Source organism: Salmo salar, chromosome 17 (genome assembly GCF_965601325.2).
Source record: "Salmo salar chromosome 17, fSalSal1, whole genome shotgun sequence".
NCBI lineage: Eukaryota > Metazoa > Chordata > Actinopteri > Salmoniformes > Salmonidae > Salmo > Salmo salar.
Genome location: NC_138307.1, coordinates 83,666,991 through 83,739,079, shown reverse-complemented (window position 1 = coordinate 83,739,079; position 72,089 = coordinate 83,666,991). Strand labels below are relative to the sequence as shown.

At 41.2% G+C, this 72,089-nt stretch overlaps 1 protein-coding gene across 1 annotated transcript; it reads right to left on the bottom strand.

The window, feature by feature from the left end:
* Positions 1-28,584: 28,584 nt before the first annotated feature.
* On the bottom strand, positions 28,585-47,541 carry LOC145850472 (serine protease FAM111A). Its single transcript, XM_082964279.1, has 5 exons — positions 47,279-47,541; positions 36,450-36,478; positions 34,748-34,791; positions 32,459-32,521; positions 28,585-31,305 (listed from the first exon to the last, which is right to left on the bottom strand). Exons 3-5 carry the CDS (start codon positions 34,784-34,786, stop codon positions 29,326-29,328), a joined length of 2,082 nt encoding a protein of 693 aa, XP_082820405.1. The 5' UTR covers positions 34,787-34,791; positions 36,450-36,478; positions 47,279-47,541; the 3' UTR covers positions 28,585-29,325.
* Positions 47,542-72,089: the final 24,548 nt, after the last annotated feature.

The following is a 72,089-nucleotide window of genomic DNA, read 5'->3' as shown; positions in this document are numbered from 1 at the left end:
AATGAGATGTTCAACGAGCAGGTGTCCACATACTTTTGGTCATGTTTGGGGTGGCAGGTAGCCAAGTGCTCTAATAGTTGTCATTACTATCAGCCATCCTGAACAACAACTTTGATTTTATAAAAAAAAGTAAATATGAGGCTTTATTATGTGACCCATCAAAAGGCATGCATAGATTGCAACTAAAACAAAAATTACTTATTTTACACAAATACATGTATTAACTTACATTGCCATCAAGAGGCTCAGATTTCACCATGGCTGCCATTGGACCTGTGAAATCATTATTTAAAAAAATATTATTTGATATTTTATGGTTGACAATAACAGGTAGGTTGCAGGGTTTTTAATAAACAACAAAATACTACAAGATACACCAGCACCTTTCTTCTGTCTTCGGCTTGTAAAACAGACACAACACGCCTACTGTATTGTCAGTTCCAATGGCACTCAATGAGTTAAGTTGTTTCCAACTAGTTGCAAAGTAAGTTGTGATTGTATAGTAGCCTACAGCTTGTAGGTTTATTTATTCTCCAATTAGAAGTGACTGGCAGACACAAGTGAAAACAATTCATTCAAGAACTGATGGGCCTCCTGGGTGGCGCAGTGGTCTAAGGCACTGCATTGCAGTGCTAGCTGTGCCACCAGAGATTCTGGGTTTGAGCCCAGGCTCTGTTGCAGCCGGCCGTAACTGGGAGGCCGATGGGGCGGTGCACAATTGGCCCAGTGTCGTCTGGGTTAGGGGAGGGTTTGGCTGGCAGGGATGTCCTTGTCTCATTGCACACTAGTGACTCCTGTGGCGGGCTGGGTGCAGTGCATGCTGACACGGTCGCCAGGTGTATGGTGTCACATTGGTGTGGCTGGCTTCTGTGTTGTCTGTGTGTTGTGTCAAGAAGCAGTGCGGCTTGGTTGGGTTGTGTTTCGGAGGACGCATGGCTCTCCACTTTGCCTCTCCTGAGTCCGTACAGAAGTTATAGTGATGAGACAAGACTGTAACTACTATCAATAATTTTTTTTTTGAAATACAATTTCCTCCCTGTACATGCATCAACTCATTATAATTGTATTAATATAATGACCTGATATAAAGACATGAACACTAACAAGACTGACCTGTATCCTTCCCTTCTCATTGTAATATATATATATATAAAGATATAAACACTAACAAGACTGACCTGTACCCTTCCCTTCTCATTGTAATATATATATATATAAAGACATAAACACTAACAAGACTGACCTGTATCCTTCCCTTCTCATTGTAATATATATATATAAAGACATAAACACTAACAAGACTGACCTGTACCCTTCCCTTCTCATTGTAATATATATATATATATATATATATATATAGATATAAACACTAACAAGACCGACCTGTATCCTTCCCTTCTCATTGTAATATATATATATATATATAGATATAAACACTAACAAGACCGACCTGTATCCTTCCCTTCTCATTGTAATATATATATATATATATATATATATATATATATATATATATATATATATATATATATATATATATATATATATATATATATATATATATAGATATAAACACTAACAAGACCGACCTGTATCCTTCCCTTCTCATTGTAATATATATATATATATAAAGACATAAACACTAACAAGACCGACCTGTATTATATAAATGTTTAGTAACCTACCTGTGTTACTGCGTTGGTTGATCTGAGATCTGTGTTGAAAGAGGAAGTTGTGGCAGTGATCATCGCTTTTATACTTGCGTACGTATGTTTTTATACCTGTACAATGATGAATATTAATAAACACAACCTGCGGAATGGTACTGGTTAAACCAGGTGTTTACCCAATGGACGGGCTCAAAGGAAAACCATTCAACAGAATCGATTATGATGATGGTATTGTCTTGGTGTTTGAGGAAGAGAAATACCAGCAAAATATGGTTGAAAGATGTCTTGTTTTTCAATGTCTTTTTAAGTCTTTTCAACCCCAAAAATATATTTTCAACGTCTTGTGCTCATAGGGAGAACTCCTGTTGACCTTTAAATTTAAATAGCATTTCCTTAATTGATTAATTAATTGCTCTTGTCATCGTTCCTCGCCACCATCTGTTGGTGGCAAGTGACGCACCTTCTCGGGTTCCCGAGTGGCGCATCAATCTAAGGCACTGCATTTCAGTGCTAGAGGCTTCACTACAGTCCCTGGGTCGAATCCAGGCTGTATCACAACCGGCCGGGATTGGGAGTCCCATAGGGCGACGCACAATTGGCCCAGCGTCGTCTGGGTTAGGGGAGGGATTTGATGGTGTAGGCCGTCATTGTAAAATAATAATGTGTTCTTAACTGACTTGCCTAGTTAAATAAAGGTTAAATAAAAAATAAAATAAATTTAAACTAATCCAATGGGTTTTGAAAAAGAGGCGAGGAGAGAGGATGCAAGGAACCAAGGAAACGCAATTGAGATCCTTCATTATTTTATGCTGTGTACTCTTCACTGATGGTCTGTGTTCCGTTGAGGATGGTCTGTGTTCTGTTGGGGTTGGTCTGTGTTCTGTTGGGGTTGGTCTGTGTTCTGTTGGGGATGGTCTGTGTTCTGTTGGGGATGGTCTGTGTTCTGTTGGGGATGGTCTGTGTTCTGCTGGGGATGGTCTGTGTTCTGTTGGAGATGGTCTGTGTTCTGTTAGAGATGGTCGCTGTGTTCTGTTGGGGATGGTCGCTGTGTTCTGTTGGGGATGGTCTGTGTTCTGTTGGGGATGGTCTGTGTTCTGTTGGGGATGGTCTGTGTTCTGTTAGAGATGGTCGCTGTGTTCTGTTGGGGATGGTCTGTGTTCTGTTAGAGATGGTCGCTGTGTTCTGTTGGGGATGGTCTGTGTTCTGTTGGAGATGGTCGCTGTGTTCTGTTGGAGATGGTCTGTGTTCTGTTGGAGATGGTCTGTGTTCTGTTGGGGATGGTCTGTGTTCTGTTGGGGATGGTCTGTGTTCTGTTGGGGATGGTCTGTGTTCTGTTGGAGATGGTCTGTGTTCTGTTGGGGATGGTCTGTGTTCTGTTGGGGATGGTCTGTGTTCTGTTGGGGATGGTCTGTGTTCTGTTGGGGATGGTCTGTGTTCTGTTAGAGATGGTCGCTGTGTTCCGTTGGGGATGGTCTGTGTTCTGTTGGGGATGGTCTGTGTTCTGTTGGGGATGGTCTGTGTTCTGTTGGGGATGGTCTGTGTTCTGTTAGAGATGGTCGCTGTGTTCTGTTAGAGATGGTCGCTGTGTTCTGTTGGGGATGGTCTGTGTTCTGTTAGAGATGGTCGCTGTGTTCTGTTGGGGATGGTCTGTGTTCTGTTAGAGATGGTCGCTGTGTTCTGTTGGAGATGGTCTGTGTTCTGTTGGAGATGGTCTGTGTTCTGTTGGGGATGGTCTGTGTTCTGTTGGGGATGGTCTGTGTTCTGTTGGGGATGGTCTGTGTTCTGTTGGGGATGGTCTGTGTTCTGTTGGGGATGGTCTGTGTTCTGTTGGAGATGGTCTGTGTTCTGTTGGGGATGGTCTGTGTTCTGTTGGAGATGGTCTGTGTTCTGTTGGGGATGGTCTGTGTTCTGTTGGGGATGGTCTGTGTTCTGTTGGGGATGGTCTGTGTTCTGTTGGAGATGGTCTGTGTTCTGTTGTGGATGGTCTGTGTTCTGTTGGGAATGGTCTGTGTTCTGTTGGAGATGGTCTGTGTTCTGTTGGGGATGGTCTGTGTTCTGTTGGGGATGGTCTGTGTTCTGTTGAGGATGGTCTGTGTTCTGTTGGGGATGGTCTGTGTTCTGTTAGAGATGGTCGCTGTGTTCCGTTGGGGATGGTCTGTGTTCTGTTAGAGATGGTCGCTGTGTTCTGTTGGGGATGGTCTGTGTTCTGTTGGGGATGGTCTGTGTTCTGTTGGAGATGGTCTGTGTTCTGTTGTGGATGGTCTGTGTTCTGTTGGGAATGGTCTGTGTTCTGTTGGAGATGGTCTGTGTTCTGTTGGGGATGGTCTGTGTTCTGTTGGGGATGGTCTGTGTTCTGTTGAGGATGGTCTGTGTTCTGTTGGGGATGGTCTGTGTTCTGTTAGAGATGGTCGCTGTGTTCTGTTGGGGATGGTCTGTGTTCTGTTAGAGATGGTCGCTGTGTTCTGTTGGGGATGGTCTGTGTTCTGTTGGTCTGTGCTGTGATCAGTGAATCTGGAGACCAGGCTCCACAGAACACCAGGGGCTGTATGTATTAAACCTCTGAGAGTAGGGCTGATCTAGGATCAGTTTTATTGATTATATGGACAGATCCTAGATCAGCACTCCTACTCTGAGACTCTTTGTGGATAAGGGCCCAGGTCCCCCCCCCCGTTCTGTAATCTTATTCATTGTGATCTTAAATGCAAAACTGATCCTAAATCAGCACTCCTTCTCTGAGACGCTTTATGACATCTGTCACGGATCCCTCCGGAACGTTCATTATGCACACCTGTCCCCTATTCCCACTGAGTAGTACTTGTATAAGTGCACCCTTTGTTACAATGTCTGTTGGTGCTGTGAGTACCTGTGCTGTGTGTTTTGGGCTTTCGTGCCATTGTGGCGTGCTCAGATGATTGCGGGTCTCATCCCGTGTGTTTATCATCGTGTGCGTGTGTTATTTATTCGAGGTACTCCTCCCTCTTTTGTTTGGGTTTCTACCCTGGGTTTTTGTATAGTGTTTGTTTGGTCTTCGTCCCCGTGCCTTTACACGGCACGCCGTAATCTGGGTACAATAAAAAAAACTATTACGCATTCCTGTGCCTGTCTCCCGAATCATTCATACCAACGTGACAACATCTCTATCGGCTGGCCTAGCTACCCTTCCTCCTAGACTTTGATTGTTGCTTTCATGATATGGTTATTTCTATTGATTTATTTATTTTAAATTCTAGTTTATCTTTTATTTCATGTACTTTGAGATTTTTTTTGTGTAATGTAAAGCGCTTTTGCAAATGTAACATTTATTATTATTATTATTATTACGTAGCATATTTCTATCTGAACATTCCAAAATGTTGCTTTCCGCTGAACGCGCCCCAGAACAGCAGAGTGGAGGAGGAGAGTCAGGATGTGTTTAAGTAAAAACCATCTTCCCTCCTCTGATGGTTTCACCACCATTTTGGTGGTTGTGGACAGATTCTCTAAATCATGCCGTTTCATCCTTCTCTCTGGTCTCCCTACTGCTCTCCAGGTCTCTGAGGCACTGTTCCAGCAGGTCTTCCAGTACTATGGCCTTCTGGAGGATATACTCTCCGATCGTGGCCCCCAATTCACATCACGTGTATGGAAGGCTTTCATGGAGAAGCTGGGGGTCACGGTCAGCCTCACTTCTGGGTACCGGCTTCAATCTAACGGGCAGGTGGAGAGGATGAACCAGGAGCTGGGGAGGTTCCTGACGAGTCACTGCCAGGACCTGCAGGGGGAGTGGTCACGATTCCTTACTTGGACTGAATACGCCCAGAATTCATTGTGACACTCCTCCACTAGCCTAACTCCCTTGCAGTGTGTTATGGGTTATCAGATGGCTCCTGGCTCCGTGGACCCAGAGCCAGACCGAAGCTCCTAGGGTGGATGAGTGGTTCAGGCTCTCTGAAAGAGGTATGGAACGATGCCCACGTGAGACTCCAACGTGCCGTCCGCCATCAGAAAGAGCAGGCTCCCGTGTTCCATCCTGGTGATCACGTCTGGCTCTCACCAGGTACCTCCCACTCCACCTGCCCTGTAAAGAAGCTGAGTCCCTGTTTGTTTGTGGGGCCGTTCAAGGTCCTCCGCAGGGTCAGCGAGGTAACTTACAGATTACAACTCCCCACTAACTACTGGATATCACCATCTTCTCATGTTTCATGTTTCTCTCCTGAAATATGTTGGAGAGATATTCCTTAAACATATAACATGGACATAATATAAAGTATGAAAGGGCTTATTTTTATCATTCATCATATTTGTATATGTTTTATTATACTTTTATTGTGTACTAGATAATATGGGTTGAAGTGTTTATTGTGTACTAGATCATATGGGTTGAAGTGTTTATTGTGTACTAGATCATATGGGTTGAAGTGTTTATTGTGGACTAGATCATATGGGTTGAAGTGTTTATTGTGTACTAGATCATATGGGTTGAAGTGTTTATTGTGTACTAGATCGTATGGGTTGAAGTGTTTATTGTGTACTAGATCATATGGGTTGAAGTGTTTATTGTGTACTAGATCATATGGGTTGAAGTGTTTATTGTGTACTAGATCGTATGGGTTGAAGTGTTTATTGTGTACTAGATCATATGGGTTGAAGTGTTTATTGTGTACTAGATCATATGGGTTGAAGTGTTTATTGTGTACTAGATCATATGGGTTGAAGTGTTTATTGTGGACTAGATCATATGGGTTGAAGTGTTTATTATGTACTAGATCATATGGGTTGAAGTGTTTATTGTGTACTAGATCATATGGGTTGAAGTGTTTATTGTGTACTAGATCGTATGGGGAAACATGTTTTTTTTCTCAGACATACAGTGTACGTGGAAAGTATTCAGACCCCTTGACTTTTTACACATTTTGTTACATTACAGCCTTATTCTAAAACAGATCAAATAGTTTTTTCCCTCATCAATCTACACACAATACCCCATAATGACAACGCAAAAACAGGTTTTTAGCAGTTAGATGTGTACGCCTGGGGTGAGTTACTAGTATAGTTAGTAGTTAGATTAGTACACCTGGGGTGAGTTACTAGTATAGTTAGTAGTTAGAGGAGTACACCTGGGGTGAGTTACTAGTATAGTTAGTAGTTAGAGGAGTACACCTGGGGTGAGTTACTAGTATAGTTAGTAGTTAGATTAGTACACCTGGGGTGAGTTACTAGTATAGTTAGTAGTTAGAGGAGTACACCTGGGGTGAGTTACTAGTATAGTTAGTAGTTAGAGGAGTACACCTGGGGTGAGTTACTAGTATAGTTAGTAGTTAGGAGTACACCTGGGGTGAGTTACTAGTAAAGTTAGTAGTTAGAGGAGTACACCTGGGGTGAGTTACTAGTATAGTTAGTAGTTAGAGGAGTACACCTGGGGTGAGTTACTAGTATAGTTAGTAGTTAGATGTGTACGCCTGGGGTGAGTTACTAGTATAGTTAGTAGTTAGATTAGTACACCTGGGGTGAGTTACTAGTATAGTTAGTAGTTAGAGGAGTACACCTGGGGTGAGTTACTAGTATAGTTAGTAGTTAGAGGAGTACACCTGGGGTGAGTTACTAGTATAGTTAGTAGTTAGATTAGTACACCTGGGGTGAGTTACTAGTATAGTTAGTAGTTAGAGGAGTACACCTGGGGTGAGTTACTAGTATAGTTAGTAGTTAGAGGAGTACACCTGGGGTGAGTTACTAGTATAGTTAGTAGTTAGGAGTACACCTGGGGTGAGTTACTAGTAAAGTTAGTAGTTAGAGGAGTACACCTGGGGTGAGTTACTAGTATAGTTAGTAGTTAGAGGAGTACACCTGGGGTGAGTTACTAGTATAGTTAGTAGTTAGAGGAGTACACCTGGGGTGAGTTACTAGTATAGTTAGTAGTTAGAGGAGTACACCTGGGGTGAGTTACTAGTATAGTTAGTAGATAGAGGAGTACACCTGGGGTGAGTTACTAGTATAGTTAGTAGTTAGAGGAGTACACCTGGGGTGAGTTACTAGTATAGTTAGTAGTTAGAGGAGTACACCTGGGGTGAGTTACTCGTATAGTTAGTAGTTAGAGGAGTACGCCTGGGGTGAGTTACTAGTATAGTTAGTAGTTAGAGGAGTACGCCTGGGGTGAGTTACTAGTATAGTTAGTAGTTAGAGGAGTACACCTGGGGTGAGTTACTAGTATAGTTAGAAATGACCTGTGAAATGATTCCAATATCAAATCCAATTTATTGGTCACATACAGATGTTATTGTGAGTGAAGTGAAATGCTTGTGCTTCTAACTCCGACAGTGCAGTAATATCTAACAAGTAATATCTAACAGTTTCACAACATATACCCCAAAATACACGTAAATCTAAGAACCGGAGCCGCCTCCTCTGTTGGAGGATCCGCGGGATGAGAAGGTTATGTGTACTGTACCAGAGCCGCCATAGACAGTAGTTACCCACCCTACCCTCCCTTTTTTTAGGGGGGGGGGGGGTTGTTGTTGTTGTTTTGTTTAGGTGCATTCGGAGTCCGCACCTTTGGGGGGGGTACTGTCACGTCCTGACTGTAGAAAGATGTTATTTTCTATGGTAGAGTAGGTCAGGGCGTGACGGGGGTTTTCTAGTTTAGTTTTTCTATGTTGTTACGTTCTAGTTTTGTATTTCTATGTTGGGTTTTCTTTGGGATGATCTCCAATTAGAGGCAGCTGGTCCTTGTTGTCTCTAATTGGAGATCATACTTAAGTAGGGTTTTTTTCTACCTGGGTTTGTGGGAGATTGTTTTTGAGTTTGTGTAAGTTGCGCGTCATGGTTTGTTGTTTCCGTTCTTTAGTTTATTTATGTATTGCATAGTTTCACAGTGAAAATAAAATGTGGAACGACACACACGCTGCACTTTGGTCCGCTCCTTCCTACGACAGCCGTGACAACTAATTTAATTTGACTGTGTAACTTTGCTCTCTCGCTCTCGTTCTCCTCGCTGAGCCCGGCCGGGTGGGCATTTCCCCTTTATATCCAGAATGTGGGCATGTAGAGTATCTGGCGAGTAAAGTAATGCTTGTAGTGATGACATAGGGATCTAACAACAACAGAGATGCTGCATTCAAAACAACTGGGAACTCTGAAATCACCGACTTCCAGAGTCAGTGCATTCAAGATAACTAAGAACTCTGGAAATAAAGAAACTGACTGGCAAAATCGTTTTGAACGGTCATCCAGCTCTGAATTAAAAGTCGGAAACTCTGGCATCTTTCTAAAGCTCCGACTTCCTGAACAGAAGATCATTGACGTCATTGTTTTACATCATTTTCCCCCTGAGTTCCCTGTTGTCTTGAAAGCACCAAAAAAAAACTCTGGTTTATAACAACAACAACCATGGCGTCGCACAATTACGCAAGGAACACAGCATGTGAAAAGTGAAGGGTCTGTTGCAGTCTCTGTCTGCTGAAGAGAGTCTTGAAAAGTTCCATGTAATTTTGGAGTGGAAAGAAGATGGTTCCTCAATGGTAGGGAAAAGTGATTACATCGGGTGTTTGTAGTTGGTACCAAATGGGGAAGACAACAGTCCATGTGGATGGCTGGACAGGCTGTATGCCTACGAATTGTTCTCCTCCTTTTTTCAAGTGATATTTTTGTCATCCTAGGCTGCCTGTCATCTATGCATAGTCACTTCACCCCTACCTACAGGTACAAATGACCTCGACTAACCTGTACGCCCACACACTGACTCTGTACCGGTACTCACTGTATATAGCCTCGTTATTGTCATGTTAATGTTACTTTTTATTATTTTAGATGATTTAGTAAATATTTTCTTAACTCTTTCTTGAACTGCACTGTCGGTTAAGGGCTTGTAAGTAAGCGTTTCAAGGTAAGATCTACACACGTTGAATTCGGCGCATGTGACAAATAACGTTTGATTTGATTTCACATCAACTGATTTGTAAAAAAAAAGATATTTGACTGTGTAAATTCATTGGGTAGGCCTATAGGCTATTCACTGTAGTACTATTCCTTATCATTCCTCTTTAGCTCTTGGAGTCCCTGGACATCAACCACCCGAGCCACTGCCTGTTCACACCGCTACCATCCAGAAGGAGAGGTCAGTACAGGTGCATCAAAGCTGGGACCCAGAGACTGAAAAACAGCTTCTATCTCAAAGGCCATCAGACTGTTAAACAGCAATCATTAACTCAGAGAGGCTACTAGAAGCACAAGCATTTCGCTACACTTGCATAAACATCTGTATGTGACAAATACAATTTGATTTGAAAAGCTACACTAGGCATACAATAGCTTGTTGTCCACTTACTCCAGCTTGCTCTTGCTTGCTGAATGTAAAACACAGAAACCAAAGGAACTGGGGTGTATTCATTACACAGTTTCTGTTGCAAAACTGTTCTTAAAAGGAAGGAAATGGGGAGGGACCTTCCTGAATTTTTCCAATAGAAACTCTGGTTTTACTCTGTGTGCTTCCATTTGGTTATAAACGGTCAACTGTTTATGTAATGAATACGCCCCTGGCTAGTAAGGAGAGAGAGAGGCTGTATGGTACTGGTACCCTCTGTATATAGCTCCACATTGATCTGGTACTCCCTGTATATAGCTCCACATTGATCTGGTACTGGTACTTCCTGTATATAGCTCCACATTGATCTGGTACTGGTACTCCATGTATATAGCTCCACATTGATCTGGTACTGGTACTTCCTGTATATAGCTCCACATTGATCTGGTACTGGTACTCCCTGTATATAGCTCCACATTGATCTGGTACTGGTACTCCCTGTATATAGCTCCACATTGATCTGGTACTGGTACTTCCTGTATATAGCTCCACATTGATCTGGTACTCCCTGTATATAGCTCCACATTGATCTGGTACTGGTACTCCCTGTATATAGCTCCACATTGATCTGGTACTGGTACTCCCTGTATATAGCTCCACATTGATCTGGTACTGGTACTTCCTGTATATAGCTCCACATTGATCTGGTACTCCCTGTATATAGCTCCACATTGATCTGGTACTGGTACTCCCTGTATATAGCTCCACATTGATCTGGTATTCCCTGTATATAGCTCCACATTGATCTGGTACTGGTACTCCCTGTATATAGCTCCACATTGATCTGGTGCTCCCTGTATATAGCTCCACATTGATCTGGTACTGGTACTCCCTGTATATAGCTCCACATTGATCTGGTACTCCCTGTATATAGCTCCACATTGATCTGGTACTCCCTGTATATAGCTCCACATTGATCTGGTGCTCCCTGTATATAGCTCCACATTGATCTGGTACTGGTACTTCCTGTATATAGCTCCACATTGATCTGGTACTGGTACTCCCTGTATATAGCTGCACATTGATCTGGTACTGGTACTCCCTGTATATAGCTCCACATTGATCTGGTACTCCCTGTATTAAGCTCCACATTGATCTGGTACTGGTTCTCCCTGTATATAGCTACACATTGATCTGGTACTGGTACTCCCTGTATTAAGCTCCACATTGATCTGGTACTCCCTGTATATAGCTCCACATTGATCTGGTACTCCCTGTATATAGCTCCACATTGATCTGGTACTGGTACTCCCTGTATATAGCTCCACATTGATCTGGTACTGGTACTCCCTGTATATAGCTCCACATTGATCTGGTACTGGTACTTCCTGTATATAGCTCCACATTGATCTGGTACTGGTACTTCCTGTATATAGCTCCACATTGATCTGGTACTGGTACTCCCTGTATATAGCTCCACATTGATCTGGTACTGGTACTCCCTGTATATAGCTCCACATTGATCTGGTACTGGTACTTCCTGTATATAGCTCCACATTGATCTGGTACTCCCTGTATATAGCTCCACATTGATCTGGTACTGGTACTCCCTGTATATAGCTCCACATTGATCTGGTATTCCCTGTATATAGCTACACATTGATCTGGTACTGGTACTCCCTGTATATAGCTCCACATTGATCTGGTGCTCCCTGTATATAGCTCCACATTGATCTGGTACTGGTACTCCCTGTATATAGCTCCACATTGATCTGGTACTGGTACTCCCTGTATATAGCTCCACATTGATCTGGTACTGGTACTTCCTGTATATAGCTCCTCATTGATCTGGTACTGGTACTCCCTGTATATAGCTCCACATTGATCTGGTGCTCCCTGTATATAGCTCCACATTGATCTGGTACTGGTACTTCCTGTATATAGCTCCACATTGATCTGGTACTGGTACTCCCTGTATATAGCTGCACATTGATCTGGTACTGGTACTCCCTGTATATAGCTCCACATTGATCTGGTACTCCCTGTATATAGCTCCACATTGATCTGGTGCTCCCTGTATTAAGCTCCACATTGATCTGGTACTGGTTCTCCCTGTATATAGCTACACATTGATCTGGTACTCTCTGTATATAGCTCCACATTGATCTGGTACTGGTACTCCCTGTATTAAGCTCCACATTGATCTGGTCCTCCCTGTATATAGCTCCACATTGATCTGGTACTCCCTGTATATAGCTCCACATTGATCTGGTACTGGTACTCCCTGTATATAGCTCCACATTGATCTGGTACTCCCTGTATATAGCTCCACATTGATCTGGTACTGGTACTTCCTGTATATAGCTCCACATTGATCTGGTACTCCCTGTATATAGCTCCACATTGATCTGGTACTGGTACTTCCTGTATATAGCTCCACATTGATCTGGTACTGGTACTTCCTGTATATAGCTCCACATTGATCTGGTACTTCCTGTATATAGCTCCACATTGATCTGGTACTGGTACTCCCTGTATATAGCTCCACATTGATCTGGTTCTCCCTGTATATAGCTCCACATTGATCTGGTACTGGTACTCCCTGTATATAGCTCCACATTGATCTGGTACTGGTACTTCCTGTATATAGCTCCACATTGATCTGGTACTGGTACTTCCTGTATATAGCTCCACATTGATCTGGTACTGGTACTTCCTGTATATAGCTCCACATTGATCTGGTACTGGTACTTCCTGTATATAGCTCCACATTGATCTGGTACTGGTACTTCCTGTTTATAGCTCCACATTGATCTGGTACTGGTACTTCCTGTATATAGCTCCACATTGATCTGGTACTGGTACTCCCTGTATATAGCTCCACATTTATCTGGTACTGGTACTTCCTGTATATAGCTCCACATTGATCTGGTACTGGTACTTCCTGTATATAGCTCCACATTGATCTGGTACTGGTACTTCCTGTATATAGCTCCACATTGATCTGGTACTGGTACTTCCTGTATATAGCTCCACATTGATCTGGTACTGGTACTTCCTGTATATAGCTCCACATTGATCTGGTACTGGTACTTCCTGTATATAGCTCCACATTGATCTGGTACTGGTACTTCCTGTATATGCAGTACCAGTCAAATGTTTGGATACATCTACTCATTCAAGGGTTTGTTTTTCTTTTTACACAGTTGCAGCTACAGTATGCTTAACAGTTCTAATATTATGGTACAGCTAGACGGACTCTTCATCGTCATGGTGCTTTTTGATAAGGTACGTTTACAAACATTGGTTGTGGTACAGTGCCAGGACCGGCAGGGGGATTGGGCCTGAACCTTCCCTGGGAGGAACACACCCAGAACTCACTTCGTCACCCCTTCCAGTGCGTCCTAGGAACGCCGCCCATGTGTGGCCCCAGTGCGCCGTCTGCCGTCAGAAGGATCAGGTGGACTGCCACTGCAGTGAGGCTCCCGTGTTCCATACTGGTGACCGCGTCTAGCTCTCCACCAGGAACCTTCCCCCTGCCCTGTCGGAAGCTGAGCCCCTCAATGTCCTCCAGAGGGTCAATGAGGTAACCTATTGTTTAGAACTCCCCACCAACTACCGAATCTCACCCTGTTTTCATGTTTCCCTCCTCAGGCCGGTGGTTCCTGGTCCCCTGGCTGATGGCGTCCCCCACGACACCCCTCCGCCTCCCTTGGACATCAAGGGGAGCCCCGCACTGTCATGCCTACTCCTGCTCCCTCCTTCCGGCGCTCGTCTAATCACCAGTCCTGGCAACCCACATTGTACACATCTGGCAACCATCATTGCGCAGCACACCTGGTCCCCATCGTTAAGCACACCTGGACTTCATCACCACCCTGATTAGTCTCCCTTCATTTAGCCCTCAGTAGCTTCAATCATCAGGCAGTATTGGTTTTGGTTACATTCAGCACGCTGCTCCTGTTTTGTATTTTCTTCTGCACATGCTTCCTGACTCACTGCGTATACATTACAGAATACGAGAAGTTACAGAATACGAGTTTGGGGGCTAAAATTATTAAATATTAAAGCATTAAACCTCTCACTAAAAGCATCATTCATACATAAGTTATACTTAAACCCAAAATGGTTCTCCAGTCGATTATTAAGATAGGATCATCCTTTTCTCAAAAATGGCCTTTTTGCCTTTATACAGATTATAACTTCTAATTTCCGACTAATTGAAAATGAAACTTTGTTTAAAATATCTCGGATTTACATACAGAATAATACAAAATGGTCTGAGACCAGGTTGGTTCCAATGGCCCGGACCATAATGACTGAAGGCAGCCACACCCCAAAAAAATTAAACAAATGTTTTCAAACGTTGCGTCCTGCTGTACACGCCAGAGAACGGCAGAGTGGAGGAGAAGAGTCAGGATGTTATAGGAGATTAAGTCAAAACTCAAACATGAAAATAACCATGCTCCAGGACACATGGAGGTAGAATAATGTCATGTTTTATCTGAAAAGGTTTTATATAAGAGAAATGTAAATATAATGAAATGTACAAAAAGACTTGTGTGATTTTATTGCAAACTGATTTTATTGCAAACTGATTGTAATTCTTAAGGATATTTCCATTGAGATGAATGCATTGTACACTTGTAGGCAGTGTGACAACAGATACAGAACTTTATAACTACATAACCACCCTGTTTAATTTGTTAGGAAAGACAACATAGATGAGGTAAACCAGTATCAGTATCTATAGTCAAATCAAGATGAATGCATATGAGTATATTATTTAAGCCCCTAGAGTTGATGCACCGGTGTGTCAATCTAAATTTACATAACAAAAACAATCCACATCAAAAATCATCAGTTTAACATAGAGATCTCAATCCACAGCATCTGCCAGTGTCTCACTTCCTCATCTGCCAGTGTCTCACTTCCTCATCTGCCAGTGTATCACTTCCTCATCTGCCAGTGTCTCACTTCCTCATCTGCCAGTGTCTCACTTCCTCATCTGCCAGTGTCTCACTTCCGCATCTGTGGTGAAAGGTGGCAGAACTAGAGCGGTGTTTGTCAGACCACGAGTCATCCCGAAAATTGGAAGTACATCGGATCTATATAAATTGGATCTATATTGGATCTATATTGATTATATATATATATATTAAAATAATTCAGTGGTTAATCACCAACCGCAGTAGACCGTCTCCTTTAAAGAACACCTCTAACAATAGCCTGTGGCTTTAATTTAGCCATGATAAAAATCTTCTCCAAGTCTGCCTTCACACTTTTTGCTGAATAATGTAAGAAACTTAATTTTGAAATATATATATATATATAGATCTGGAGTCTCTAAGACAGTATGAAGTATTCTCTCTGACTGATTAGTTCGACCAGATTTTCCCTGACTTCCCTGAAATGCTCTCGCACCTGTATAATTTGATGATATTTTAAAATGTCATCATGCAATGCCTTTACTATTTCTCGTGGATGAGGCCAAAGGTTTGGAGGATATTTGGGAGCATAAAATGATCCACTCAAAAGAGATTGACCAATGTCTTCATCCACAATATCGTACGAGACAGGGCAGCAAACACGGTGATTTCCCATGGTATATTTTCCAACGATAGTCTTAGATTTAGATTCCTTGTACTTAAGGAGCAGCTGCTCCAGGTTTTTCTGGTAGATTAAGACGGCTGCTAGCGCTTGGTGGCTGTCAGCCCCCTCCTCCAGTCGAGCCAGGTGAATCAGCAACTGGACATGGAAGGCTGCTCCGTTGACCCAGATCTTGAGTGAACGAGTCTTCATGTGGTCATGTAACATGGAGTTCTTCAGAGTTGTCAGCGCAACACTAAGTCTGCGCTCCACATACACGATGCCGCTCTTCATCTTAGCCTCATTATTTATGTTCATCGTACATCTCTTGAGGGCTTCCTCCATTTCATTGTACACCGTGGACGCCTTCTCTTCTGCAAATACACGGCGCAGAATGTCTGTGCTGTTCTCTTCTGGGATCAGGTCCTTGATGGAAGCCGTGACTATGTCTATCACTATAGATATGATTAAAGCCCCGAAGCCTGATGCTTTTGGTATACGGGTGAGTCCCCCTAAGTATGTCACTAGGCTCTTAGTCCAGATTGGTATGTCGCTGACCACTTCCAGTTTTCGTCCATTGTACTGCTTGTTCAGATTATCCAGGGCGTTCGGGGTAAAGAATGTCTGGAAAGTATGGTCAATTCCCAAATCCCAGGGAGTGGTGTTGAAAATATGTGTGACTGCTGTAGATGCAGTGTTCTCTGAGCTTGTTGCTGAGTTTCCCATTGTTTCTAAGTTTCTGAATAGAGTTTTTAAGAAGTCACCTCTAAATTAGGCTACTGTGGGCTCTTCTTGATGTTGTTAGGAGAATGTGACTGTGGAAGAATGGCTGTTGCTGTCTCTTTATGTTGCTTTTCTAAATGTAATCAAAAGTAAATTCATGTAAATAGAATGTTTGAACAGGGTTGGACTTTGCAGGGTTTTACTGGAAACCTCTAAATGCCTGCTTATGTCCGCAAATGCGGCCCCGGTGTGTTTACTGACAGGGTAAGCACACACACACACGCGCACGCACGCGCGCGCGCACACACACACACAGTAACGGCTGTCTTTAGAGAGAGTGGACCAAAATGCAGCGGAGTTAGTGTTCATTATATATTTAATGATCAAACGGACACTATACAATACAAAACAATAAACAGACAACCAAAACAGTCCTGTCACGTTTAACACAGTAACAAGAACAATTACCCACAAACCCCAAAGGAAAAGTAGGCTACTTATGTGTGACTCCCAATCAGCAATAACCCTCTACAGCTGTGCCTGATTGGAAGCCACACGGCCAAAATAAAGGAAACAAACCAACCTACACACTTCTCTTCTGCCACGTCCTGACCCAACTACACCCTCTACTGGTCAGGACGTGACACACACGCACACACACAAGTGCTGTCTCCTAGGCTGCGTGCCGCCCCCAAGAGCAGAACCAATCACATGCCAAGAACTATGTTTTTTCCCCCCATCGAGCCACATTCAAACAGAGCAGGACAGACAGGTTCCAATCCAAGTGCCAATTCAGTTTATCTCCAGGGGTTTAGACTTGCTGGATGATTTGAAAATAGCTTTTTGTCCACACCAGTGGTGGGCTTTGTGTAGAAAGAAAGATACATATGAAGAAAAGAACCCCATACCTACTGTGAAATATGGTGGTGGATCTTTGATGTTATGCGTCTATTTTGCTTCCTCTGGGGCCCTTGTCAAGGTCAACGGCATCATGAACTTTACCCGGTACCAGTACATTTTGCCAAAAACCTGGTTGCCTTGACCGCAAGTGGATCTTCCAGCAAGGAAATTACGCCAAGCACACATCAAAGTCAACATTTTGCAATGGCCATTTCAGTGTCTGGACTTGAACCCCATTGAAATCCTGTTGGTTTGAATTAAAGGGGGCAGTCCATAAGTGCAGACAAAGGATATCAAGAATCTAGAAATGTTCTCTATGGAGGAATGGTCTTAGATCCCTCCCAATGTGTTCTCCCATTTCATTACCAGTTTTTGTTAATGAGGAAGATCAGTGTGAGAAGGGGCGAAGAGTGAGTGTGTAGGGGACGAAGAGTGTGTGTGTGTGTGTGTGTGTGTGTGTGTGTGTGTGTGTGTGTGTGTGTGTGTGTGTGTGTGTGTGTGTGTGTGTGTGTGTGTGTGTGTGTGTGTGTGTGTGTGTGTGTGTTTAGGGGGCGAACAGTGTGTGTGTGTGTAGGGGTGATTTTCTAATTGTTATTATAATTATATCTCTCTCCATTACCTTCTATAGCCCGACCAAAAAGACAGTTGCTTTATTAATTTACAATCATTTAGTGTAGACAGGGCCTTTCCAGAAGTTGAGGGTGGGGTATGTTACGCTCAGTACGCTATATATGCAATATACAGTACCCTATATACTGTATGCAGTGATCACCAACAGTCTCTGGTTTAGACGTGGTTGCCATAGCAGTAGGCTACTACACTATCACAACTGATTTTTCTAGATTCATTTAACCAAAGCTTAGCTGGTCATTGAGTACCATTGGATCTGGCTTGTTCTTGTGAACCACCGGTAGGGTGTCTATTGAACTGAATTCTTATTTCAATATGGTGAAACTATTCCTTTATAAAAAATGTTTCAAAAGAAACATGAAACATCTAATAGTTATAGTGTAAAAAACAGGTGAGCTGGGGAAGGGGAAAGGGGATACCTAGTCAGCTGCTCGTTGCTACGTCATTTCACTGAGTCTACCTTTAACCTCTTGAGATGGGAAAACATGTTTCTTTATGAAGTTGAATGTGCTCTTTATGACAATGTTACAATTAGGTGACATAAATAGTTGTTTTAAACCAAATTACCCAAAAGGCACTATTGATGGAATGACCCTCTTATCAACCAATGGACTTCATAATAATGATATGGTGAATGAGTTTATCAGGAAGTGCATAGGAGATGTTGTACCCAATGTGACTATTAAAACCTACCCCAAGCAGAAACCATGGATAGATGGGAGCATTTGCGCAAAACTGAAAGCGCGAACCACCGCATTTAACCAGGGCAATAAGACTGGGAATATGGAAGACTACAAACAGTGTAGTTATTCCCTCCGCAGAGCAATCAAGCACGCTAAACGTTGGTATAGGGACAAAGTTGAGACTCAGTTGAAAGGCTCAGACACGAGACGTATGTAGCAGGTGTTGGGGTAGGTTCCTTGTTCCTTATCAATCATTGGCTTATTGGTGAAATCAGCAATCGGACAATATCTTCTTTAAGTAAATCAATTAAACCTTTATTAATGCAATTGCAGACAGAAGTTGACAACGGAAACACAGCAGGCATGTTTCAGAGTAAGTTCTGCAAAATAAAAAAAGGTCAAAGTTGCTTTAATACGCTTGCAGTCGAACCCCTAGTGATGTAACTGCCTACGTCAACACCTTCTACTCATGAGACCAAGCCCATGCATATACAGTTATACAAAATTGCAGGAGAGAACAATAGTTCCAGTGTTTTCTAAGGGCTCAGCAGTAATTTTACAGTGGTATGTCTGACTTGTCTCTTATCTCTTTACTCCCCTGCAGGGTTCTGTGTCTATGTATCTCTTTTGGTCTTGAGGCGCTTTCTCACAGACACCCTGTTTTGACTTCAATAACTCACACATCTCTCAGACCGTTTCTATAAAAGGCAGAGACTAGAAATGAACTGTGGAACAGTATTAAACCTTATAATGAATATATATATTGCTAATCTGTGGTCCAGGACCCTGTAAATTAAGTGGGGGAGGGGTCTTATAGCCCTTCCCCTTCTATTAATACAAAATAAGCATAATCAATTATTATAAATCATCAATCATTTGGTGCAGCCCCTATCATGACCCCAAGGTGAACCCCATCACAGGGTCTACAGACAATCACGGATTATAAAGGGAAAACTAGCGACCAGGACACCGACGTCTTGCTTCCCGGACAGGCTGAACACCTTCTGCGTTTGCTTTGAGGATAATACAGTGTCACTGACGCAGTCCGCTATCAAGGACTGTGGACTCTCCTTCTCCATGGCCGAAGTGAGTAAGACACTTAAGAGTGTTAACCCTCGCAAGGCTGCCTGCCCAGATGGTATCCCTAGCCACATCCTCAGAGCATGCGCAGACCAGCTGGCTGGTGTGTTTACAGATATATTCAATCTCTCCCTATCCCAGTCTGTTGTCCCCACATGCTTCAAAATGGCCACCATTGTCCCTGTACCTAAGAAAGCAAAGGTAATTGAACTAAACTACTATCGCCCCGTAGCACTCACCTCTGTCATCGTGAAGTGCTTTGAGAGACTAGTCAAGGATCATATCACCTCCACCTTACCTGTCACCCTAGACCCACTTCAATTTGCTTACTGCCCCAATAGATCCACAGATGATGCAATCGCCGCCACACTGCACACTGCCGTATCCCATCTGGACAAGAGGAATACCTATGTAAGAATGCTGTTCATTGACTATAGCTCAGCATTCAACACCATAGTACTCTCCAAGCTCATCATCAAGCTCTATGTCCTGGGTCTGAATCCCGCCCTGTGAAACTGGGTCCTGGACTTCCTGACAGGTCGCCCCCAGGTGGTGAAGGTAGGAAACAACACCTCGTCTTTGCTGATCCTCAACACTGGGGCCCCACAAGGGTGCGTGCTCAGCCCCCTCCTGTACTCCCTGTTCACCCATGACTGTGTGGCCAAGCACGCCTCCAACTCAATCATCAAGTTTGCAGACAACACTACAGTGGTAGGCTTGATTACCAACAACGATGAGACAGCCTACAAGGAGGAGGTGAGGGCCCTCGGAGTGTGGTGTCAGGAAAATAACTTCTCACTCAACGTCAACAAAACTAAGGAGATGATCGTGGAAACAGCAGAGGGTGCACCCCTCATCCACATAAATGGGACCGCAGTGAAGGTTGAAAGCTTCAAGTTCCTCGGCGTACACATCACTGACAAACTGAAATGGTCCACCCACACAGTCAGTGTGGTGAAAAAGGCACAACAGCGCCTCTTCAACCTCAGGAGGCTAAAGACATTTGGCTCGGCACCTAAAACCCTCACAAAATTTTACAGCTACACAATTAAGAGCATCCTGTCGGGCTGTATCACCGCCTGGTACAACAACTGCACCGCCCACAACCGCAAAGCTCTCCAGAAGGTGGTGCGGTCTGCCCAACGCATTACCGGGGACAAACTTCCCGCCCTCCAGGACACCTACAGCACCCGATGCCATAGGAAGGCCAAAAAGATCATCAAGGACATCAACCATCCGAGCCACTGCCTGTTCACCCCGCATTCATCCAGAAGGCGAAGTCAGTACAGGTGCATCAAAGCTGTGACCGAGAGACTGAAAAACAGCTTCTATCTCAAGGCCATCAGACTGCTAAACAGCCCATCATTAGCACATCAGAGGCGGCTGCCTATAGACAGACATAGAAAACACTGGCCACTTTTAGAAATGGATCATTAGCCACTTTAATAATGTTTCTGTATCTAGCATTACTCATCTCATATGTATAAACTGCACTCTACACTATTCTACGGTATCTTAGTCACTTTTAATTGTGTTTAAATATTGCATCACCCATTTCTTATGTATATACTGTATTGTATTCTATACTACACCACTGACTGTTAAACAGCATCTCCAGCACATCAGAGGCTGCTGCCTATAGACATAGATTAGAAATCACTGGCCACTTTAAGGAAATGAAACAATAGGCACTTTAATGTTTCTGTATCTTGCATTACTCATCTCATATGTATAAACTGTAATCTATACTATTCTACGGTATCTTAGTCACTTTAATTCTGTGTAAATATTGCATCACCCATCTCATATGTATATACTGTATTCTATACTATTCTACAGTATCTTAGTCACTTTAATTCTGTGTAAATATTGCATCACCCATCTCATATGTATATACTGTATTCTATACTGTGCCACTGTATCTTAGTCCAATGCTGCTCTGACATATGTATATATTCTTAATCCATTCCTTACTTAGATTTACATGTATTTTGGGGTAAATGTTGTGAAACTGTTAGATATTACTTGTTAGATATTACTGCACTGTCGGAGTTAGAAGCACAAGCATTTCACTACACCCGCAATAACATCTGCTAAACACGTGTATGTGACCAATACATTGGATTTGAATCATTTCACAGGTCATTTCTAACTACTAACTATACTAATAACTCACCCCAGGTGTACTCCTCTAACTACTAACTATACTAGTAACTCACCCCAGGCGTACTCCTCTAACTACTAACTACACTAGTAACTCACCCCAGGTGTACTCCTCTAACTACTAACTATACTAGTAACCCACCCCAGGTGTACTCCTCTAACTACTAACTATACTAGTAACTCACCCTAGGTGTACTCCTTTAACAACTAACTATACTAGTAACTCACCCCAGGTGTACTCCTCTAACTACTAACTATACTAGTAACTCACCCCAGGTGTACTCCTCTAACTACTAACTACACTAGTAACTCACCCTAGGTGTACTCCTTTAACTACTAACTATACTAGTAACTCACCCCAGGTGTACTCCTCTAACTACCTACTAACTATACTAGTAACTCACCCCAGGTGTACTCCTAACTACTAACTATACTAGTAACTCACCCCAGGTGTACTAATCTAACTACTAACTATACTAGTAACTCACCCCAGGTTTACTCCTCTAACTACCTACTAACTATACTAGTAACTCACCCCAGGTGTACTCCTAACTACTAACTATACTAGTAACTCACCCCAGGTGTACTAATCTAACTACTAACTATACTAGAAACTCACCCCAGGTGTACACATCTAACTGCTAAAAACCTGTTTTTGCGTTGTCATTATGGGGTATTGTGTGTAGATTGATGAGGGAAAAAACAATTTAATCTGTTTTAGAATAGGGCTGTAATGTAACAAAATGTGTAAAAAGTTAAGGGGTCTGAATACTTTCCACGTACACTGTATGTCTGAGAAAAAAAACATGTTTCATCCCATATGATCTAGTCCACAATAAACACTTCAACCCATATGATCTAGTACACAATAAACACTTCAAACCATATGATCTAGTTCACAATAAACACTTCAACCCATATGATCTAGTACACAATAAACACTTCAACCCATATGATGTAGTCCACAATAAACACTTCAACCCATATGATCTAGTCCACAATAAACACTTCAACCCATATAATCTAGTACACAATAAACACTTCAACCCATATGATCTAGTACACAATAAACACTTCAACCCATACGATCTAGTCCACAATAAACACTTCAACCCATATGATCTAGTCCACAATAAACACTTCAACCCATATGATCTAGTCCACAATAAACACTTCAACCCATATGATCTAGTACACAATAAACACTTCAACCCATATTATCTAGTACACAAACACTTCAACCCATATGATCTAGTACACAATAAACACTTCAACCCATATGATCTAGTACACAATAAACCCTTCAACCCATATGATCTAGTACACAATAAACCCTTCAACCCATATGATCTAGTACACAATAAACACTTCAACCCATATGATGTAGTCCACAATAAACACTTCAACCCATATGATCTAGTCCACAATAAACACTTCAACCCATATAATCTAGTACACAATAAACACTTCAACCCATATGATCTAGTACACAATAAACACTTCAACCCATACGATCTAGTCCACAATAAACACTTCAACCCATATGATCTAGTCCACAATAAACACTTCAACCCATATGATCTAGTCCACAATAAACACTTCAACCCATATGATCTAGTACACAATAAACACTTCAACCCATATTATCTAGTACACAAACACTTCAACCCATATGATCTAGTACACAATAAACACTTCAACCCATATGATCTAGTACACAATAAACCCTTCAACCCATATGATCTAGTACACAATAAACACTTCAACCCATATGATCTAGTACACAATAAACACTTCAACCCATATGATCTAGTCCACAATAAACACTTCAACCCATATGATCTAGTACACAATAAACACTTCAACCCATATGATCTAGTCCACAATAAACACTTCAACCCATATGATCTAGTACACAATAAACACTTCAACCCATACGATCTAGTACACAATAAACACTTCAACCCATATGATCTAGTACACAATAAACACTTCAACCCATATGATCTAGTCCACAATAAACACTTCAACCCATATGATCTAGTCCACAATAAACACTTCAACCCATATGATCTAGTACACAATAAACACTTCAACCCATATGATCTAGTACACAATAAAAGTATAATAAAACATATACAAATATGATATAAAATAAGTATTTTCATACTTTATATTATGTCCATATATAGTTATGTTTTAGGAAAATGTACCCAAAATATTTCACCTTCTTTACGACTTTACCAAACATATCATGACATTAGTGATCGTCAAAATCTGTTACATTTGTCAATGTCTAAATCAACATTTGGGCCATTTAGACAGCGTGTGTTACTCCTATAGACAAGGGGAGAAGGGCTATGTAAAGGGTCTAAATCAACATTTGGGGTATTTAGACAGCGTGTGTCCCTGCTATAGACAAGGGGAGAAGGACTATGTAAAGGGTCTAAATCAACATTTGGGCCATTTAGACAGCGTGTGTCCCTGCTATAGACAAGGGGAGAAGGACTATGTAAAGGGTCTAAATCAACATTTGGGCCATTTAGACAGATTGTGTCCCTGCTATAGACAAGGGGAGAAGGACTATGTAAAGGGTCTAAATCAACATTTGGGCCATTTAGACAGCGTGTGTCCCTGCTATAGACAAGGGGAGAAGGACTATGTAAAGGGTCTCAATCAACATTTGGGCCATTTAGACAGCGTGTGTCCCTGCTATAGACAAGGGGAGAAGGGCTATGTAAAGGGTCTAAATCAACATTTGGGCCATTTAGACAGTGTGTGTCCCTGCTATAGACAAGGGGAGAAGGACTAGGTAAAGGGTCTAAATCAACATTTGGGCCATTTAGACAGCGTGTGTTACTCCTATAGACAAGGGGAGAAGGACTATGTAAAGGGCTCCATTTTGTTGTTCTGTAGCATATGCAATGTGTCTGCCTCCAACATAAAACATTTCTTTACTTCCACACATAATTACTTCTTTATTTATTTTAGGTTTAAGGAAGTGTGTAGGTCGCATTCTTTATTGTAGAGCTATGAAAGTTATATATTTAGATTCAACTGCTCGAGACAAATTCAGCAATTGCTTTGCCATGTCTGTGCTGTGAAGCAGTCGAGTTGGATAAATGTTTTTCTAAGGACTGCCCCAATTTGATGTGACGTCGGAGTGAAGTGATACACATTGATGTAATGATGCAGCCGACCACCAGAGGGAGGTAGATACATGTTTATCCGACAAAGGACCTTTACATGGTCCTAGAAAGGTCGATTTCAGTCTTTTGACTTAAAAAACTGCAGGGATTTTATAAAATAAGTAATGTAAACATATACATCTTTTTTTGAAGTAATCCTAGTGCCCGATTTCAGGTTGCGGTCAGCTTTTAAGGAGAAGTTCTTTCAGGTTGTTCTGGTAGGTTGAGATGGCTGCATGCGCTGAGCAGCCATCAGCCCCCACCTCCAGTCGAGCCAGCTGGATCAGCATCTGGACATGGAAGGGGTCATGTCCATGATCTGGTTGATCCAGATCTTGAGAGGACGAGTCTTCATGTGGCCATCTTCCAGCATGGAGTTCTTCAGTTGCGTCAATGGAAACACAACGTTTGCATCTCTTCATCTTTTCCACATCATGTTCATCTTCCGTCTCTTCAGGCCTTCCTCCATGACATCATCTTCAGGCCTTCCTCTATGACATCGTCTTCAGGCCTTCCTCCATGACATCGTGTTCAGGCCTTCCTCCATGACATCGTGTTCAGGCATTCCTCCATGACATCGTCTTCAGGCCTTCCTCCATGACATCATCTTCAGGCCTTCCTCTATGACATCGTCTTCAGGCCTTCCTCCATGACATCATCTTCAGGCCTTCCTCCATGACATCGTGTTCAGGCCTTCCTCCATGACATCGTGTTCAGGCATTCCTCCATGACATCGTCTTCAGTCCTTCCTCCATGACATCATCTTCAGGCCTTCCTCTATGACATCGTCTTCAGGCCTTCCTCCATGACATCGTGTTCAGGCCTTCCTCTATGACATCGTCTTCAGGCATTCCTCCATGACATTTACATTTACATTTTAGTCATTTAGCAGACGCTCTTATCCAGAGCGACTTACAGTAGTGAATGCATACATTTCATACAATTTCATACATTTTTTTTCTGTGCTGGCCCCCCGTGGGAATCGGACCCACAACCCTGGTGTTGCAAACACCATGCTCTACCAACTGAGCTACAGCTACATGACATCGTGTTCAGGCCTTCCTCCATGACATCGTGTTCAGGCCTTCCTCCACGACATCGTGTTCAGGCCTTCCTCCACGACATCGTCTTCAGGCCTTCCTCCATGACATCGTTTTCAGGCCTTCCTCCATGACATCGTGTTCAGGCCTTCCTCCACGACATCGTCTTCAGTCCTTCCTCCATGACATCGTCTTCAGGCCTTCCTCCACGACATCGTGTTCAGGCCTTCCTCCACGACATCGTCTTCAGTCCTTCCTCCACGACATCGTCTTCAGGCCTTCCTCCATGACATCGTGTTCAGGCCTTTCTCTATGACATCGTCTTCAGGCCTTCCTCCATGACATCGTCTTCAGGCCTTCCTCTATGACATCATCTTCAGGCCTTCCTCTATGACATCGTCTTCAGGCCTTCCTCTATGACATCGTCTTCAGGCCTTCCTCCATGACATCGTCTTCAGGCCTTCCTCCACGACATCGTCTTCAGGCCTTCCTCTATGACATCGTCTTCAGGCCTTCCTCTATGACATCGTCTTCAGGCCTTCCTCCATGACATCGCTCACAGAGGACGCCTCATCTGCAAACACACGGTTCAGAACGTCTTCCATGCTCTCTTGAGAGGTCAGGGTCTTGAAGGCAAACGTGATTATATCTATCAGTATAGATATTGCTAAAGCCCCGAAGCCTGCTACCTCTGGTACAGTAGTGTTTGCTCTCTAGGTCCTCAGTCCAAGCTGGTATGTAGCTGCATTAATCCAGTTTCTGCTCATGGGACTGCTCGTTCACATTATCCAGTTTTGGCTTAAGAATGTCAGGAAAGTATTGTCAATAGAAACACAGACAGTAGAAACCCAGACAGTAGAAACCCAGACAGTAGAAACCCAGACAGTAGAAACACAGACAGTAGAAACCCAGGCAGTAGAAACTCAGGCAGTAGAAACACAGACAGTAGAAACCCAGACAGTAGAAACACAGGCAGTAGAAACACAGGCAGTAGAAACCCAGGCAGTAGAAACACAGGCAGTAGAAACACAGGCAGTAGAAACACAGACAGTAGAAACACAGACAGTAGAAACACAGGCAGTAGAAACACAGACAGTAGAAACACAGGCAGTAGAAACACAGACAGAAGACAGTAGAAACACAGACAGTAGAAACACAGACAGTAGAAACACAGACAGTAGAAACCCAGACAGTAGAAACCCAGTCAGTAGAAACACATGCAGTAGAAACACAGACAGTAGAAACACAGACAGTAGAAACACAGACAGAAGACAGTAGAAACACAGACAGTAGAAACACAGACAGTAGAAACCTAGGCAGTAGGACAAAACACATCATATTCTTCAGCGTTCAGACACCTGTTACACAGACAACCGTGGGACTGGAACCAGCAGCCATGAGAACTGCATGTGGCTACGTACCAAATGACACCCCTATACCCTATATAGTGCACTACCTTGGGTCCTGGTCAAAAGTGCACTATAAAGGGGATAGGGTGCAATTTCAGATGGAAGCCAGTAATTTAGGGCTGTGCAGCCCTTATGGTTAGCAAAAATGTATGACATAAGTCAAAATGATAAATCCAGATGTCATTGAGATTCATGCAGCACCTCTTTTGGTGGTGTTCTTAAAATCAAAGAGATTTCACTGAATTTAACCTAGTTATTCATTTTAAAAAATGGAAAGAATTAGGACTTGATGGTTGTTGAACTGCCTACCAATCATTTCCTGTTCTGTTCTAGTCTAAAACGTTACATAATATCTGTATGTATCATTATTTATTGTACTTTTCTGCTTATTTATCACTTCACTGAAAGTATTGATTATGTAATAGACATGTACCACTGTCTCACCCTACACTGTTTAGTGCCAAAGAAAGGGTTGCCTCTTCTGCTGTAGTTGAGGGCTAAATCACCATGGAGATATTTCTATATAAATCACAAGCTCTACAGCCAGGACATTAGATCAAATGCAGGATGACAATATTACTGTCGACTCTAAATGGATTCATGTTATTTCTCCTCAAGTTCCATGGTCTCTGCCCGTTTAATGATCAGACACCATTGTGTGGTCACAGTCATGTGATCAGACACACCATTGTGTGGTCACAGTCATGTGATCAGACACACCATTGTGTGGTCACAGTCATGTGATCAAACACACCATTGTGTGGTCAAAGTCATGTGATCAAACACACCATTGTGTGGTCACAGTCATGTGATCAGACACCATAGTGTGGTCACAGTCATGTGATCAGACACACCATTGTGTGGTCACAGTCATGTGATCAAACACACCATTGTGTGATCACAGTCATGTGATCAGACACACCATTGTGTGGTCACAGTCATGTGATCAGACACACCATTGTGTGGTCACAGTCATGTGATCAAACACACCATTGTGTGGTCACAGTCATGTGATCAGACACACCATTGTGTGGTCACAGTCATGTGATCAGACACACCATTGTGTGGTCACAGTCATGTGATCAGACACACCATTGTGTGGTCACAGTCATGTGATCAGACACACTATTGTGTGGTCACAGTCATGTGATCAGACACACCATTGTGTGGTCACAGTCATGTGATCAGACACACCATTGTTTGGTCCACTTGCAATAAGAAGCAATAAGCAAGCTGTAATTGCCAACACATTTATTGATTAGTCTGTCACTAGTTTTATGCATGGTTGTTTTCATTTCATGAGTTATAACAATTTCAACATCATACAGAATTCCAATATAAAGACAATTACCACCTTCTACAAAGAAATTATGAAGACATTCTCAGAAGAGTACAAAAGTATCGTCAAAATGAAAAAGTATTGAGCTATTATCTTTAAAAAAAAGTGTGACAAGTGAAACCAAAGACAAGTGACCAAAACTCAAAGTAACAAAAATGTAGAACACAATAATACATTTTTTTAATTATATTTTGACAGTTGCATCTACAAAGTTCCCTCTATCTATTTATTGAACCTTTTCCCAAAGTCTCAGAAAAATACAGAAAATACAAAGGACATCATAAGGTACCAGACAATTACAGCAAACAGCTGTATGTGTTACGTGTGTGTGTTACATGTGTTACGTGTGTTATGTGTGTGTTACGTGTGTTACGTGTGTTACGTGTGTGTTGTGTGTGTTGTGTGTGTTGCGTGTGTTGCGTGTGTTGCGTGTGTTGCGTGTGTTACGTGTGTTGCGTGTGTTGTGTGTGTTACGTGTGTTGTGTGTGTTGTGTGTGTTGCGTGTGTTGCGTGTGTTGCGTGTTACGTGTGTTGCGTGTGTTACGTGTGTTGTGTGTGTTACGTGTGTTACGTGTGTTGTGTGTCCACCTTGCAACCAGGCACCGACATCTGACTGCCACTGTGGGTAGAGTTAAGTCACTGGGGTAACTTGACAAGATCGTTTTTCAACATGAACTCTTTCAAAGCTTCATTTCCTGCTATTTCAATCTTTTCCAGTACCTCCTTTTCTGAAATGATCCATGTTCTAAGATGTTCTTTAATTCTTAGATGGTTCTCATTTTCCTCAACTGCATCCCAGACTGCTGTCAAGGCTGCACTGAATGAGGGCTTCCATTCATTTACCAGGTGTCTGATAAAATTGTAAATGAAATCATGCAAATGGGGGCATGTCAAGGCTTCTCTGGTGAACTTGGTCAGTATTTCAACATTGTTTCTGTCCTTCATCTTGATCAGAAAGTCCTCCAGTATGGTGAGGAGAGGGATGGCATACTCAATCACACTCTTCACTCCTTCATCTTCGTAGGGAAACCCTCCAGTGTGCATGGCTATCACCTGGCAGGATTCATCAAAGACTGGGGAGCCAGAAGCTCCATGGAAGAGGCAGGTGTCATAGGTCACTTCAGTGTTGTCTGGATTCATGAGCATGTCATACTTCACTTTATTCTCTTCTATGGATGTATTGATCAGCATATCCATTCTGACATTATTCCCAATCTCTCTTTGGAAAGCCTCACCTCTTCTTTCTCTCTCAATAATGGTGGTGGGGTCTGTTCTTTTCACTCCTCCACCTGGGTGTCCAATGAGACAGACTCCACCTTTCTTTGGATCTGGGCTATATCTACGGAGAAGACCGTTGGAGGTATCAACGTCCTGAAGCTCTAGTACAGCAAAGTCCACATGTCGATTGTAGTGGTCAGATCCCCATTGAAAGTCAATGATCTCTGATTTCACCTCTATCACCTTCAGATCTGACCCATTGGGATTTTCTTTGTTGAATGTGGCAGTTACTTTGGCTAAGATATTCTGGTAATTTCCATCAACATACGAGATGCCATCGTTAATAAACAAATGTGCATTTGTCAGAATGTAATGATCAAACAGCAGGAAGCCAGTGCCTTGCCCGACCCCCTCGACATCGATCATACAGACTGAGTCACTCAGTCTCATCAGCTTCTTTACTGTGTAGACTTCAGAGAACCCCTGGGTGCTCTTTCCAAATTCCCCGCTTAAATGACTTAGCACCCCAGAATATTTCTTCTTTTTGTACCTCTTCTTCATCTGTTTCACCAAATCAGCAAACTGGTGGCGAAGAATCTTCAAAATCTCAGCAGAATCTGGCACTGTGACTAGCTGTTTTTTGGGGGGTTCCCCTGCAGCTGATGTTTCAGTGCTTGTGTTAAACATGGGGAGTTGTATGGAGTTAGTCTCATCTTCTTTCTGAAGGTTAGAACCAGCTTGTGGAGGGGCAGTTGCAGCCTGTGTTGGGTTTTTCTCTTCCAGGATCATTTTGAAGGTTTGTTTATCCAGACAGTCAACTAGTACATTCATCTCAACACAATTCGCTGGATCTGAGTCTGATTCAACGAGAATGCAAGTTTTAGTGAACACATTGTCATGGAAGCGTCCATCTCTTGTTAGTGCTGTCTCCACTGTCTCTCCACAGATGCCGTAGATGCAAAGAGGGCTAAAAGGTTCAAGTTCTTTGTTTTTGAGCAGTTGCTTGGTTTTGGTTTTCTTACCACCTTTAGATTCAATGTAAAAAATGACGTATTGCTTATTTCCTGTATAAATCTGTGTGGGTTCAGTTGTGGCCTCTCCACTATCATTCGAAATGGTTGATATGGTGAGTATTTGACCATTCTCAAGCAGATGACAAGGGAAGTGTGTTGCTATTGGTTTCTTTCCTTTCGTTGTTTGTATAACAAGGTCTTGTCTTTGCATTGTCTTCTCTTGTTGTCTTGTCTTCATCTTCTGTTTCTCAGTCATTTCCTTTAGTTCACAGAATTTGGAACTTGTTTCAAGAGCCTGTAACACGCTGCAAGGGCTTTTACAGGTGATTTTATTCTGGTCTTCTTTAACAGGGAATTTGAAGGAAAAGTAGTGAAGATGTCCCTTCTGTGAGGAAATCAGTGAAAATGACATTAATATGAATACACATACACTGCCTTCAGAAAGTATTCAGACCCCTTGACTTTTTCCACATTTTGTTACGTTTCAGCCTTATTCTAAAATTGATTAAATAAAAAAGATCCTCAGCAATCTACACACAATACCCCATAATGATGAAGCAAAAACAGGTGCAGAAATGTTTGCAAATTTATTGAGAAAAAAATTACTGAAATACCTTATTTACATAAGTATTCAGACCCTTTGGTATGAGACTGTAAATTGAGCCAGATTTGTGTCGAAGCACAGATATTAGGAAGGGTACCAAAACATTTCTGCAGCATTGAAGGTCCCCAAGAACACAGTGGCCTCCATCATTCTTAAATTGAAGAAGTTTGGAACCACCAAGACTCTTCATAGTGCTGGCTGCCCAGCCAAACTGAGCAATCGGTGGAGAAGGGCCTTGGTCAGGGAGGTAACAAAGAACACTGTGAACTGTGGGACCTTAGATAGACTTGTTTTTCTTTCTAAATTTTGTCCAAACAATTTAATTGGCCACATGTGGACTCCAATGAAGTTGTAGTGATCTCAAGGATAATCAAAGGAAATTGGATGCACTTGAGCTCAGTTTGGAGTGTCATAGCAAAGGAGTATGAATACTTACAGTATGTAAATAAGATATTTCTGTATTATATTTTCAATAGATTTGTAAACATAACAAAAAAACATGTTTTCACTTTGTCATTATGGGGTATTGTGTTAAGATGGGCAAGAAAAAAACATGTTTTCACTTTGTCATTATGGGGTATTGTGTTAAGATGGGCAAGAAAAAAACAACAACAATTTAATCCATTTTGAATTTAGGCCTGTAACACAACAAAATGTGGAATAAGTCAAGGGATATGAAGACTTTCTGAAAGCTCTGTATATGTTTCCAGCTCATTCATAGCAATATAGCATGAGCTTTTATAATATATTACATTTAGCAGAACCTTTTATCCACAAAAGATACATTTCTCATTTTAAAAATACATGTATAAAGCTGTCAAAAATGATCTATTATCTTTTCCTTATATTATTAGCTGAAAACAAAACATAATATTGATCAAACCAATACTTCATGGTAGAAAACAAATGAATGTGTTATAAACATTATACTGACCATGCTATCATTAGGCTCAGTTATCTTCATCTTTGTAGCCATTTGATCTGACAGTGAATCACCCTGGAAGAGAAAAATAACAGGAGATTGAAGGTTCTAAAGAAAATACAATATGGACTTTCAGAATATCATGATAATATGGATACACATACACTACATGACCAAAAGTATCTGGACACCCCTTCAACATACACTATATATACAGCAGTATGTGGACACACCTTCAACATACACTATATATACAGCAGTATGTGGACACACCTTCAACATACACTATATATACAGCAGTATGTGGACACCCCTTCAACATACACTATATATACAGCAGTATCTGGACACCCCTTCAACATACACTATATATACAGCAGTATGTGGATACCCCTTCAACATACACTATATATACAGCAGTATGTGGATACCCCTTCAACATACACTATATATACAGCAGTATGTGGACACCCCTTCAACATACACTATATATACAGCAGTATGTGGACACCCCTTCAACATACACTATATATACAGCAGTATGTGGACACCCCTTCAACATACACTATATATACAGCAGTATGAGGACACCCCTTCAACATACACTATATATACAGCAGTATGTGGACAACCCTTCAAATTAGTGGATTTGGCTATTTCAGCCACACCTGTTAATGACAGGTGTATAAAATTCCGCACACAGCCATGCAATCTCCATAGACAAAGATTGATAGTAGAATGGCTCAGTGACTTTCAACGTGGCACCGTCATAGGATGCCACCTTTCCAACAAGTTAGTTGGTCAAAATTTGCCCTGGTTAACTGTTAGTGCTGTTATGGTGTAAAGTGGAAACATCTAGGAGCAACAACGGCTCAGCTGCGAAGTGGTAGGCCACACAAGCTCACAGAACAGGACCGGCGAGTTCTGAAGCACGTAAAAATCGATGGGTTGGAACACTCACTACAGAGTTCCAAACTACCTCTGTAAGCAACATCAGCACAAGAACTGTTCCTCAAGAGCTTCGGGAAATGGGTTTCCATGGCAGAGCAGCTGCACAAAAGCCTAAGTAGTGTATGTGTATCCTAATGATAGCAATGCCAAGCGTTGGCAGGAGTTGCGTAAAGATCGATGCCATTGGACTCTGGAGCAGTGGAAACGCATTCTCGGGAGTGATGTATCACGCTTCACCATCTGGCAGTCTGAAGGACAAATCTGGGTTTGGCAGATGCCAGGAGAACTCTACCTGCCTGAATGCATAGTGCCAACTGTAAAGTTTGGTGGAGGAGCAATAATGGTCTGGGGCTGTTTTTAATAGTTTGGGTTAGGCCCCTTAGTTCCAGTGAAGGGAAATCTTAACGCTACAGCATACAAAGACATGTTGTGCTTCCAACTTTGTGGCAACAGTTTGGGGAAGGCCCTTTCCTGTTTCAGCATGACAATGCCCCTGTGCACAAAGTGGAGTCCATACAGAAATGGTTTGTCAAGATCGGTGTGGAAGAACTTGACTGGCCTGCACAGAGCCCTGACCTCAACCAAATCGAACACATTTTGGGATGAATTGGAACAGACTGCAAGCCAGGCCTAGTCACCCAACATCAGCGCCCGACCTCACTAATGCTCTTGTGGCTGAATGGAAGCAAGTCCCCCTGCAGCAATGTTCCAACATCTAGTGGAAAGCCTTAACAGAAGAGTGGAGGCTGTTATAGCAGCAAAGGGGGGACCAACTCCATATTAATGCCCATGATTTTGGAATGAGATGTTGGACGAGCAGGTGTCCACATACTTTTGGTCATGTTTGGGGTGGCAGGTAGTCTAGTGGTTAGAGCGTTGGGCCAGTAACTGAAAGTTGCTGGATCGACTCCCCGAGCTGACAAGGTAAAAATCTGTCGTTCTGCCCCTGTGCAAGGCAGTTAACCCACTGTTCCCCGGTAGGCCGTCATTGTAAATAAGAATGTTCTGAACTGACTTGCCTAGTTAAATAAGGGTATAAAAATGTGTTGTTCCAAGTACATTCTCTAATAATTATAATTCGTATTAGGCATCCTGAACAACAACTTAGATTTTTGAACAAAAAAGTAAATAGGATGTTTTTTTGTTGTTTTATTTTACCTTTATTTAACTAGGCAAGTCAGTTAAGAACAAATTCTTATTTACAATGACTGCCCATTTTACACAAATACATGTACCACAATGGAGCCCTTTGTCAGTTTACAATAAAGAAAACTGAATTGCAGAGCAGCTTACATAAGATAACGAACGTGAACATAATTAAAAGGGAAAGACATTAACTTATTAACTTACATTGCTATCAAGAGGCTCAGATTTCACCGTGGCTGCCATTGGACCTGTGAAATCATTATTCAAAAAACATGATTTAATCTTTTATGGATGACAATAACAGGTAGATTGATGGGATTGATGGGGCGGCAGGTAGCCTAGTGGTTAAAGCATTGTATTAGTAACCGAAAGGTTGCTAGATCGAATCCCCGAGCTGACAAGGTACAAATCTGTTGTTCCGTCCCTGAACAAGGCAGTTAACCCACTGTTCCTAGGCCGTCATTGAAAAGAAGAATTTGTTCTTAACTGACTTGCCTAGTAAAAAACTACAAGATAAACCAGTACTGGTCTTCGGCTTGTGAAATAGACACTCCACAGGTGGTTCACAACAAGCATATTGCCAGCTCCAATGGCATTCAATGAGTTAAGTTGAATCACTCCAACTAGTAGCAAAGTAAGTTGTGATTGTGTAGTATCCTACAGCTATGGCACCCATTTACATGTTTATTTATTCTCCAAAAAGAAGTGACTGGCACACACAAGTGAAACAATTCATTCAAGAAATGAATTGATTGATAAACAGAGGTCTGTGATGGCTGTTAGTGGGACTAGCATCAACACAATGCCAAAGACTTGAGACTTTGCTTTCTTCAAACTTCTAATTCTGATTCTGGTGTTTCTTCACTAAATTCAAGCTCAACTTTTGTTGTTAGTAACTACAGCTATCATTGGTAACTCTCTAGGATAGTCTGCAGATGCTCAACAACAGACCGCTAATGTACTGCTGTTGTGTTCCCCTGATGTACAGACCACTGATGTTCTACTGTTGTGTTCCCCTGATGTACAGACCACTGATGTTCTACTGTTGTGTTCCCCTGATGTACAGACCACTGATGTTCTACTGTTGTGTTCTCCTGATGTACAGACCACTGATGTTCTACTGTTGTGTTCCCCTGATGTACAGACCACTGATGTTCTACTGTTGTGTTCCCCTGATGTACAGACCACTGATGTTCTACTGTTGTGTTCCCCTGATGTACAGACCATTGATGTTCTACTGTTGTGTTCCCCTGATGTACAGACACTGATGTTCTACTGTTGTGGTTTATGATGATGATACTGTCTTGGTGTTTAAAGAAGAGGAAGCCCAGTGATCGGTTAAGAGACATCTTTTCAACCTAAAATGTGTATTTTTAACGTCTTGTGCTCATACTGAGGACTCCTTTGACTTTGTGCTCTTGTTTCTGAACCGAAACGGTGGTCAGGATGGTGGATCAGGCTAGCAACAAATTAGGAGTGTTTCAATGAATTGAATATAATTTAATGGACTCAAATAAACAAAGTTTACAGTGTGATCAAAAAGAAACACAATCACATATCAATTATAACATGGGTTCTCACTATAAGAGTAGACTAGTTTTCACTTGTCATGATAGATCAAATGTGATTTGAAGGGGGACCACATTTTGGATACGGATTCTCTTCCCCTTTGTTTCAGAACATTTTGTGAAATACCATTTCCTCCCTGTACATGCATCAACTTAATACAACTTGTAATTGTATTAATATAATGACCTGATATAAAGACATGAACACTAACACTTCTCATTGGATTTGTATAATAGAAACCTCACAGCCTACGATAACAATCCTACTGCCAGTGAGAATGTAGAGCCTGTTTGATAATGTTCTATTCAAAGTATTATGCAAATGTTTAGTAACCTACCTCTGTTACTGCGTTGGTTGATCTGAGATCTGTGTTGAAAGAGGAAGTTGTGTCAGTGATCATTGCTTTTATACCTGTACTACTTGCATATGTAGGTTCTTATTTTTCAGAGTAAATGACTCACGGACACTAGAGAAGCTTTAACCAAGTTTAATTCTTCCCAAAGGTTCTGTACAGCTGTAATCAGACTACCCAACATGTATCCCATCCAGATATTTATATCCCACTTAAGACAGTCCCTGTCTCCAATCCTTACAGTTTATTCCCAACAGGAAGAAGGTAACCAGATACTAAACCCTGATTACTCCCTTAAGGGGAACTGACCTCACCCCTCACACCTCACCTTCTGACCTCAACCCCTCCTTCACCTACTCCACAGATATCTGTCTTCCCTGTGTCAACACGTCGCTCTCCTCTCCTCCATCAAACACATTCCAAAGCCTTCTGGCTTTCTACAGAGAACCCTTAACTTTCTCCTTTGATTCTATGCTTCTTCTCTATCATTTATTTAATATCTCAATGTTCAAAATGTCGAACCCAACAGTATGTTTTATACCTGTACAATGATGAATATTAATAGACACACCCTGTTGAAAGGTACTGGCTACACCAGGTGTTTACCCAATGGACGGGCTCAAAGGAAAGCCATTCAACAGAATCCATGGAGCTGGTTCAAGATTATGATGATGATATTGTCTTGGTGTTTGAGGAAGAGAAATACCAGCAAAATATGGTTGAAAGATGTCTCGTCTTTCAACATATTTTAAGTCAATCACTGCCCTGAGGCATTGAGATAAGAGAGAATACAGTAGACGGCACGCGTCAAACGTTTGATTTATGACTCTATGTCCGGATGACTTGTGCATGCCCATATTTGGGCATCCGGTCAAGACATCCTGGCGGGAAGTTATCACGTGGTTATGCCCATATAAGGGCATCCTGTTCCTGTTGTCACGTGTTAGAGTGTGTTAATTTATGCATATATTGCATCTATTCCTTTGAAGTTGTCATAATGATTGATGTGTAGGTACCTCGTTGAACTGGTGGGGGGGTTGTATTTGAACATTTCAAAGAGGATGGACCCACACCCCCTATTTTATTGTCTTTAGGGCTGTTGTCTATGAAACAGGAATGTCCTGGGGGTATTGTAGGGGGCAGACGGATTATAAATAAGACCCAGAACAACACGTGCGGCCATGATAAACCACTAAAGAAATTAAACATGGATTTTGTGATCAGTGGCAAAGCAGTGATGACCGTAACAACGGGAGCAGGACCTCGGTTGAAACATAGAGAAAGGTCCGAGTATAAAGCAACAATATACGATGCGCCAAAAAAGCGTTTTCTAAATATGTATAGAACCCAAATACCGCCCGCAACTGCCCTGAAAGATCAAGTGATGATGTCTAATGGACAGCAATGGGGTTATCAGTTTGATTACCCGGCCTGTAGAGTGAAACTATACCGTAGCCAAAGGAGAAGAAAATACAGACCAGACTTTAGGAGTGGACTACGGGCTTGAAGACTGGCAGGTGTTTTGCAAGGTGCTGTGTCCCGAACTGAGGGTTATCACAAAGGGGTATAGCGTGTTCACGGGCTACGAGACCCGTTGGGAAGGTGCCCCTGACTCCTCAGGAAGAGTATTTCACAGGGTGAAAATACAAAGAAAGGACTTCCATGTAGGTGCGTGGAGTTCTATATCAGCAACGAGGAAATCTGCAACCAAAACATTCGTGATGGTGGCCTGACTGGGGATTTTAGGTTGCGCATGCTTATTCCTTTTAAAAGTTGGGATCTAATGGAATTGAAAATGTTAGAGGTGTTGGACGTTCTTTTTGTACAGAGCCAACAGCGGCAGAGCTTTGTTCGGCTAAGGAAGTGCATAATATATGCGAATCCTGAGGATTATGATTCAAATGAACCCCAAGAAGGGTCATCCTCAGAAGGGTCAGCCCCCGAAGGGTCAGCCCCTGAAGAAAACTAAGTACGCGGCTGCGTTAACCACGACCTGATACCAAAGGACTGGTTCAACAATAAAAGGAGTGCCCATAAAGCCTCCAGTTCTTAATTTCAGCATATACCATGGATATTCATACAACATACCAGGACTCCGATACGTCTTGGGTGCCAGACCCTAAGGACTCTATGTCTCGCAGCCCCCCATTCTACTCCCCCCAGGCAAGACCCCCGACATGTACACAGCCTGAGGATGTGTTTGATGGGGTGGTTAGTACTACTTTTGTGGACACCATCAAGGCCTCTGTAGCCGCACCTTTAGACGTGGTGATTGGAGAGTATATAAGAGAAAAATGCATCGGTTGTGAGATCAATCACCCCAGCCAGCATCCGTGTTTATATGAACCCCCAAGGTACTACTTCTTCAACCATTTTGAGGAGCTGATGAAAACACTGTGGACCAGCCGGTTTATACCTCCGCTGGTCAGAGCCCTGGAGTCTATGGGTCTTGTGCCGTCTATTCCCAGAGTTTACGGGGTAACTGAGGCTTTCCTACATGAACTGAAGGAGGCGATCTACAGCCACGAGAAACTCAAAGAAATCCGGCACACCCTGGTGGACGACAACAAATACAGGGAAGCTGTTTTGGCTGATGTGATGACTTTCTGGCTCAATAAACCGCAAGAGACGAGTAACAATACATATTATTTAGATGTAAAGCAATGGGTAACTATATGCATACGATGTTAGAGAATAAATACTTTTTTCTTTTGGGAGAACTTACAAATGTTATGCAGCAAATTATTGAAAATAAAGTGAACAATGTATCATTCTACAAAACCCATAATACCTGGGCTAATGTAGAGCGTGTGCTAAAAATTGAGCAAATCATGAATCATGTACGACATACGGGCGAGAGCCTACAATGGACACAACTGGTATTCCGTCTTGTGGATGATTCTGAAGAACTAGAAACAACCTTGTCTAAGATTTTACTTTATTTGTTTGAAACACCGTTTAATTGTAACATGTATCATATGTGTTGTTTATATACTTATATAGCGGGTGTGTGTTTTAAAAATTCAGAGACACAAGCCTGTAAATCTAAACCAAATATACAGGATGTTGCATGCTTGGATCATTGAGAAAACGGGGACTAGTATCCTGAATTGTCTGTATACGTAATACTTGATGTTTGCATGAAATAAAAAAATGAAATGTTGTCGTTATTTGAAAGGGGCTCATTAACGTTATTGTACCTCAGAGGCAAGAAGGATGGCGGAGCAGATGTTGAAAAACATTTATTATACCCCCTCTAACCCAGGGTCTTATGGGGGTAAGGAGCGGTTACAGAGAGCTATAGCCGAAGAAACAGGTAGCAGGTTTGTCACGCTCGTCGTAATGATGGGACCAAAACGCAGCGGGTGCAGTGCTCATCTTTTTTTATTTTAATAAAACGTGAACACGTAACAAAAATAATAAACGATGAAAACAGTCCTGTAAGGCTACACAGCTATACACAGAACAACTACCCACAAACACAGTGACAAAAACCTCCTACTTAAATATGGCCTCCAATTAGAAGCAACGAAGAACAGCTGCCTCCAATTGAAGGCCAAACCAAAAACCTGAACATAGAAATAGACAACATTACCCAAAAACCCAAGACACAAATCAAACACACCCTCTGCCATGTCCTGACCAACTAATATAACAAAACAACCCCTTACTGGTCAGGACGTGACAGTACCCCCCCCCCCCAAAGGTGCAGACACCGAATGCACCTTAACAAAAAGGTAAACAAAAACAATCCCAACCTAAAGGGAGGGAAGGGAGGGTGGCCACCGACGGTTCTAGTGCAACACCCCCCCCCCCCCCTTCCCAAACACTCCCCCCTACAGAGGTGGCTCTGGTTCCGGTCTTAGTCCCCAATCTAACCCGCTCACCCCCGCTGAAGACTCTAGGTCACATACCCCCACTGAAGACTCTGGGTCAAGGGGCAACTCTGTCTGCGCCGGACTGCTGGCGGGCGACTCTGGCTGCGCCGGACTGCTGGCGGGCGACTCTGGCTGCGCCGGACTGCTGGCGGGCGACTCTGGCTGCGCCGGACTGCTGGCGGGCGACTCTGGCTGCGCCGGACTGCTGGCGGGCGACTCTGGCTGCGCCGGACTGCTGGCGGGCGACTCTGGCTGCGCCGGACTGCTGGCGGGCGACTCTGGCTGCGCCGGACTGCTGGCGGGCGACTCTGGCTGCGCCGGACGACTGGAGGTTGTCGCTGGAGACCTAGTGCGCGGAACAGGACGTACTAATGGCAGAGTGCTCACAGCACGCACTGACTGTACCGGGTTATGGAGGCGCACTGGAGGATGAGTGCGGGGAACAGGAACAGTACGTACTGGACTGGGCTGACGCACTGGAGACCTGATGCGTGGGACTGGCTTAGGAGGCGCCAGACTAGTAACACGCACCTCAAGGCTAGTGCGAGGAGCAGGAACAGGACATACTGGACTGACGCACTGGAGGCCTGCTGCGTGGGGCTGGTACTGGAGGTACCACACTAGTAACATGCACCACAGGGCTAGTGCGAGGAGCAGGAACAGGACGTACTGGACTGGGCTGACGCACTGGAGGCCTGATGCGTGTTGCTGGCTTAGGAGGCGCCAGACTAGTAACACGCACCTCAAGGCTAGTGTGAGGAGCAGGAACAGGGTAAACTGGACCCTGGAGATGCACTGGAGGTCTGGAGCATATGGTCTGCACAACCCTTCCTGGCTGAGTGCTCAACATCGCCTGGCCATACTGAGGAGCTTTCACCAATTGCACCGGCCTGTGAATGCGTCTGGGAAATCTGCGCATTTCCGCATAGCTCGGTGCTTTCTCGATCCGTCGCTCCCCGTAATAAGCACGAGGAGTTGGTTCAGGCCTATTTCCTGACTTACTCCAACTCCCCTTGTGAAATTTTTTGGGGGTGCCTCCTCACCTCCCCCTGCTCCCCGGCAGGTTGTTGCAATAGTCCAATAGCTGTTCCCAAGTCCAGTCAATTCTTGCCTCCAATTCCTCCAGCGACCAGGATGCCATCACATCCCGAGCACGCTGCTTACTCCACTCCTGGTGCTGCTCCCTTTCCATGCTGCTTGGTCCGTTGGTGGTGGGTAGTTCTGTCACAATCGTCGTAATGATGGGACCAAAACGCAGCGGGTGCAGTGCTCATCTTCTTTTTTTATTTTAATAAAACGTGAACACGTAACAAAAAATAATAAACACCGACGAAAACAGTCCTGTAAGGCTACACAGCTATACACAGAACAACTACCCACAAACACAGTGACAAAAACCTCCTACTTAAATATGGCCTCCAATTAGAAGCAACGAAGAACAGCTGCCTCCAATTGAAGGCCAAACCAAAAACCTGAACATAGAAATAGACTAAATAGACATTCAAACATAGAAATAGGCAACATAGAACATTACCCAAAAACCCAAGACACATAAATCAAACACACCCTCTGCCACGTCCTGACCAACTAATATAACAAAACAACCCCTTACTGGTCAGGATGTGACAAGGTTAGGCGTTGCTCAAGTGAATGAATGGCTAGCAGAGCAGGATGCTTATACTCTGCATAAACCTGTGCGAAAACAATTTCCAAGAAATATAGTTTTTTCTACTCATCCCTTGTCCCAGTTTCAGGCGGATCTATGTGACATGCAGGCCCTTGCAGATAAAAATGATGGAAATCGCTACATGCTAACGGTTATAGATATTTTCTCTAAAATGGCCTTTGTAAGGGTCTTAAAAAATAAGAGCGGGGCAGAGGTGACCCGGGCCTTTGACTCTATCTTGAAGGAAGGAGTAGGCCCCAAGAAAGTGCAGACTGACGGCGGAAAATCATTTTTTAATAATACTTTTCAGAAATTCACGAAGAAGCACAATATAGTACATTTTTCTACAGGCTCGGATTTGAAAGCTTCAGTTGTTGAACACTTTAACAGAACTCTGAAGGAGCGGATGTGGAGATATTTTACAGCTCACAACACGCATAGATATATCGATATAGTTCCAGATTTAGTAAAGGGTTACAACTACAACTACCATAAGAGTATAACGGATGAAGCCCTCTGAGGTCTCGTCTGAAAACTCTTTTCAAGTCTTTAAAAATCTGTATGGTTTGTTCCCCCTTCGCCGTAAGAAAAAAATAGATTTTAAATTCATAGTGGGGGACTTGGTACGTATATCCAAGTTGAGGGGTGTTTTCAACAAAAAATATGAGCAATGTTACAGCGATGAGTTGTTCACAGTTATCGAATGTCTACCTCGCATACTCCCTGTCTACAAGTTAAAAGATTATGACGGGGAGCTTATAGAGGGATCGTTTTATGAGAAGGAACTACAGAAGGTACAGATGGTTAAAGACCAAGTCTTTCACGTGGAGGAGATTCTGGATCATAAGAGAGCAAAGGGTAAAAAATGGGTGTTGATCCGTTGGAAAAACTGGCCCCAAAAGTTCACCAGTTGGGTTTTAGAGCACAATGTGGTGGAGGCATCGGGGGTTAACTTAAACCCTCATGCATGATAAATACAACGTCATTTGTGTGTACACAGGAGTGCATCATGGAACACAGCGGCTTCTACCTGACCCTCCCCAGTAATGCGTCTGCACATATATATAGTAAGAACCAAAGTTCGAATTATACAACCAATTTTCCAAAGCCTATAGAGTTATCAGAGGCCTGGGAAGTAGGTCTCAGCGAGATTACATACCCCCATAGCTGGTATAATATCAAGGATAAGGACCGGGATTTTTATTGCAAAAGGATATCGGAACCCCCGAAACGTATAAATATTAAAAAAGGGTTCTATAGAACCGTCGACGGGATTGTCTCAGAGTTGAATGAACTTCTAACCCTGAACAATATGGAAATACTCTTGATCTACAACCCTATTCATAAACGTGTACAAATCTCAGGGGATGATGATGGGGGTATAAAGACCAGCGGACAGTTGTGTTCACCTGCACACTGTCATGCCCCACCCTAAACCAACCGGTTTCAGTCTATTCAATTCAAATAGCTTCCATACATCTCATCACAGCACTAAAATAGAGTAATCATGCTAGATCACATTCCTAAGTATGAATCATGAAGTCACCTGAACAGGTTCTAGAAACAGCTTTAGCCCTCAAGACAGTTATAACTAAGACAGTTCTCTGTTAGCATTTTCCATAGGTTTTTTCTTTGTTTCCACCATGCTAATGCTATCGTTCCTGGATCTGCACCACAGACGAAAAACATTCCTTAGCTAAGAATATATCCATGTGCACAGGGGTTAAAACAAGAGTGGGGAACACCCAGTAGGATTCAACATGAATTCATGGACTCAACTAAAAGCCCCCCCAACAGGATTCAACATAAATTCATGGACTCAACTAAAAGCCCGACCCAACAGGATTCAACATGAATTCATGGACTCAACTAAAAGCCCCCCCAACAGGATTCAACATGAATTCATGGACTCAACTAAAAGCCCGACCCAACAGGATTCAACATGAATTCATGGACTCAACTAAAAGCCCGACCCAACAGGATTCAACATAAATTCATGGACTCAACTAAAAGCCCGACCCAACAGGATTCAACATGAATTCATGGACTCAACTAAAAGCCCGACCCAACAGGATTCAACATAAATTCATGGACTCAACTAAAAGCCCCCCCAACAGGATTCAACATGAATTCATGGACTCAACTAAAAGCCCCCCCAACAGGATTCAACATGAATTCATGGACTCAACTAAACAAAGCTTACAGTTTGAACTAAAAGATACACAACAACATATGAATTATAACATGGGTTCTCTCTTCACAAGTAGATTAGTTTTCACTTGTCATGATTGGTCAAAAGTCATTTAAATGGGGACCACATTTTGTTTAGAACATTTAGTCAAACACACTTTAATCCCTGTACATGTTTCATATTATCATGGTTTAAAATGGTTTAAACACTAACAAGACTGACCTGTACCCTTCCCTTCTCATTGTAATATATATATATATATATATATATATATATATATATATATATATGACATAAACACTAACAAGACTGACCTGTACCCTTCCCTTCTCATTGTAATATATATATATATATATATATATATATATATATATATATATATATATATATATATATAAAGACATAAACACTAACAAGACTGACCTGTATCCTTCCCTTCTCATTGTAATATATATATATATAAAGACATAAACACTAACAAGACTGACCTGTACCCTTCCCTTCTCATTGTAATATATATATATATATATATATATATATATATATATATATATATATATATATATATATATATATATAAAGATATAAACACTAACAAGACTGACCTGTATCCTTCCCTTCTCATTGTAATATATATATATATATAAAGACATAAACACTAACAAGACTGACCTGTATCCTTCCCTTCTCATTGTATTATATATATATATATATATATAAAGATATAAACACTAACAAGACTGACCTGTATCCTTCCCTTCTCATTGTAATATATATATATATAGATATAAACACTAACAAGACTGACCTGTACCCTTCCCTTCTCATTGTAATATATATATATATATATATATATATAAAGATATAAACACTAACAAGACTGACCTGTACCCTTCCCTTCTCATTGTAATATATATATATATATATATATATATAAAGATATAAACACTAACAAGACTGACCTGTACCCTTCCCTTCTCATTGTAATATATATATATATATATAAAGATATAAACACTAACAAGACTGACCTGTATCCTTCCCTTCTCATTGTAATATATATATATATATAAAGACATAAACACTAACAAGACTGACCTGTATCCTTCCCTTCTCATTGTATTATATATATATATATATATAAAGATATAAACACTAACAAGACTGACCTGTATCCTTCCCTTCTCATTGTAATATATATATATATAGATATAAACACTAACAAGACTGACCTGTACCCTTCCCTTCTCATTGTAATATATATATATATATATATATATATATATAAAGATATAAACACTAACAAGACTGACCTGTACCCTTCCCTTCTCATTGTAATATATATATATATATATAAAGATATAAACACTAACAAGACTGACCTGTATCCTTCCCTTCTCATTGTAATATATATATATATATATATATAGATATAAACACTAACAAGACTGACCTGTACCCTTCCCTTCTCATTGTAATATATATATATATATATATATATATATATATATATATATATATAAAGACATAAACACTAACAAGACTGACCTGTACCCTTCCCTTCTCATTGTAATATATATATATATAAAGATATAAACACTAACAAGACTGACCTGTATCCTTCCCTTCTCATTGTAATATATATATATATATATATAAAGATATAAACACTAACAAGACTGACCTGTACCCTTCCCTTCTCATTGTAATATATATATATATATATATATATATATATATATATATATAGATAGATATAAACACTAACAAGACTGACCTGTACCCTTCCCTTCTCATTGTAATATATATATATATATATATAAAGACATAAACACTAACAAGACTGACCTGTATCCTTCCCTTCTCATTGTAATATATATATATATATATAAAGATATAAACACTAACAAGACTGACCTGTACCCTTCCCTTCTCATTGTAATATATATATATATAAAGACATAAACATTAACAAGACTGACCTGTACCCTTCCCTTCTCATTGTAATATATATATATATATATATATATATATATATATATATATATATATATATATATATATATATAAAGACATAAACACTAACAAGACTGACCTGTACCCTTCCGTTCTCATTGTAATATATATATATATATATATATATATATATATAAAGACATAAACACTAACAAGACTGACCTGTACCCTTCCGTTCTCATTGTAATATATATATATATAAAGACATAAACATTAACAAGACTGACCTGTACCCTTCCCTTCTCATTGTAATATATATATATATATATATATATATATATATATAAAGACATAAACACTAACAAGACTGACCTGTACCCTTCCGTTCTCATTGTAATATATATATATATATATATATATATATATATATATATATATATATATATATATATATATAAAGACATAAACACTAACAAGACTGACCTGTACCCTTCCGTTCTCATTGTAATATATATATATATATATATATAAAGATATAAACACTAACAAGACTGACCTGTACCCTTCCGTTCTCATTGTAATATATATATATATATATATATATATATATATATATATAAAGACATAAACACTAACAAGACTGACCTGTACCCTTCCGTTCTCATTGTAATATATATATATATATATATAAAGATATAAACACTAACAAGACTGACCTGTACCCTTCCCTTCTCATTGTAATATATATATATATATAAAGATATAAACACTAACAAGACTGACCTGTACCCTTCCCTTCTCATTGTAATATATATATATATATATATATAAAGACATAAACACTAACAAGACTGACCTGTACCCTTCCCTTCTCATTGTAATATATATATATATAAAGACATAAACACTAACAAGACTGACCTGTATCCTTCCCTTCTCATTGTAATATATATATATATAAAGACATAAACACTAACAAGACTGACCTGTACCCTTCCCTTCTCATTGGATTTGAATAATAGAAACCTCACAGCCTACAATAACAATCCTACTGCCAGTGAGAATGTAGAGCCTGTTTGATAATGTTCTATTCAAAGTATTATATAAATGTTTAGTAACCTACCTGTGTTACTGCGTTGGTTGATCTGAGATCTGTGTTGAAAGAGGAAGTTGTGTCAGTGATCATCGCTTTTATACTTGCGTAAGTACATACGTATGTTTTATACCTGTACAATGATGAATATTAATAGACACACCCTGTGGAAAGGTACTGGTTAAACCAGGTGTTTACCCAATGGACGGGCTCAAAGGAAAGCCATTCAACAGAATCGATTATGATGATGGTATTGTCTTGGTGTTTGAGGAAGAGAAATACCAGCAAAATATGGTTGAAAGATGTCTTGTTTTTCAATGTCTTTTAAGCCTTTTCAACCAACAATATATTTTCAACGTCTTGTGCTCATAGGAAGGACTCCTGTTGACCTTTACATTTAAATATAATTTACTTGATTGATTAATGAATTGCTCTTGTCATCGTTCCTCGCCACCATCTGTTGGTGGCAAGTGACGCACCTTCTCAAGTTCCCGAGTGGCGCATCAATCTAAGGCACTGCATTTCAGTGCTAGAGTCTTCACTACAGTCCCTGGGTCGAATCCAGGCAATATCACAACCGGCTGGGATTGGGAGTCCCATAGGGCGGCGCACAATTGGCCCAGCGTCGTCTGGGTTAGGGGAGGGTTTTGATGATGTAGGCCGTCATTGTAAAATAAGAATTTGTTCTTAACTGACTTGCCTAGTTAAATAAAGGTTAAATAAAAAATATTAACATTTAAAACTAATCCAATGGGTTTTGAAAAGGAGGCGAGGAGAGAGGATGCAAGGAACCAAGGAAACGCAATTGAGATCCTTCATTATTTTATGCCGTGTACTCTTCACTGATGGTCTGTGTTCCGTTGAGGATGGTCTGTATTCTGTTGGGGATGGTCTGTGTTCCGTTGAGGATGGTCTGTGTTCTGTTGGGGATGGTCTGTGTTCCGTTGAGGATGGTCTGTGTTCTGCTGGGGATGTCCTGTGTTCTGTTGGGATTCAAACGCTCTTGATCTTTGATCAAATAAAGTTAATACAGTATGTCAGAGCAGATGAAATCGTCAAGCTATCTGACGTAAGATAATGGCTCAATGTTTGTTGTTAACAGCTACAGCCTTCATGGGTTACTCTTTAGACTAGCCTATCTGTGGATGTTCTACAATAGACCATGTTCTGCTGTTGTGTTCACCTGCACACCGTCATGCCCCACCCTAAACCAACCGGTTTCAGTCTATTCAATTCAAATAGCTTCCATACATCTCATCACAGCACTAAAATAGAGTAATCATGCTAGATCACATTCCTAAGTATGAATCATGAAGTCACCTGAACAGGTTCTAGAAACAGCTTTAGCCCTCAAGACAGTTATAACTAAGACAGTTCTCTGTTAGCATTTTCCATAGGTTTTTTCTTTGTTTCCACCATGCTAATGCTATCGTTCCTGGATCTGCACCACAGATGAAAAACATTCCTTAGCTAAGAATATATCCATGTGCACAGGGGTTAAAACAAGAGTGGGGAACACCCAGCAGGATACAACATAAATTCATGGACTCAACTAAAAGCCCCCCCAACAGGATTCAACATGAATTCATGGACTCAACTAAAAGCCCGACCCAACTGGATTCAACATGAATTCATGGACTCAACTAAAAGCCCGACCCAACAGGATTCAACATAAATTCATGGACTCAACTAAAAGCCCCCCCAACTGGATTCAACATGAATTCATGGACTCAACTAAAAGCCCCCCCAACAGGATTCAACATGAATTCATGGACTCAACTAAAAGCTCGACCCAACAGGATTCAACATAAATTCATGGACTCAACTAAAAGCCCGACCCAACAGGATTCAACATAAATTCATGGACTCAACTAAAAGCCCCCCCAACAGGATTCAACATGAATTCATGGACTCAACTAAAAGCCCGACCCAAGAGGATTCAACATAAATTCATGGACTCAACTAAAAGCCCGACCCAACAGGATTCAACATAAATTCATGGACTCAACTAAAAGCCCGACCCAACAGGATTCAACATAAATTCATGGACTCAACTAAAAGCCCCCCCAACAGGATTCAACATGAATTCATGGACTCAACTAAAAGCCCGACCCAACAGGATTCAACATAAATTCATGGACTCAACTAAAAGCCCCCCCAACAGGATTCAACATGAATTCATGGACTCAACTAAAAGCCCCCCCAACAGGATTCAACATGAATTCATGGACTCAACTAAAAGCCCCCCCAACAGGATTCAACATGAATTCATGGACTCAACTAAAAGCCCCCCCAACAGGATTCAACATGAATTCATGGACTCAACTAAAAGCCCCCCCAACAGGATTCAACATGAATTCATGGACTCAACTAAAAGCCCCCCCAACAGGATTCAACATAAATTCATGGACTCAACTAAAAGCCCCCCCCAACAGGATTCAACATAAATTCATGGACTCAACTAAAAGCCCCCCCAACAGGATTCAACATGAATTCATGGACTCAACTAACAGCCCCCCAACAGGATTCAACATGAACTCATGGAATCAACTAAAAGCCCCCCCAACAGGATTCAACATGAATTCATGGACTCAACTAAAAGCCCCCCAACAGGATTCAACGTGAATTCATGGACTCAACTAAAAGCCCCCCCAAAAGGATTCAACATGAATTCATGGCCTCAACTAAAAGCCCCCCAACAGGATTCAACGTGAATTCATGGACTCAACTAAAAGCCCCCCAACAGGATTCAACATGAATTCATGGACTCAACTAAAAGCCCCCCCCAACAGGATTCAACATGAATTCATGGACTCAACTAAAAGCCCCCCCAACAGGATTCAACATGAATTCATGGACTCAACGAAAAGCCCCCCCAACAGGATTCAACATGAATTCATGGACTCAACTAAAAGCCCGACCCAACAGGATTCAACATGAATTCATGGACTCAACTAAAACCCCCCCAACAGGATTCAACATGAATTCATGGACTCAACTAAAAGCCCGACCCAACAGGATTCAACATGAATTCATGGACTCAACTAAAAGCCCCCCCAACAGGATTCAACATAAATTCATGGACTCAACTAAAAGCCCCCCCAACAGGATTCAACATGAATTCATGGACTCAACTAAAAGCCCCCCCAACAGGATTCAACATGAATTCATGGACTCAACTAAAAGCCCGACCCAACAGGATTCAACATGAATTCATGGACTCAACTAAAAGCCCGACCCAACAGGATTCAACATGAATTCATGGACTCAACTAAAAGCCCCCCCAACAGGATTCAACATGAATTCATGGACTCAACTAAACAAAGTTTACAGTTTGAACTAAAAGATACACAACAACATATCAATTATAACATGGGTTCTCTCCTCACAAGTAGATTAGTTTTCAGTTGTCATGATTGGTCAAAAGTCATTTAAATGGGGACCACATTTTGTTTTGGAACATTTAGTCAAACACACTTTAATCCCTGTACATGTTTCATATTATCATGGTTTAAAATGGTTTAAACACTAACAAGACTGACCTGTATCCTTCCCTTCTCATTGTAATATATATATATATATATATATAGACATAAACACTAACAAGACTGACCTGTACCCTTCCCTTCTCATTGTAATATATATATATATATATATATATAAAGACATAAACACTAACAAGACTGACCTGTACCCTTCCCTTCTCATTGTAATATATATATATATAAAGACATAAACACTAACAAGACTGACCTGTACCCTTCCCTTCTCATTGTAATATATATATATATATATAAAGACATAAACACTAACAAGACTGACCTGTATCCTTCCCTTCTCATTGTAATATATATATATATATATATATATATATATATAAAGATATAAACACTAACAAGACTGACCTGTACCCTTCCCTTCTCATTGTAATATATATATATATATATATATATATAAAGACATAAACACTAACAAGACTGACCTGTATCCTTCCCTTCTCATTGTAATATATATATATATATAAAGACATAAACACTAACAAGACTGACCTGTATCCTTCCCTTCTCATTGTAATATATATATATATAAAGACATAAACTCTAACAAGACTGACCTGTATCCTTCCCTTCTCATTGTAATATATATATATATAAAGACATAAACACTAACAAGACTGACCTGTATCCTTCACTTCTCATTATAATATATATATATATACATATATAAAGACTTAAACACTAACAAGACTGACCTGTATCCTTCCCTTCTCATTGTAATATATATATATATAAAGACATAAACACTAACAAGACTGACCTGTACCCTTCCCTTCTCATTGTAATATATATATATATATAAAGACATAAACACTAACAAGACCGACCTGTATTATATAAATGTTTAGTAACCTACCTGTGTTACTGCGTTGGTTGATCTGAGATCTGTGTTGAAAGAGGAAGTTGTGTCAGTGATCATCGCTTTTATACTTGCGTACGTACATACGTGTTTTTACACATGCGCAATGATGAATATTAATAGACACACCCTGTTGAAAGGTACTGGTTACACCAGGTGTTTACCCAATGGACGGGCTCAAAGGAAAACCATTCAACAGAATCGATTATGATGATGGTATTGTCTTGGTGTTTGAGGAAGAGAAATACCAGCAAAATATGGTTGAAAGATGTCTCATCTTTCAATGTCTTTTTAAGTCTTTTCAACCCCAAAAATATATTTTCAACGTCTTGTGCTCATAGGAAGGACTCCTGTTGACCTTTAAATTTAAATATCATTTACTTGATTGATTAATTAATTGCTCTTGTCATCTTTCCTCGCCACCATCTGTTGGTGGCAAGTGACGCACCTTCTCAAGTTCCCGAGTGGCGCATCAATCTAAGGCACTGCATTTCAGTGCTAGAGGCTTCACTACAGTCCCTGGGTCGAATCCAGGCAGTATCACAACCGGCCGGGATTGGGACTCCCATAGGGCGGCGCACAATTGGCCCAGCGTCGTCTGGGTTAGGGGAGGGTTTTGATGGTGTAGGCCGTCATTGTAAAATAAGAATTTGTTCTTAACTGACTTGCCTAGTTAAATAAAGGTTAAATAAAAAATATTAACATTTAAAACTAATCCAATGGGTATTGAAAAGGAGGCGAGGAGAGAGGATGTAAGGAACCAAGGAAACGCAACTGAGATCCTTCATTATTTTATGCCGTGTACTCTTCACTGATGGTCTGTGTTCCGTTGAGGATGGTCTGTGTTCTGTTGGGGATGGTCTGTGTTCCGTTGAGGATGGTCTGTGTTCTGTTGGGGATGGTCTGTGTTCTGTTGGGGATGGTCTGTGTTCTGTTGGGGATGGTCTGTGTTCTGTTGGAGATGGTCTGTGTTCTGTTGGGGATGGTCTGTGTTCTGTTGGAGATGGTCTGTGTTCTGTTGGGGGTGGTCTGTGTTCTGTTGGGGATGGTCTGTGTTCTGCTGGGGATGGTCTGTGTTCTGTTGGGGATGGTCTGTGTTCTGTTGAGGATGTCCTGTGTTCTGTTGGGATTCAAACGCTCTTGATCTTTGATCAAATAAAGTTAATACAGTATGTCAGAGCAGATGAAATCGTCAAGCTATCTGACGTAAGATAATGGCTCAATGTTTGTTGTTAACAGCTACAGCCTTCATGGGTAACACTTTAGACTAGTCTATCTGTGGATGTTCTACAATAGACCATGTTCTGCTGTTGTGTTCACCTGCACACCGTCATGCCCCACCCTAAACCAACCGGTTTCAGTCTATTCAATTCAAATAGCTTCCATACATCTCATCACAGCACTAAAATAGAGTAATCATGCTAGATCACATTCCTAAGTATGAATCATGAAGTCACCTGAACAGGTTCAAAAAACAGCTTTAGGCCTCAAGACAGTTATAACTAAGACAGTTCTCTGTTAGCATTTTCCATAGGTTTTTTCTTTGTTTCCACCATGCTAATGCTATCGTTCCTGGATCTGCACCACAGATGAAAAACATTCCTTAGCTAAGAATATATCCATGTGCACAGGGGTTAAAACAAGAGTGGGGAACACCCAGCAGGATACAACATAAATTCATGGACTCAACGAAAGCCCCCCCAACTGGATTCAACATGAATTCATGGACTCAACGAAAGCCCCCCCAACAGGATTCAACATGAATTCATGGACTCAACTAAAAGCCCGACCCAACAGGATTCAACATAAATTCATGGACTCAACTAAAAGCCCGACCCAACAGGAGTCAACATAAATTAATGGACTCAACTAAAAGCCCGACCCAACAGGATTCAACATGAATTCATGGACTCAACTAAAAGCCCCCCAACAGGATTCAACATGAATTCATGGACTCAACTAAAAGCCCTCCCCAACAGGATTCAACATAAATTCATGGACTCAACTAAAAGCCCCCCCAACAGGATTCAACATGAATTCATGGACTCAACTAAATGCCCGACCCAACAGGATTCAACATGAATTCATGGACTCAACTAAAAGCCCCCCAACAGGATTCAACATGAATTCATGGACTCAACTAAAAGCCCCCCCCCCCAACAGGATTCAACATGAATTCATGGACTCAACTAAAAGCCCCCCCAACAGGATTCAACATGAATTCATGGACTCAACTAAATGCCCCCCAACAGGATTCAACATGAATTCATGGACTCAACTAAAAGCCCCCCCAACTGGATTCAACATGAATTCATGGACTCAACTAAAAGCCCCCCAACAGGATTCAACATGAATTCATGGACTCAACTAAAAGCCCCCCCAACAGGATTCAACATGAATTCATGGACTCAACTAAAAGCCCGACCCAACAGGATTCAACATAAATTCATGGACTCAACTAAAAGCCCCCCCAACAGGATTCAACATGAATTCATGGACTAAACTAAAAGCCCCCCCAACAGGATTCAACATGAATTCATGGACTCAACTAAAAGCCCCCCCAACAGGATTCAACATGAATTCATGGACTCAACTAAAAGCCCCCCCAACAGGATTCAACATGAATTCATGGACTCAACTAAAAGCCCCCCCAACAGGATTCAACATGAATTCATGGACTCAACTAAAAGCCCCCCCAACAGGATTCAACATAAATTCATGGACTCAACTAAAAGCCCCCCCCCAACAGGATTCAACATAAATTCATGGACTCAACTAAAAGCCCCCCCAACAGGATTCAACATAAATTCATGGACTCAACTAACATCCCCCCATCAGGATTCAACATGAACTCATGGAATCAACTAAAAGCCCCCCCAACAGGATTCAACATGAATTCATGGACTCAACTAAAAGCCCCCCAACAGGATTCAACGTGAATTCATGGACTCAACTAAAAGCCCCCCCAAAAGGATTCAACATGAATTCATGGCCTCAACTAAAAGCCCCCCAACAGGATTCAACATGAATTCATGGACTCAACTAAAAGCCCCCCAACAGGATTCAACATGAATTCATGGACTCAACTAAAAGCCCCCCCAACAGGATTCAACGTGAATTCATGGACTCAACTAAAAGCCCCCCCAACAGGATTCAACATGAATTCATGGACTCAACGAAAAGCCCCCCCAACAGGATTCAACATGAATTCATGGACTCAACTAAAAGCCCGACCCAACAGGATTCAACATGAATTCATGGACTCAACTAAAACCCCCCCAACAGGATTCAACATGAATTCATGGACTCAACTAAAAGCCCGACCCAACAGGATTCAACATGAATTCATGGACTCAACTAAAAGCCCCCCCAACAGGATTCAACATAAATTCATGGACTCAACTAAAAGCCCCCCCAACAGGATTCAACATGAATTCATTCATGACTCAACTAAAAGCCCCCCCAACAGGATTCAACATGAATTCATGGACTCAACTAAAAGCCCGACCCAACAGGATTCAACATGAATTCATGGACTCAACTAAAAGCCCGACCCAACAGGATTCAACATGAATTCATGGACTCAACTAAAAGCCCCCCCAACAGGATTCAACATGAATTCATGGACTCAACTAAACAAAGTTTACAGTTTGAACTAAAAGATACACAACAACATATCAATTATAACATGGGTTCTCTCCTCACAAGTAGATTAGTTTTCAGTTGTCATGATTGGTCAAAAGTCATTTAAATGGGGACCACATTTTGTTTTGGAACATTTAGTCAAACACACTTTAATCCCTGTACATGTTTCATATTATCATGGTTTAAAATGGTTTAAACACTAACAAGACTGACCTGTACCCTTCCCTTCTCATTGTAATATATATATATATATATATATAGACATAAACACTAACAAGACTGACCTGTACCCTTCCCTTCTCATTGTAATATATATATATATATATATAGACATAAACACTAACAAGACTGACCTGTATCCTTCCCTTCTCATTGTAATATATATATATATATAAAGACATAAACACTAACAAGACTGACCTGTATCCTTCCCTTCTCATTGTAATATATATATATATAAAGACATAAACACTAACAAGACTGACCTGTATCCTTCCCTTCTCATTGTAATATATATATATATATAAAGACATAAACACTAACAAGACTGACCTGTATCCTTCACTTCTCATTATAATATATATATATATACATATATAAAGACTTAAACACTAACAAGACTGACCTGTATCCTTCCCTTCTCATTGTAATATATATATATATAAAGACATAAACACTAACAAGACTGACCTGTACCCTTCCCTTCTCATTGTAATATATATATATATATAAAGACATAAACACTAACAAGACCGACCTGTATTATATAAATGTTTAGTAACCTACCTGTGTTACTGCGTTGGTTGATCTGAGATCTGTGTTGAAAGAGGAAGTTGTGTCAGTGATCATCGCTTTTATACTTGCGTACGTACATACGTGTTTTTACACATGCGCAATGATGAATATTAATAGACACACCCTGTTGAAAGGTACTGGTTACACCAGGTGTTTACCCAATGGACGGGCTCAAAGGAAAACCATTCAACAGAATCGATTATGATGATGGTATTGTCTTGGTGTTTGAGGAAGAGAAATACCAGCAAAATATGGTTGAAAGATGTCTCATCTTTCAATGTCTTTTTAAGTCTTTTCAACCCCAAAAATATATTTTCAACGTCTTGTGCTCATAGGAAGGACTCCTGTTGACCTTTAAATTTAAATATCATTTACTTGATTGATTAATTAATTGCTCTTGTCATCTTTCCTCGCCACCATCTGTTGGTGGCAAGTGACGCACCTTCTCAAGTTCCCGAGTGGCGCATCAATCTAAGGCACTGCATTTCAGTGCTAGAGGCTTCACTACAGTCCCTGGGTCGAATCCAGGCAGTATCACAACCGGCCGGGATTGGGAGTCCCATAGGGCGGCGCACAATTGGCCCAGCGTCGTCTGGGTTAGGGGAGGGTTTTGATGGTGTAGGCCGTCATTGTAAAATAAGAATTTGTTCTTAACTGACTTGCCTAGTTAAATAAAGGTTAAATAAAAAATATTAACATTTAAAACTAATCCAATGGGTTTTGAAAAGGAGGCGAGGAGAGAGGATGTAAGGAACCAAGGAAACGCAACTGAGATCCTTCATTATTTTATGCCGTGTACTCTTCACTGATGGTCTGTGTTCCGTTGAGGATGGTCTGTGTTCTGTTGGGGATGGTCTGTGTTCCGTTGAGGATGGTCTGTGTTCTGTTGGGGATGGTCTGTGTTCTGTTGGGGATGGTCTGTGTTCTGTTGGGGATGGTCTGTGTTCTGTTGGAGATGGTCTGTGTTCTGTTGGGGATGGTCTGTGTTCTGTTGGAGATGGTCTGTGTTCTGTTGGGGATGGTCTGTGTTCTGTTGGGGATGGTCTGTGTTCTGCTGGGGATGGTCTGTGTTCTGTTGGGGATGGTCTGTGTTCTGTTGAGGATGTCCTGTGTTCTGTTGGGATTCAAACGCTCTTGATCTTTGATCAAATAAAGTTAATACAGTATGTCAGAGCAGATGAAATCGTCAAGCTATCTGACGTAAGATAATGGCTCAATGTTTGTTGTTAACAGCTACAGCCTTCATGGGTAACACTTTAGACTAGTCTATCTGTGGATGTTCTACAATAGACCATGTTCTGCTGTTGTGTTCACCTGCACACCGTCATGCCCCACCCTAAACCAACCGGTTTCAGTCTATTCAATTCAAATAGCTTCCATACATCTCATCACAGCACTAAAATAGAGTAATCATGCTAGATCACATTCCTAAGTATGAATCATGAAGTCACCTGAACAGGTTCAAAAAACAGCTTTAGGCCTCAAGACAGTTATAACTAAGACAGTTCTCTGTTAGCATTTTCCATAGGTTTTTTCTTTGTTTCCACCATGCTAATGCTATCGTTCCTGGATCTGCACCACAGATGAAAAACATTCCTTAGCTAAGAATATATCCATGTGCACAGGGGTTAAAACAAGAGTGGGGAACACCCAGCAGGATACAACATAAATTCATGGACTCAACGAAAGCCCCCCCAACTGGATTCAACATGAATTCATGGACTCAACGAAAGCCCCCCCAACAGGATTCAACATGAATTCATGGACTCAACTAAAAGCCCGACCCAACAGGATTCAACATAAATTCATGGACTCAACTAAAAGCCCGACCCAACAGGAGTCAACATAAATTCATGGACTCAACTAAAAGCCCGACCCAACAGGATTCAACATGAATTCATGGACTCAACTAAAAGCCCCCCAACAGGATTCAACATGAATTCATGGACTCAACTAAAAGCCCTCCCCAACAGGATTCAACATAAATTCATGGACTCAACTAAAAGCCCCCCCAACAGGATTCAACATGAATTCATGGACTCAACTAAATGCCCGACCCAACAGGATTCAACATGAATTCATGGACTCAACTAAAAGCCCCCCAACAGGATTCAACATGAATTCATGGACTCAACTAAAAGCCCCCCCAACAGGATTCAACATGAATTCATGGACTCAACTAAAAGCCCCCCCAACAGGATTCAACATGAATTCATGGACTCAACTAAAAGCCCCCCCCAACAGGATTCAACATGAATTCATGGACTCAACTAAAAGCCCCCCAACAGGATTCAACATGAATTCATGGACTCAACTAAAAGCCCCCCCAACAGGATTCAACATGAATTCATGGACTCAACTAAAAGCCCCCCCAACAGGATTCAACATGAATTCATGGACTCAACTAAAAGCCCCCCCAACAGGATTCAACATGAATTCATGGACTCAACTAAAAGCCCCCCCAACAGGATTCAACATGAATTCATGGACTCAACTAAAAGCCCGACCCAACAGGATTCAACATGAATTCATGGAATCAACTAAAAGCCCGACCCAACAGGATTCAACATGAATCCATGGACTCAACTAAACAAAGTTTACAGTTTGAACTAAAAGATACACAACAACATATCAATTATAACATGGGTTCTCTCTTCACAAGTAGATTAGTTTTCACTTGTCATGATTGGTCAAAAGTCATATAAATGGGGACCACATTTTGTTTTGGAACATTTAGTCAAACACACTTTAATCCCTGTACATGTTTCATATTATGATGGTTTAAAATGGTTTAAACACTAACAAGACTGACCTGTATCCTTCCCTTCTCATTGTAATATATATATATATATATATAAAATCATGAACACTAACAAGACTGACCTGTATCCTTCCCTTCTCATTGTAATATATATATATATAAAGACATAAACACTAACAAGACTGACCTGTATCCTTCCCTTCTCATTGTAATATATATATATATATATATATAAAGACATAAACACTAACAAGACTGACCTGTACCCTTCCCTTCTCATTGTAATATATATATATATATATATATAAAGACATAAACACTAACAAGACTGACCTGTATCCTTCCCTTCTCATTGTAATATATATATATAAAGACATAAACACTAACAAGACTGACCTGTATCCTTCCCTTCTCATTGTAATATATATATATATATATATATAAAGATATAAACACTAACAAGACTGACCTGTATCCTTCCCTTCTCATTGTAATATATATATATATATATATATATATATATATATATAAAGACATAAACACTAACAAGACTGACCTGTATCCTTCCCTTCTCATTGTAATATATATATATATATATAAAGACATAAACACTAACAAGACTGACCTGTATCCTTCCCTTCTCATTGTAATATATATATATATATAGATATAAACACTAACAAGACTGACCTGTATCCTTCCCTTCTCATTGTAATATATATATATATATATATATATATATATATATATATATAAAGACATAAACACTAACAAGACTGACCTGTATCCTTCCCTTCTCATTGTAATATATATATATATATATAAAGACATAAACACTAACAAGACTGACCTGTATCCTTCCCTTCTCATTGTAATATATATATATATATAGATATAAACACTAACAAGACTGACCTGTACCCTTCCCTTCTCATTGTAATATATATATATATATATATATATATATATATAGATATAAACACTAACAAGACTGACCTGTACCCTTCCCTTCTCATTGTAATATATATATATATATAAAGACATAAACACTAACAAGACTGACCTGTACCCTTCCCTTCTCATTGTAATATATATATATATATATATATATATAAAGATATAAACACTAACAAGACTGACCTGTATCCTTCCCTTCTCATTGTAATATATATATATATAAAGACATAAACACTAACAAGACTGACCTGTACCCTTCCCTTCTCATTGTAATATATATATATATATATATATATATATAGATAGATATAAACACTAACAAGACTGACCTGTACCCTTCCCTTCTCATTGTAATATATATATATATATAAAGATATAAACACTAACAAGACTGACCTGTACCCTTCCCTTCTCATTGTAATATATATATATATAGACATAAACACTAACAAGACTGACCTGTATCCTTCCCTTCTCATTGTAATATATATATATATATATATATATATATATATATAGACATAAACACTAACAAGACTGACCTGTACCCTTCCCTTCTCATTGTAATATATATATATATATATATAGATATAAACACTAACAAGACTGACCTGTACCCTTCCCTTCTCATTGTAATATATATATATATATAGACATAAACACTAACAAGACTGACCTGTATCCTTCCCTTCTCATTGTAATATATATATATATATATATAGACATAAACACTAACAAGACTGACCTGTATCCTTCCCTTCTCATTGTAATATATATATATATATAAAGACATAAACACTAACAAGACCGACCTGTACCCTTCCCTTCTCATTGTAATATATATATATATATATAAAGATATAAACACTAACAAGACCGACCTGTACCCTTCCCTTCTCATTGTAATATATATATATATATAAAGACATAAACACTAACAAGACTGACCTGTAGCCTTCCCTTCTCATTGTAATATATATATATATATATATATATATATATATATAAAGACATAAACACTAACAAGACCGACCTGTACCCTTCCCTTCTCATTGTAATATATATATATATATGACATAAACACTAACAAGACTGACCTGTATCCTTCCCTTCTCATTGTAATACATATATATATAGACATAAACACTAACAAGACTGACCTGTATCCTTCCCTTCTCATTGTAATACATATATATATAGACATAAACACTAACAAGACTGACCTGTATCCTTCCCTTCTCATTGTAATATATATATATATAAAGACATAAACACTAACAAGACCGACCTGTATTATATAAATGTTTAGTAACCTACCTGTGTTACTGCGTTGGTTGATCTGAGATCTGTGTTGAAAGATGAAGTTGTGTCAGTGATCATTGCTTTTATACTTGCGTACGTACATACGTATGTTTTATACCTGTACAATGATGAATATTAATAGACACACCCTGTGGAAAGGTACTGGTTAAACCAGGTGTTTACACAATGGACGGTCTCAAAGGAAAGCCATTCAACAGAATCGATTATGATGATGGTATTGTCTTGGTGTTTGAGGAAGAGAAATACCAGCAAAATATGGTTGAAAGATGTCTCGTCTTTCAATGTCTTTTTAAGTCTTTTCAACCCCAGAAATATATTTTCAACGTCTTGTGCTCATAGGGAGAACTCCTGTTGACCTTTACATTTAAATATCATTTCCTTAATTGATTAATTAATTGCTCTTGTCATCTTTCCTCGCCACCATCTGTTGGTGGCAAGTGACGCACCTTCTCGGGTTCCCGAGTGGCGCATCAATCTAAGGCACTGAATTTCAGTGCTAGAGGCTTCACTACAGTCCCTGGGTCGAATCCAGGCTGTATCACAACCGGCCGGGATTGGGAGTCCCATAGGGCGGCGCACAATTGGCCCAGCGTCGTCTGGGTTAGGGGAGGGTTTTGATGGTGTAGGCCGTCATTGTAAAATAAGAATTTGTTCTTAACTGACTTGCCTAGTTAAATAAAGGTTAAATAAAAAATATTAACATTTAAAACTAATCCAATGGGTTTTGAAAAGGAGGCGAGGAGAGAGGATGCAAGGAACCAAGGAATCGCAATTGAGATCCTTCATTATTTTATGCCGTGTACTCTTCACTGATGGTCTGTGTTCCGTTGAGGATGGTCTGTGTTCTGTTGGGGATGGTCTGTGTTCTGTTGGGGATGGTCTGTGTTCTGTTGGGGATGGTCTGTGTTCCGTTGAGGATGGTCTGTGTTCTGTTGGGGATGGTCTGTGTTCTGCTGGGGATGGTCTGTGTTCCGTTGAGGATGTCCTGTGTTCTGTTGAGGATGTCCTGTGTTCTGTTGGGATTCAAACGCTCTTGATCTTTGATCAAATAAAGTTAATACAGTATGTCAGAGCAGATGAAATCGTCAAGCTATCTGACGTAAGATAATGGCTCAATGTTTGTTGTTAACAGCTACAGCCTTCATGGGTAACACTTTAGACTAGTCTATCTGTGGATGTTCTACAATAGACCATGTTCTGCTGTTGTGTTCACCTCCACACCGTCATGCCCCACCCTAAACCAACCGGTTTCAGTCTATTCAATTCAAATAGCTTCCATACATCTCATCACAGCACTAAAATAGAGTAATCATGCTAGATCACATTCCTAAGTATGAATCATGAAGTCACCTGAACAGGTTCTAGAAACAGCTTTAGCCCTCAAGACAGTTATAACTAAGACAGTTCTCTGTTAGCATTTTCCATAGGTTTTTTCTTTGTTTCCACCATGCTAATGCTATCGTTCCTGGATCTGCACCACAGATGAAAAACATTCCTTAGCTAAGAATATATCCATGTGCACAGGGGTTAAAACAAGAGTGGGGAACACCCAGCAGGATACAACATAAATTCATGGACTCAACTAAAAGCCCCCCCAACAGGATTCAACATGAATTCATGGACTCAACTAAAAGCCCCCCCAACAGGATTCAACATGAATTCATGGACTCAACTAAAAGCCCGACCCAACAGGATTCAACATGAATTCATGGACTCAACTAAAAGCCCCCCCAACAGGATTCAACATGAATTCATGGACTCAACTAAAAGCCCCCCCAACAGGATTCAACATGAATTCATGGACTCAACTAAAAGCCCCCCCAACAGGATTCAACATGAATTCATGGACTCAACTAAAAGCCCGACCCAACAGGATTCAACATGAATTCATGGACTCAACTAAAAGCCCCCCAACAGGATTCAACATGAATCCATGGACTCAACTAAACAAAGTTTACAGTTTGAACTAAAAGATACACAACAACATATGAATTATAACATGGGTTCTCTCTTCACAAGTAGATTAGTTTTCACTTGTCATGATTGGTCAAAAGTCATTTAAATGGGGACCACATTTTGTTTTGGAACATTTAGTCAAACACACTTTAATCCCTGTACATGTTTCATATTATCATGGTTTAAAATGGTTTAAACACTAACAAGACTGACCTGTACCCTTCCCTTCTCATTGTAATATATATATATATATAAAATCATGAACACTAACAAGACTGACCTGTATCCTTCCCTTCTCATTGTAATATATATATATATATAAAGACATAAACACTAACAAGACTGACCTGTACCCTTCCCTTCTCATTGTAATATATATATATATATATATATATATATATATAGACATAAACACTAACAAGACTGACCTGTATCCTTCCCTTCTCATTGTAATATATATATATAAAGATATAAACACTAACAAGACTGACCTGTATCCTTCCCTTCTCATTGTAATATATATATATATATAAAGATATAAACACTAACAAGACTGACCTGTACCCTTCCCTTCTCATTGTAATATATATATATATATAAAGACATAAACACTAACAAGACTGACCTGTATCCTTCCCTTCTCATTGTAATATATATATATATATATATATATATAAAGACATAAACACTAACAAGACTGACCTGTACCCTTCCCTTCTCATTGTAATATATATATATATATAAAGACATAAACACTAACAAGACTGACCTGTACCCTTCCCTTCTCATTGTAATATATTGTCGTGTCTTTGGGGGTACCATTAAACTGAAGATATGTTTATCAATTAGCTCCCTGTAATTATTATCACGCGATTAAACTGATTAATCGTTTAATTGTAATTAACTAGGAGGTCGGGGCACCAAGGAGAATATTCAGATTACAAAGCTATAATTTTCCTAATATAACTTTCCTGTACTATAATATTATATTCTATTATAGTATAGGTCGATTATCGTCTAAGTTTAAATGGTGTATTTTCCTCTCGTCCAGTCTCATTCCAAAACGTCGTAAATTGTTGTATCTGCACAAACCCAGTCTTTACTAAAATCATCCATACATCAATTGTCTTAAAATCATTTATTTACTACACTAAGTAATTAACAGAAAAACATACAAACAGTAATTATCGTCAACAAAGGATTGGTATCGGAATGTGCCCTTGTGGGCTAAACAGTCTGGTCGGCCTGTTGAACAATGGGTCATAAATGGTCAGCTGAGAAGTTTACACAGAGTTCATTAACAATTGACAATTGAAGGCTCACTCATTCGGGAACAATTGCAATCAATATATATATATATGCTCAGTGTGTCGTTCTGATTCTTGTTGGAGAGTAGTTCTGTTGGGGAGTTTTGTCCGCGTTCTCTCTCTCTCTCTCGGTTAGAATGGATCTTTCAGAGCGACATTCATTAATGTCGTCGTAGAATGGTGGTTTCGTTGGTCTTCGCGTTCGATGATATAATTTACTTAGCTGCAGACTAATAATTAATATCAAAGACTTGTTCTTATTCTGTCGGTATCAATAGTCTAAAAGTTAACCACGTGGTATGGTTCACTTTCAGTAGAGGAATTGGAAGGTAGAACCTATGTGCCCACGGAGTGTAGGCCTGGTCTGGAGAAATGTAAATCAGGGAGTGTTTTATAGTGCCCATAGAACAGCTTGTCAAATGACGCCTGGTCCTGTATGGGTGTTGGGTGATGGTACAAAGGGGAGGGGGTCAACTGTCCTTCCTGTACCCAAAGAGGCCAACGTCATGACATACCCCCCCTGGTGGTTTGGATCTTGTTTATCCTGCAAGTTACAAATCAACATAAAATCATGACCACGTGATGTCCCATTGGTAGATCATCGTTGCAGTCCTCTCTGGTGGTTGAACTGTTATAGGCTGTCTGGAAGCGGAGCCGTCCACCACAAGGATGGGCAGTTGATGTCCGGTTGGTGATCGCCGTTGCGGTCTCCTCTAGTGGTGTACCTTGGTAGGTTCCCTGGAAGCTGTAAAGTACCCCAGGAAGGGCCAGGGGATGTCCTGGTTGGTGATCGCCGTTGCGGTCCCCCCCTCTGGTGGTTTACCTTGGTAGGCTCTCTGACAGCGGGCATGCCGCCACAGGGATAGGCTGTGGGTGTCCGGATTTGGGGTCGCCGTTCCGGACCCGTCGTCCAGACTGGAAGATCTGGGCAGTAACTTAGGCAGATGTTAACAACGCACACACACTCATGAAATATATATAATTACATTCATTCCCCAATGAGCGGCATTGTGGCACTAAGTGATGGTTGTATGGGGACTTTGTTTATGGCTCTATCACTTCCTAAGTGTCAAAGGAACTGAACCGAAAAGGAATGAAAGCATAAACAAAACAAAAATATACAAAATATAGTTCACACAAAAAAAATAATCTAATTGGACTATATTCTATATACGTCCAATGTTCTGGCAAAATGATTATCATGGCATTGTCTCTAATGCCATATCTAGGGTTTTCCTACTTGGTGTGTTGCTTAGGCGCTATCCTAAGTTGATAACTATATGATACGTCTACAGCTGTAATGCACTAGTTTTGGGCAGTCTACAGGTATGACCTACGGACTTCTGGGAAGAAAACTGGTGAGTGCTGTAGAGTCAAAGGCCTAGAAGTAAATGTTCAACTTTACTAAGGCTGGTATATTGCTTGGGCCCTTAAGTGGTCCTAGCATAAATCCTAATTGGATGTTCCGTTGTGCATGTGCGTTTATGCTTACACAAGCGCGCATGTCAAGGGAAGAAAACCAAGTATCCGGGCAGATTACAACTTGTTCAGAATGAGTCTGACGTAGTCAGGTAATTTTCAGGTCAATGCCTGGAGGTCAGTCAGAATTGGTGTCAAGGGAGTCTGTAGTAGTTTTCTACAAGTCACTGTCTTCCACTATTGTAGTGGCGATAGGTATGAAGTCTATTTCATAGCTATGTTATCCATGGAGGAGCTAACCTCACGACGGAAGTACTCTTTAAGTGTTGGACCAGTCATACGTGGTGTAATCATGGTTCATGACTTCTAATAATTTTACTCCTGAATGGAGGGTCCTATTTATTAGTGACATGTGTGTTAACCATTGGAAGAGTGCACTGGAGATTCCCCTCCATGTGTTGCACTCTGAGTGACTCCTATGTCGCTGTTGTCAATAGCAATTTAACTTGTGAGGTTACTAATCCTCTTACTGAGTGTAGCTGGTATTGGTACTGGTATTCAAGGGGACCAGTTATCCTACCGATTTATTCTGAAATATTATCTACCGGAACACATGATTGGAGCATTTTACCAGTTGTATTGTAGTTGGACCTACGCATGGCAAAGAATGATTATTGTTGCCATTTGTTTTGGAGGTGGACAAGTCCACTGGACTTCCTTTACGACCAGTGTGGTACACCTCAGTACTATCTTAGACGTGTTCTAAGATAATCCCCGTCTAGGGGCCTGTCTGCTCCTCACTGTTCTCATAGGAGAGTTTACAACTAGATTTGATTTATGCTCTGGCGGCCTCGTACGGTGTTGTCCGTAGTCTCGACCCCCCCACCGGCCTCGATGAGGCTCATCATGGGTCTGGGCTACTATTCCCCCCCTTTGTGCCTCGGGACCCCCCCACCAGCGGGTGGTGTTGGTGTCCGATGCGCAAATGAAAAGGTCGGACCCTATGTACGAGTTGTCAGCGGCCGCGTTTTTATGAGAGTGGCTGTAACCTTTCAACCAAATCTCCTGGTGTTTGTGCTTGAAAACGCTCAGTGGCTGTCGAGGCATGTCAGTCACCACCGCGTCCGCGTGTGGCAACCTCTTCATTACCTGTGAACTGAGACGAGGATATCGGTCTGTGATATCGCAAAGTGTTTCACAAGTGGGAGTCATCGGGTCAGTTGCTGGACTGACGCCATTAGTGTCATTGTAAGGGGTGACAGTCCCCAACAAAGCGGAAGGTGTATCATCGGAAGCAGAGTATACTCTGCGCATCAATGTTTTTCTTGCTGGGACGGCCGCAGTGCTTGCGGAAGTGTCCAAAGGGAAAGAAAAGTTCATCTCAACTACCGTATTACATGACTGCAAGGAGGAGGGAAGATGCTTATTCACAGAGACAGCTGGCTCGAAATCATGAAAAGAATGGTCAATCAGGTTGGCTGATGGAATGTGTCGAGATATCGTACTATCTCCGTGGATCGGATTTTGTACCAAGAGGTTTCTAAACGTCTTTTTCTCAAGGGGTGCTTTCGACAGATACCCCTCGTGAAGGACTGCGTTGCAGCTAGCGTTAGGGGGAGACGGTGTGGCCTGTGACCATACCTGGTTGGTTTTCCAATCCATCAATGGGAGTAACCAATCCATCAAGTCTGCTCCAAGTAGCAGGGTTACAGTTTCGAGGCTGGTAACATACACAGGGTGAACGAGCGATACGTCCTGGAAGTGTAGTTTCAGCATGACTCTCAATGTGAGAGGCGAGGTAGTCTGAGTGACCCCTCGAAGTTTAGTGTCGCATCGTTCCACTTTTAACCAACGTTTAGTTGGTTTCAAAGCCCTTTTGAGATCATCAAACAATGTTTGAGAGATGAGTGATATTGTCGCACCCGAATCAATTAGCGCATTACAAGCTAAGCAGTCCTCCAGGACTGTTTCCAGGTATGGCCGTTTAGATTCGTGGTTAGTGGACATATTCCCCACAAAGTGGAGTGGTCGTTCGCAACGACGTGATGTGCCATGTCTGTTCAAGATGGAAGCAGATTGACTTTTCTGATTTTGAGTGGGCTTGGCTTTAACGAAGCGTTTGACCTTTTCCTTCGCAACTTTTGTATCAGAGTCTATAGACAGAGCCCGGGGGCTTGTTTCTTGATCAAGCGGGCCCTGGATAGGGTCTTGAATGAGAGCGGGAGAAATTTGAACTTTAACGTCCATGCTATGGGTGTTAATTCCTGCGGACCTGGTGTCCGGTAATTCCCCGTCTAGTCCTTGTGACTTATCTTTTACCCTTTTCTCAAATTGTTCTCGCTTAAGTTCTTCCCATAGTGGGACTTCTGGAGAACATTGGTCTACGTTTTGGTCGTCCTTCAACCCTTTGTTACCCTTGTGCTCTGACACTTTTTGTGGGTTGGGTGCAGGAACGTGGCGAACGGGTCGATTGTAGCCGCCCCCAAGAGCAGAACCAATCACATGCCAAGAACTATGTTTTTTTCCCCCATCGAGCCACATTCAAACAGAGCAGGACAGACAGGTTCCAATCTAAGTGCCAATTCAGTTTATCTCCAGGGGTTTAGACTTGCTGGATGATTTGAAAATAGCTTTTTGTCCACACCAGTGGTGGGCTTTGTGTAGAAAGAAAGATACATATGAAGAAAAGAACCCCATACCTACTGTGAAATATGGTGGTGGATCTTTGATGTTATGCGTCTATTTTGCTTCCTCTGGGGCCCTTGTCAAGGTCAACAGCATCATGAACTTTACCCGGTACCAGTACATTTTGCCAAAAACCTGGTTGCCTTGACCGCAAGTGGATCTTCCAGCAAGGAAATTACGCCAAGCACACATCAAAGTCAACATTTTGCAATGGCCATTTCAGTGTCTGGACTTGAACCCCATTGAAATCCTGTTGGTTTGAATTAAAGGGGGCAGTCCATAAGTGCAGACAAAGGATATCAAGAATCTAGAAATGTTCTCTATGGAGGAATGGTCTTAGATCCCTCCCAATGTGTTCTCCCATTTCATTACCAGTTTTTGTTAATGAGGAAGATCAGTGTGAGAAGGGGCGAAGAGTGAGTGTGTAGGGGACGAAGTGTGTGTGTGTGTGTGTGTGTGTGTGTGTGTGTGTGTGTGTGTGTGTGTGTGTGTGTGTGTGTGTGTGTGTGTGTGTGTGTGTGTGTGTAGGGGTCGAACAGTGTGTGTGTTTAGGGGGCGAACAGTGTGTGTGTGTGTAGGGGTGATTTTCTAATTGTTATTATAATTATATCTCTCTCCATTACCTTCTATAGCCCGACCAAAAAGACAGTTGCTTTATTAATTTACAATCATTTAGTGTAGACAGGGCCTTTCCAGAAGTTGAGGGTGGGGTATGTTACGCTCACTACGCTATATATGCAATATACAGTACCCTATATACTGTATGCAGCGATCACCAACAGTCTCTGGTTTAGACAGGACCTTTCCAGAAGTTGAGGGTGGGGTATGTTACGCTCAGTACGCTATATATGCAATATACAGTACCCTATATACTGTATGCAGTGATCACCAACAGTCTCTGATTTAGATGTGGTTGCCATAGCAGTAGGCTACTACACTATCACAACTGATTTTTCTAGATTCATTTAACCAAAGCTTAGCTGGTCATTGAGTACCATTGGATCTGGCTTGTTCTTGTGAACCACCGGTGGGGTGTCTATTGAACTGAATTCTTATTTCAATATGGTGAAACTATTCCTTTATAAAAAATGTTTCAAAAGAAACATGAAACATCTAATAGTTATAGCGTAAAAACAGGTGAGCTGGGGAAGGGGAAAGGGGATACCTAGTCAGCTGCTCGTTGCTACGTCATTTCACTGAGTCTACCTTTAACCTCTTGAGATGGGAAAACATGTTTCTTTATGAAGTTGAATGTGCTCTTTATGACAATGTTACAATTAGGTGACATAAATAGTTGTTTTAAACCAAATTACCCAAAAGGCACTATTGATGGAATGACCCTCTTATCAACCAATGGACTTCATAATAATGATATGGTGAATGAGTTTATCAGGAAGTGCATAGGAGATGTTGTACCCAATGTGACTATTAAAACCTACCCCAAGCAGAAACCATGGATAGATGGGAGCATTTGCGCAAAACTGAAAGCGCGAACCACCGCATTTAACCAGGGCAATAAGACTGGGAATATGGAAGACTACAAACAGTGTAGTTATTCCCTCCGCAGAGCAATCAAGCACGCTAAACGTTGGTATAGGGACAAAGTTGAGACTCAGTTGAAAGGCTCAGACACGAGACGTATGTAGCAGGTGTTGGGGTAGGTTCCTTGTTCCTTATCAATCATTGGCTTATTGGTGAAATCAGCAATCGGACAATATCTTCTTTAAGTAAATCAATTAAACCTTTATTAATGCAATTGCAGACAGAAGTTGACAACGGAAACACAGCAGGCATGTTTCAGAGTAAGTTCTGCAAAATAAAAAAAGGTCAAAGTTGCTTTAATACGCTTGCAGTCGAACCCCTAGTGATGTAACTGCCTACGTCAACACCTTCTACTCATGAGACCAAGCCCATGCATATACAGTTATACAAAATTGCAGGAGAGAACAATAGTTCCAGTGTTTTCTAAGGGCTCAGCAGTAATTTTACAGTGGTATGTCTGACTTGTCTCTTATCTCTTTACTCCCCTGCAGGGTTCTGTGTCTATGTATCTCTTTTGGTCTTGAGGCGCTTTCTCACAGACACCCTGTTTTGACTTCAATAACTCACACATCTCTCAGACCGTTTCTATAAAAGGCAGAGACTAGAAATGAACTGTGGAACAGTATTAAACCTTATAATGAATATATATATTGCTAATCTGTGGTCCAGGACCCTGTAAATTAAGTGGGGGAGGGGTCTTATAGCCCTTCCCCTTCTATTAATACAAAATAAGCATAATCAATTATTATAAATCATCAATCATTTGGTGCAGCCCCTATCATGACCCCAAGGTGAACCCCATCACAGGGTCTACAGACAATCACGGATTATAAAGGGAAAACTAGCGACCAGGACACCGACGTCTTGCTTCCCGGACAGGCTGAACACCTTCTGCGTTTGCTTTGAGGATAATACAGTGTCACTGACGCAGTCCGCTATCAAGGACTGTGGACTCTCCTTCTCCATGGCCGAAGTGAGTAAGACACTTAAGAGTGTTAACCCTCGCAAGGCTGCCTGCCCAGATGGTATCCCTAGCCACATCCTCAGAGCATGCGCAGACCAGCTGGCTGGTGTGTTTACAGATATATTCAATCTCTCCCTATCCCAGTCTGTTGTCCCCACATGCTTCAAAATGGCCACCATTGTCCCTGTACCTAAGAAAGCAAAGGTAATTGAACTAAACTACTATCGCCCCGTAGCACTCACCTCTGTCATCGTGAAGTGCTTTGAGAGACTAGTCAAGGATCATATCACCTCCACCTTACCTGTCACCCTAGACCCACTTCAATTTGCTTACTGCCCCAATAGATCCACAGATGATGCAATCGCCGCCACACTGCACACTGCCGTATCCCATCTGGACAAGAGGAATACCTATGTAAGAATGCTGTTCATTGACTATAGCTCAGCATTCAACACCATAGTACTCTCCAAGCTCATCATCAAGCTCTATGTCCTGGGTCTGAATCCCGCCCTGTGAAACTGGGTCCTGGACTTCCTGACAGGTCGCCCCCAGGTGGTGAAGGTAGGAAACAACACCTCGTCTTTGCTGATCCTCAACACTGGGGCCCCACAAGGGTGCGTGCTCAGCCCCCTCCTGTACTCCCTGTTCACCCATGACTGTGTGGCCAAGCACGCCTCCAACTCAATCATCAAGTTTGCAGACAACACTACAGTGGTAGGCTTGATTACCAACAACGATGAGACAGCCTACAAGGAGGAGGTGAGGGCCCTCGGAGTGTGGTGTCAGGAAAATAACTTCTCACTCAACGTCAACAAAACTAAGGAGATGATCGTGGAAACAGCAGAGGGTGCACCCCTCATCCACATAAATGGGACCGCAGTGAAGGTTGAAAGCTTCAAGTTCCTCGGCGTACACATCACTGACAAACTGAAATGGTCCACCCACACAGTCAGTGTGGTGAAAAAGGCACAACAGCGCCTCTTCAACCTCAGGAGGCTAAAGACATTTGGCTCGGCACCTAAAACCCTCACAAAATTTTACAGCTACACAATTAAGAGCATCCTGTCGGGC

Excerpts from the sequence above, each read along its gene's own strand:
- LOC145850472 (XM_082964279.1), bottom strand. The coding sequence starts at position 34,786 with ATGGCAGCCACGGTGAAATCTGAGCCTCTTGATAGCAAT. Across the intron at positions 32,522-34,747 it reads CTGAGCCTCTTGATAGCAAT|GGTGATTCACTGTCAGATCA; the intron begins GTAAGTTAATAA and ends TTTCTCTTCCAG. Across the intron at positions 31,306-32,458 it reads CTGAGCCTAATGATAGCATG|AAGGGACATCTTCACTACTT; the intron begins GTCAGTATAATG and ends ATTTCCTCACAG.